This window comes from Mya arenaria, chromosome 7 (assembly GCF_026914265.1).
Source record: "Mya arenaria isolate MELC-2E11 chromosome 7, ASM2691426v1".
Classification (NCBI taxonomy): Eukaryota; Metazoa; Mollusca; class Bivalvia; order Myida; family Myidae; genus Mya; species Mya arenaria.
In genome coordinates, this window is record NC_069128.1 from 65,892,376 (window position 1) to 65,957,600 (window position 65,225).

A 65,225-nucleotide genomic window follows, 5' to 3' on the forward strand; every position below is an offset into this window, starting at 1 on the left:
TAATAAGCCCGATGTTATGAAATTTTACAAATTGTCTCTAGTCAGTCTCAGTCACTGTTGATAAATACAGATTGGATTCCGTTTTTTTCTATTACAATGTTAAAATTAAGGCAGTTGGATATATATCATTGGAACAAGCAACTCTGATGATTTTTTTTATTTCAGGAATATGGTTGTGCCTCGATATGAAGATCGGAAAAAGATACTAAAAGAATCCATAGCACGAATAGGTAAATAACCGAGCATGATATCATTATTGTAACTGTACATTTTGCGGATAAGACAGTGTCATAAGTATACTTATTACGGCTTTAATTTGGATACTTGGATAGCCTGATGCAGACAATTATTTATAGTTTTTTTAACAAGTCCGATTTAAAAAATGGTTGCAGCTAAAGGAAACTATATTAATAGTTTAATTGATTTAGTATGACTAGTTAAAAGTGCAACCACCTGACTGAGTACATTTAAAAGCAACTTTCGACGACGTACAGGAACTACGTCAACCTGAATAATGCGACTTGAAACATTTTCGCTGTGTCACGGTCTGAAATTACACAGTAGGTCAAATATGGTCCGCGTGCATTGTAACACATATGTTTTACTGTTTTTACTTATAACAGAAGAACTGAATTATCCCTCACCTTTTTACCAAGAAATGGATTCTTGTTTTTCGGCCTTCGTGAGTGACATCGACAAGTTTTTATTTGCGTTTCAGGTAATCAGTTCTAAGTTCAATATTTATTATTTGATGTCGTATTTCCAAAACCAAGATAGATTTTTACCCATTGGTTGATAACCGCCTTTGATCTCAGTATGTTCATATTGATTTAAGATCCCATTCTGTCCGTATCTAATTGAAACGGTATTTATGAATAGTTGATATGGAATCTTGTTTATTTAACTGTACTACTTGTGTTGTTGGTGTGTATGACAGGCGGGATCATGGCACTCCACCTTGAAACTGCTTAATGGTGAGCTATTGTGATGATTTATTGCCCGTCGTCCTTCATTTGTCAATCGACAACTTTACAAAAGAAATCTCCTTTCCTAAGAGCTACATGTTCCTTAGTTGGTCCTCTTCCTTATCCTGTTAATGTGTATGGATACATAAGGAGCGTTAGGTCTTATGAAAACCGAAACCAAGTTCCGCATCTTCAAAAACTCATGCCCGATCGGTCTATTTAACAAAATTTTCACAAAATCTCATTTTTCAAGTCAAAAAGTGTGGTAGCATTTTACTCATGCTTATATATTCAATAACTTAGAAAGACTCATTCATGTTTTTAGACAAAAAAAAAAGGTTTTCCCGGTAACGTATCTGAAAGCACTTATTTTATCATTATTTTACTCTATGATATCGAAAGTGCAAAAACAATAAATGCTTTATTAAACAATATTTTGGTTTTAGTGGGGTTGGAACCCATGCCGGTAAAGTCAAGAAATGATAAAAAGAAAAAGGCAGGGTAGTCCACACGGTTACCGGGACTTTAAGAAATTGATGGATATGTTGATACTGTCAATCAACCAATCACTCAACACCACGACAGTAATTAATTTTCAATCCCGTTATAAACGTTAATGAAAATTGTGGTTTTCAAATGCGATATTTGAGCAAACATCAACATCCGCTGAACGGTTCCAGCATTTGGTATTTTCGTTATATTTCTCCTTGTGATTTGCCACACTTTATTTCGAAATAAAAAAATGCATTTTACAAACTATGAGCGAGTCACTTTAAACGTTTACATACAAACCCTATTTTATATCGCGTGCTGCGTAGTACATTTTTATTGTTATATCAGGCATCAATATAACACATTCTAAATGCATTAGATATTATGTAACGTGCGAAGCTAAAAACGCAACAGATCCCTTCAGAGAAAAGCATGCTCAACTGTGAAGGTATGAACTGGTCGTATATATCAAGTATATTCTCCATCCACACGGAGACCGGGTTATGCTAACTTGCATATTACCAACCATATTGCATATTATCAACGTTCTACGAACGCACTTCCGCCTACAGCGGAACGTTACAATTAGAAAAGCTTAATTTATATTTTTCACATAATTACACGAACAGGTCCAATACGTATCTTTTTTTTTCAAAAGATTCTACCTATTTATCATAAAAATCCTATGCGTATTTCTTGTCGAACTTGTTTCTTTTTTTAGGACGTCAGGACAAGAACAGGTGCTATGAAGGTAAAATACTCCAAAATTTCTTGCCTTATGAATTAGCAAGGAGTTATTTCACGCAATGACAAAATTCTTAGAAAGTTACACAATGATCGCGAAGCTCGAGTTAGACGATGGTTTGGTGTAGTTACTGGTTAAGGTGATAATATATGTAAGTCTTCCATGGAATATACAAGGTTTCAATATTAAAATAGCGTTGATTTAACCATTTACTGCCAAGAACTGAGATTCGTGGATTCTTGTAGTGGTTTTCTGCAAAACAACTTTTTTTAAATTACTTTCTCAGTAGTAAAACATACGAATGACATTAAAAATTCGTAGATATTGTACATAGAACACTAGATAGAGGTAGCATTTATATCTATACAAACATCGGAACTGTCGGACTTTTTTCTTTGAAAATGAACAAAAACGCAACAGAATCCATACATGAGTTGTATATGAAGGAGTGTATAGCAAAACCGTATTATAGTTGTTTTCTTTATCTCTAAATACGATTTTGATAACAGAGAATAATGTATATTTACAATATATACATTGCAAAGTTACTTCTATCATGAAGTTCGTGGTTTACAAGTAGAATGTATTCATATAAAGCATATGAATATGTGATAACTTTGTTGTCTTACATGTTTTTCAATTTCCAATTAGGAGTTGCATTAGGTCAAAAAGCATTTTACATACGTATATATATATATTTATTTACCTAAACATTTACATACAACCCCATACAACACCATTTTATATCGCGTGCTACGTAATAACCTCTAGTGGTTATGTTTGTCATCAAAAACACACATTTGAAATGCTTAAGATAAATATTTAATACGAAAAACTTATTTTTTATATTCCTCATAATTATACGAATATGTCCAATACGTATTTAATGTTTTCAAAACATACGTATTTTGCATTAAAAACCAAAAGCGTATTAAGTGTAGAACTTGTTTTTTTAGGTCGTAAGGACAAGTACAGATAATATGAAAAAAGCACGATGTTGCCTAGATGAAATGAAGGTAAAATACTCCGAACTTTCTTGCCTTATAAATCAGTTAAGGGTTACTTCACGCAATGACAGAAGTCTTAAAAGTTTATACAACGAGCCCGAAGCTCGAGTTACACGATTTTTGGGTCTAGTATCTGGTTTAGATAATATATGTAAGTTTTCCATGTAATATGCAAGCTTTCGATATTAGAATAGTGCTGATTTAACCATTTACTGCCTATTATAAACACAATGTTTACTATGTTTACTGACACTCATTCAGATACGAGCATTCATACATATTTGAAAACCACGACCAATATGGAACGTCGTGTTTTTAATTACAAGCATACATGATTATTTTGATTGATAATTTAAATCCACACGAACAACCGTGACGAAAGCAATTGCTGTTTACAACCTCCGACGTTCGTTGTTTACTTTGTTTAGGTAATGACGCAACAGGTAATACACATAGATATTTCAGAATTCATTGTGGGTAATGAAAATCTTTTTTTAAGTCTCTTTGGTTAGAATTGGGAATAGAAATATAGTAAAACTGCGATTGTTCGAGGACGCCAGGACCTAGCTAAAACTTCGAGTGATCCGATGTTTCGAACAACTAAAAGTTCCATTTCAGTCTGTTATGAAATGTTTATTAATTTATTTTCATAATTTCAAGTCGTATGTTTACTGCGGCACAGAGTATGTAGTGCGTTGATTCATATGTTCAAAAGCTGTCATTTACTACATGTGAAAATGTTCAAATCCAATAACTGGATAATAAGCAAAGTTTTATTTTTCCAAAATCAACAACAAATACGCAATTCATGATTATCTCGAGGTCATCAATCTACACATTTTCCCGATAGCATTTTCCAAAATAAACAAACAATGGGCAAGTGTTAACATATTTTTAATTTGTAACAATTGCAAGAATAGATGAAATGGATTTTGAAAAGGTGTGAAAAAACGAGTATAAGCGTTTACGAATGACTGCTTATACTTGATTAGAGCATTTGAGAAAATAATTGTGTCGTCTGTCAAAAGGTTTTTTGAATCTAATGTTGACATAAAATCGATAAGTTTATACTTAACATCTCTAAGATGGTGTTAAAATGGGCTATTTCTGAAGTAAAATGGTCTGAATTGTGACTCTGATGAATTAAGGTGAAGTCTGCTATTGTGTTTCGATGTCTTGTGGCGTCTGATTTACACCATAGTTACGGCAATGGTAAGTAATATTAATCAGGGATCTTCTCTCAACTATTGCGAAAGTGCAGGGGTTCATTGGACTATGAACTAGATACTGATGGACATAAATGATAGGGCAAGTATCAATATACCACTGTCTTAATGTTTACTAGACCCTAGTATATTTTACTAGGCGGGTAGTATCGGAGCTTTATATCGTGCACCTGTTGTAGGATTGTTAGGGGCAATAAAAATGAGCGCCATTAGGTAAAGATTTTAGTTTTAAAATACATAATTAGGATATAACTATAGACTTTTAGGTAAGTTAATATAGACCCATGGTGTTTTGCAAGTATCTGCATGAACTTGTAGCTCAGTTCTGTTGACTGGAGGAAGTGTAAAAATGACTCGTCGTGTAAGTGTGAAAAGTTGAAAAACTCATTAAAATTGATCAGGTAAGTGACTTCAAATTTAAAGAATAACAGTTAGAAATGAAGTTAATTATTGTTTTCAAATACAATCATTTGAGATATCAATTTGATTGTCAGCGACCGAGGAAGTCCAGATAACTTAAAATTCAAGAAACTATTATAACTGTATGACAATGTATTATCTTCATTATTCCGAATCGAGCCTTATTTTGAACTGGAACCAATCATTTGGTCACGAGGATTCCCCGTCGTGTTATTGTAATGTTTTATTATAGAATTTATATAACCAATCCATATAGATAAATGGATACATATTTTATTTCTTTTCAGAGGAGTTGGGAGGCACTAAAAGGGGCAAGTTCCCGGACGTGGTGGATGTTTACTTTATTCATTTACTGGTTGACGGAACATTTCCGAACACGGCACATGTTTCGAACACCTCTTAAAACTTGTTTACCGTGATCGATTATTCGATGATCTAAATCAAGAGAGAGGTCTGCCTTGGTCACACTTGCGAAGTTTCAGCTTGTTGTGTTGAGTATATTTGAGTATTCTAAAAATGCCATTCAATGTTCTAATACGCTTTAAGATCAAAATAAAGCACACGGGGGAAATGACGTCAGAGATCTTCGAGGCCTTGCAGTAATGTTGACCTACAATCAAGACGTTTATAAATAGAAATCACGCTTTGCATTTAAATTGCATGTTTTGAAAACAACGGAATAAATAACAGTGCAGCTAAATGTGTATTTAATACACAATAATAATTAATTGTAATTGTATGGACATGACTTTTTTTGAAGTTTTCGATATTAGTGCTCTCCATAGCATAAATTGAAGGATAATTATGTCCATAAAATGAAAGATCTTCGACATGAAACCGATAAGATCGTATATCTGTACTTTGACAAATGTTGGCACATTAACCAAGTTTGTTTCATACGAAATTTGAACTTACTACAACAAAACTCTCCAAGATAATTGTAAAAACCTTTCGAAAAACGTGTTTGGATTTGTGGCCTCCCGGTATATATATATCATCATAGCCTTGTTGAATATTATTTGAATATTTCATGAAATATGTATACGTTCGTTGACAATGTTTTATGTACACGTCGTAATAAATATTTCTGTATGTCTGTCTATCTGTTTGTCTGTCTGTCTGTCTGTCTGTCTGTTAAACATATACAGTCATTTTCAATCACGTTTCTTATCAATTTACGCAATCAATTTTTTTCTTATTAACGTAAAAAATCAACTAAAAGTCAAGTGTTAGATAAAACAACGATATTGCTATTTTTCGAGGTTCTCTTTTTAAAATGAGAAACTTTAATATGTTAATATCTATGAAGACCTATTATGAGTTGAAACTTTCAAAACCCAAGGCGTCAATATTTGAGCTGACTTTCACTTCTTCCAAAGAGGATAGTAAATTATTATCTTTATTGTTTATTATAAATGGTTATAATTGAGTCAGTTTTTAATAAATCAGAGCAATTCTTTCTTTTATTCTTTAGTTTAATATCTTATTAGTGCACTGATTTCAGAATTCATGGATTTTATTAGATACGTTTTTATACTCACAGACAAAATTGCATCACTCAGTTTTGTAAAGTATTTTGTCAGGTGAATATATCTTCCATTTTTTATTTGACACATGTATTTTGCAGAATTGAATACTTTAAATCTTTTAAGTAAAATCGTCATTCTGTTTTCGATTTGTAAAAAGAACAGGTTTTGCTCTAAAGTGGATATCGGAAGTACTCTGGGAGGCAAGCATTCATTAACGATTTTAGTCGGACATTTAATCGATATATGTGATATGCATGAATAGTCAGTATTGCACCAGCAGCCGATGGAAAAATATATATTGTGTAGGGGGTATATAAAAAAATTCATTTAAATTTTTGTGATCAGAACATTTATACATAGGCAGAATCTTAGCCTCTTTTAATGAAATTGGGAAATATCAGTATGTTAATTTCAATGACTGACGTAAATGAAATAGCAAAACATATTTTAGGATATTAGAACATATTCACTCTAGTTCTTTAGCAATCGACATATTAACTTATCAACGTAATTGTTAATCTCTATCAAAGTGACGTAGATCAAATTAAACATTTGATTATATTTAGTACCTATTGTGGATTATTATTACAGTTCATTTATAAATAATTTGAGATACGCCAGTAAACAGTTGAATGGCCACATCTATGAATTGCTTATCTCCAAGAACATTTGTGCCGTTAATTGGTTACTATAATTTTGGTAAACTTGCTTATTTGTCGTATCCTTCAGATGTGTGTTTTGGAAACTTTCACGTAATTTTGTATTTCCCTTGTTGCAGATACATCTTATCTTAAGGGTTTTCCCCAATTGTTTGGGATTTCTTTGTGAGGAGATTAGCTACTGCAAGCCAATTGTGTTTGTTTAAAGCTTATTTAGAATAGAATAAGCGTGTATGTCTCCAAAATGGGATGATATTCATATTCATGTTAATCAATCACAATGTACGAATGTATAATATATAATGATTCTGGCGGATTGGATGACAAGCATTTTGAATGCTTGTATAAGTTCCTTTCCGTGTTGAAGTTAACATGTTCTAGATTTTAATGAAATTCGGTACAAAAAGCTAATAAGGATGTGGACTAGAATGTGTCGCAAAACTACAAAAGCATGCTTAGTAGCAGAAACGTGGTGAGTAATAAAAACAATATTTTTACGTGAGTGTACTATATGAGTTGATTCAGTATGCTTAACTTTAAAGAAAGAACAAAAATAAACGTTAAAAAGTAATAAATAATGTCACACATATTGACCGGCCGTTCGTAATCAAGGGTGAGCCCGCACAGCGCTCTCAACACCACACTTCAAACCGTTTGGTTGCAGCAATAAAGTTATGGACACGTTCAGTGTTCTTGCGTCAGGTTTGCAGCAGTGATAACGCCAGTACATATTTATGGTGTTAAAAAGTGAAAGTAATGTATGGATGGTGCCGAATGAGAAACAGCAAGGCGAATGAGTGAGAAACGGACGAAGTACCAAAAACATAGGCCGGTTATATATGTGACATCATTAATTTTATACATATGTAAAAAATATTACTCAGTAATTGAAACATAGATGATGAGATCAGCGCGTTATTTCAAGGAGCTTCAAATAATTTTGACAATTGATGTAATGTTATTATAATATAATTATGTTTAGCAAGGAAATTTTACCTTCAGAAGAGGCAGTATTTATATATTAAAAGTTCATACTAGCTGCGGTAGTTTTTGATGCATTGTGGATTGGTACAAAAAGTAGAATGGGAGACGTTGGTTTGTGTGTATGCTAATGTGTGAGATTGACAGAATGGCACGCGTTATTTAATCAGTCATAATTCATTCGTAGGCGACTGTTAGGTTTATCATTTAGAATTGTTCGAATCTTGAAGAAAATTAGGGTTTATGTGTGTGTGTAAATACAGCAAGCGTATACTCGTTAATCCGAACAAAAACTCCATCATGAAATACGAGTGAGTTATTATGAATGATTGAGATAAGAATGAATATTTTGCACGATATTCCTAACAGTAATGGCAATATTCCTTTTGAGGAAAGCAACAATAATTAGCAATGATCAACATTGAATATAATTACCCTATGCAAAGGTGAAACACCCAGCCTGGTATAAGTTTAGTTAATATTATTGTCATGTTGTATTTTTCAGAATAAGGTAAGTAAACGAAATTAACATGTAAAAGAATGGCAGAATATACACGGTGGGAGTTTCCTAGATATGTTTAAAAGCACCATGTACAAGTATAAGAAGACAATATACAATAACCAATTGGTCAATGATTTTGTCTGGACGAGACTCACAAATTAGGCAAAAAATAAGTGTGTAAAGTGCGAATGTGAATATAGGCAAAATAACAATCAAGTGTATTCAAGACACCTAAAAACTATATAATTATAAATTAGATGAGATTTAAACTTATCCAGGTGTATCTCTAAGGCAAATAGAATGTGCAGATTGAGAATATTTGGGATATTCATTAAATACTATGTGCAGAGTAGGTGTTTCGTATTGAGTAGTATAGATATATTAACTACTTGAGGGTATTCATGACTACACGCAATCTGTTAATGAAAAAATGTTATTAAGAAATCAGGATAGGCAATAGAAAGCATAAACATGATAGCAATATGAGCGTTATTACCATTGACTGACAATGCGATATTTTCGATCGTTTTTTTTGCGATATTGACGATGATAACGCCATCTGCGAAGATGAAGAAGAACTCTATAAGCTATGCTTTCGTTCCAATCCATATCAATATTATAGACAACTTGTGTATGTGTGCATATTGTGTGTAGTTTGTTTGTATATGTTAAATACAATATGTTTAAATCAACGCCATCTGCCGTCCATGCACCAGTGATTGATTTTTTCCTCAACATGTCACGTGCTTGAAAAAAGAGGTCACTGCGGGTGCGCGGCAAATCCTCATTTAGATAGCAAGCAGCATATCATGAGCCCTTAAGCTTGGTCTTCTGTTTGAAAAGTTTTTTTCTGGCGCGGTAACTCGTGAACTTGATAATGATGTCACATGGTTTCTGACGAGAGGGGCCCGCTGCTGGGCCACTGGGTGGTCGTCGCAGCTTTCCGAGTCAGTGCTACCTGTCCTTTTCATCGAGCGAAAGTTTCGCCCCAATAGCGTTAGAAAGTTCGATGATTTTCTGGTACGCCCGAAAGCCTGAGATTGTTTCAACTGCTATACTATTAGGCTTTGTCATGTTGATGGTATGAGTCATCCAGCGGGGATTCTAATATATATAACTCTAGCCTTAAGTTGAGAGTTTTCTGTCTCAATGGCTTCCATTTCCTGTTGAATGCCTTGGACAACGCCATCAACTATACGTGTCACAAGTGACGACAACTGTACTTCAAATGTACCTTTTAATAGGTTCCCTATCTTGACTATAGCTTCTTCTCGAAGATTGACGCTATGAGTGTTATCAAGTACGTCCGCGCCGTCCATTTCAGTTGTATCGGACGTAAAGGAAATTGAAACAGCCTTGGCATTCTTGAGATCGTTCGGGAAAATTGGGATGATAACTCCATCTTTTTGCTTGCGCCCTAAACTGGTGTTTCGACCTTATCCGTATTTGTATGACTCATAGCCCGCTTTCTTTTCTGCGCAGTGTATTTGTAATAAACTTGAGCGTGGGTGATTGACCGTTGATCGTTAATCCTTTAGGTTAAGTACTGGTAGTAATGGTATGTGACACTGTGCTCATTATTGCATAGACAGGTAAACAGGTATATGTTTTCGATACTTTAAACGTTAAAGTTCGATTGCAATTAAGTACATTTAGACGAACCTCTCAAACACCATCCGATATAGTCCATCTTGATAAACACAAATGAGTAATTTTATAAAATTCCTTGCATTGCAACTTATTAAATAACGCAAAATTAAAGCCCGCACAAAAACTCTTAACTAGTTTGCCATGTTACCGGAAGGTATTCGAATCAAATTAGATGTTCCTGATAACTATGTTAGTTATATCTAACCTCTGTATGTTATTTCTCTAATATGTTTAATACGCTAAACAAACTTTTTCTGTGATATTCCGTAGGTAAATTGTGTTTATAATGAAATGTGTAATGACGATGTCCTATTATATTAATATGTAAAATAATGCAATCAAAACTACAAATCAACTAGTTACAAACGCAAGTATAGCACAAGAAGTAAGGACTCAAAAGACACAACATCAGATACTCTTAACGTACAAACACCACTACAAACAGACCACACACGCATCAACATAGCTTTTATCAATAATTAATGGGATGACCGCAATAGAACAGCCCGTGAAACAAGTCAAAATAAATACTTCGATCAATATGACTACTTAAGTAAAGTAAACGTACGAGTTGTTTATACGTATAAGCCTTGGTGTAAAAACTAATTTAAAGTAATTTTAAACATATGATTAATTACGACTCCATTTGATTCCAAACTTAATTGGGACAATTTAATAGTCATTTCATTTGGTCGTCGCAATTCAATTCTATTATTGCATAATTAAGAAATACTTTATTTTCTTACCGATTTATTTGATTTTGTTTTACAATTCCCTGGATAGTGAAACATGAACATCAATATGCAAATTTTTTCTGATGTCACTTTTAGTAAAACCTTTCACGCTGTTTCCATTACAAACGTATAAATAAAAGAACCTTGTACTTAAGGTCAATTTCATTTAAAAAAAATGGGAAACGTTCCTGCTTTGCACTGGCCATTCCATGCAAGCAGAAGTGTTTTAGGAGCTAGCGATGAATCTACAAACTCTGTAATTTAACCAACAAAGACAGGATAAGGGACTTCAAAACTAAACTTACATAAATGATCTCAGATGTGGTCAGGATAAAATTGTATCTGTTTAACGCAGATAATGCAAGCAAACACGACGTGGAAGAAGGTAATGTTTCAACGAACAAGATGAACGAAATTCACTTAGAAAATGTTGTTGCTATTGAAAGTTTGAAAGCTATTTAAAATACTTAGATGTAATGAGATTTGTGATAACAATTTAATTTCAAGTAAAGAATTTAAATAATAGTCATTTTATAGTTGATTAATTTGTCATGACTATAATCATGAAATTGGTAATGAATGAAAAGGCAAGGGAGATAAGCTTTCCCTTTCGCACACTGTTTATTTTCAGGTTTAGCCGTTCTTGGTGTGGGTATATGCATGATCATTCGGAACACCTCGGCCATACTTATCGAAAACAACCTCGGATGTTTGCAGGTAGATCAGTTGAAGTAGTTCGTTAACTTTTGAATTATATCATTAATTAAATGTAGTGTTTTAGAGTTGTATTTATTGATCTAAGTTTAGATTGATTGTCAGTAAAGTGTACTATTGCAAACATAATTAAGATTCCCAAGAGTTAAGTCATAAAGTTTAACTGCTTAATAAAATTACTACACGATCTACTTGCAGCGGACTTAAACGTACAACTTTTTGAGTTTGTAAACCGTCCAAATACATCCGAGATTGTTTTCGATAAAAATGGCCGAGTAGTTCCGAATGAAGCATGATTCTAAGCGCTATAATTGAAGATATCGAACGTGAACAAAGTTATCAATAATAAACGAGCTTCACAGAAGTTTGTGCATTCATGCAAAATAAAAAAGTACAAAAAACGTCGAAACCATCTTCCTGATACGAGCGATTTAGATGTATTGGAAGATGATAATCAATATATTTGTCTAGATCATCATTAACGTATCCTGTCAATATAGCTTCTCTTTGGTTGTGATTGCGTTCATACAATAGGCTATGCAATAACATGCATTTGAGGGCTTTGAACATGACGTATGTAGCTTCTAGTTTAATGGATTTTCAAACGTCTTTCGCTAAGCCATCTATAGTTGTGTCTGCATATGTAGAAGCTTCAAAAACCAGCAATAAAGCTAAATACACGTGTTATAAGAATAAAAGTACATACATTATGGATTCATGCTAATGTAAGTATATGTTATAGAAAGCAAATGTATGTATATTAGAATTTAATACCACGCTTAAATATCAGACGAACAATTTAAATCAGTATATATAGGTCAATAGAAGGGAAACCAAAGTTTCATTATTCTCTATTGAGTCATGCAAATTGTTATATTTTTAAATCATTTTACGCGTTCTTTCAAATAGATTAATAAAATAGTGACAAGAGTTTGTTTTTCTGATGTTTACAAATTGCATTAACATAATCGTTTAATTCGATGGTTATTATCTGTTATGCGTTGTTATTATTTGTAATAAGACTTGATATTCCCCTTTATTTTGAATAGTGTTTTACTTAAAACATAAACATAACATTTAAGATATTAACTCCGCTCTCATATTGTTAGCTATGCATTGCATTTTAATGAAAAGTTTGTTGAAGGTTATAGTGACCTACTTCCTATATATGACTTGTATATACCAGTTCAAATTTAGATTGTAGTGACTAATAAAGGAATGAATACTTTAGATTTTGTTTTTGTCATTTAAAACCTTCTGCTTGTATGGAACAAGCATGAGCTGGCAAAGCGATTACGCCCCATACCCCTCCCCAAACCACCCAGATACACACACTTAAAAATTGAAGTGACTTCAGAAGCTGTAAATAATCCATATACTGATAAAAACTAATGTTCCGACTATGTTATCTGTTTTTATATATAGGTATGTGCCCTGTGTCCCTTTATTCAATATTATATATACAGAATATGCTGAGTTGAGTGAAATAAATGCTTAACACATATTTATGTTTATTTGGTAATATACAAAATAAAACACTTCTTAAAAATCTTTGACGCTTGATTTAAGCAAAGGATTTGTGGAAGCAATCGTTTCCTTTTTAATTGCTTAATCAAATTAGAGCCACCGGTATACACAAAGTTAACAGTTTTGAAGCGACATTTGGAACTTGATTGAGGGAAATATTTTTATCGTACAGTTTACAGATGCTGCGAAAGGATGTTGAGTGGTCATTACCGGCATATTCGAATTGATGATATAAACACAGTAAAACCTGTCTGGTCGAACACGCAAGAAGATTTAGTTCTTTTGCTGTCACCAATCATTTTCAAATGCAGCATGTACTAGTTTATTAAATACAATAAGTTTGCATTAACAGACACAAATAATGACACTCAAATTGCCTTATTGGTATGGCATGTTATTAACATAACATTGTTAACTGTTTTATTGTATTATGCTCAAACTTTTTAAAACAAGATATGTTTGTCAAACAGAATGCCCCCCCCCCCCCACCCCCGAGCGCCATGTCGTCAGGATTATTTGAACAATTTAATGAAATATGCATGGACCCCCAAGTTCGAGGGCTATTGGTGCAGGCATTGTCAAGTTATCACACATACAAGCTTTTTGTGTTCAAGGTCACTGTGACCTTAACCTTTGACCAGATGACAACTAAAATCAAATGGGGTCATCTACAGGTCAGGCCAAACCCCCTAGTCAAGTTTGTGGGCCATGGGTGCAGGCATTGTTAAGTTATCACTCAAACAGCATTTTTGCATTCAAGGTCACTGTGACATTGACCTTTGACCCAATGACACCTGAAATCAATAATTGTCATCTTCTGATCAGTCCCAGCCTTCATTTTAAGTTTTATTATCATAGGCGCAGGCTTTGTTGAGATATCACTGGGAGAAGCTTTGTTAACTTTTCGTGTTTAAGGTCACTGTGACATTGACCTTTGACCCGATGAAACCCAAAATCAATAGGGGTCATCTACTGGTCAGGCTCGACCTTCATGTCAAGTTTGATGACCATAGGTCCAGGAATTGTCCAGTTTGCCTTCAAGGTCACTGTAGCCTTTACCTTTGACCCCCCAAATAAATAGGGTCTATCTAATGGACAGACCCAACCTCCAATTCAATTTTGAGGGTGCAGGCATTATCGTGTTATTACTCGGACAACTTTTTATCATTCAAGGTCAATGTGACCTTGACCGTTAGACCGTTGACCCAAAGATCAAAAGGGTTCATCTACTGGTCAGACCCAATCTCCAAGTCAAGATATAGGACCATGGGTGTAGGCATTGTCAAATTATCAATCGGACAACCTTTTATCATTCAAAGTCACTGTGACCTTGACCTTTGACCCCTAAATCAATAGGGGTCATCTACTGGTAAAGCTCAGCCTCCATGTAAAGTTTGATGACCATACGTCTAGGCATTGTGATTTATCTCTCGGACAAGGTTTAAAATCCTTCAACCATTTAAGGTCACTATGACCTTTACTTTTAACCCGATGACCCCTTAAATCAATCAAACAGGTTTTGTGACCATACGTCCTGGAATTGTTGAGTTTTCACTCGGACAAGTTTCGGTGTACCGACGGACCCACCAACCGACCGACCGACATATACAGCAATATACTCCTCTTTTTCGAAGAGGGGAGGGGGCATAACAACCAGTGTAGCTGAAACATTTGTCTTAAATCATTTGTTCATAAGAACCGTTGTTTTCGATATTTCTTCATTAGTTACGTTAAATTAATTTATTGTGGTACTGCTTATTTAGGAGTAAGAGTGCATCTTTAACATCGGCTTGTTTGACCGATATTCATCAACATTGTCGAAACTTGATGATTATTCTGATCCATCTGATTTAACATGAACTGTGGAACTATGTGAACGATCTGGTAATAATAACTAAGTTGAATATATTGTGTTTAGATTCATTATTATAGTATATATGAAAACATGTAGGTAAGAGTGAACTTCTTGTTATACCGAATACTGCTTTGATAATTCGATTTAATAATTATTCAGGTTTTGACTTTGTTTTAAAGCGGTTTTGCAATGTAATCCCGAATAAAATGAGAAGAATGATACAGTTTGCATCCATTTTTACCACCCCACACGCACTCATTTTCAATTTCGTATAAAAATAGACAGATTACGGAAATCCGAAAAATATTTATAGAAACATATCATGTGAAGGAAACCACCGACTACCTGTAGAATTAAATAGGAGAATCTGATCGGTAAATTGATATTCAGTCAAAGCTTACGTACTCTGTAAACCTTCGGTGTGCAACTTGCAAGCTATACAGTTATACAGTATTGATTGTACCTAACGACATTTGCTACAGGCCCCACTGAAGATTGCATAATATAATTTGTTTTGCATTTAAACCTGATTGTCGCATATCTTCTTATTTATGTTTTTTTTTCGGTTTGGGCGCACCATATTCTCGTGGTTATGTTGCTAGTGGTCGACTAAAATACTTTTAAGGTTAAACTAAAAATATCTCCGATCTAGGTTTACGTCAAAGACGCATCGAGTAAATATTACTTCTGCAGAGAAATTGATTAGAGATCACAAGGTTTGTAAATCGTTAACAAATGCGATACATAAGGAGGTCGACAGGATTTTGTTCAACCATGACATTTTGAATAAGGTATTTTAAATAAAAGCATTGATATTGATCGGAAATAAAGCGAATACGTGAATGCATGATATTTGAGATAGTGATAATTAAGTACATATATGTTAAATTCAATATTACAGAATGAATAAAGAATTTAAGAGTTTATTGGCAAATCGGCATGTTTGCCTTTGGCCATTTAGAAACTATATACTTATGGCCTAGACAAAAAAGTATAATGATTTATAAATCAATTATGTGATGACATTACATATATATTTACAAAAGCAATATACGAAAATATAACCAATAGAAGCAGCTAAACTTCTAGCTTTTCCTGTCTTAATTTCATAGCACGATATATAAACTTAGCTAATTTAAAAAAAAACAACCCTTTACTGACATTAATGAATAACAATATAATACTCAAATATTACACAAAATTAAGCATTGCAGTGGTGCAATTGATCGGTCAAAATTAAAAGTAAAAAAGTATGTGTTAATTTATTAGAAACACTGATTGAAGTTCAATGCAACAAATGTAATAACAAAACGTAAATGTGACGCCAATTTAAGACTCTGACCGAATAAAAATCACTTTGGAAATAATGTTTTATTATATAAATTCTAATTTTTGAGGTTAGGTAGCTAATATCTAATTCAAATGGTATTTTCCCTACCTTGTACCCGGATGTAGTTTATCTGTAATGATTTAGGATTTTAGAGGGTTTGAAGTCAATAAATAAACAATTCGATATAACTAGGCTTTATCACAGAGAAGTTATATGATACCACTAAATAGCTTATCTTTAATACATGCTATGAACGAGGCCATTCATTCCTTTTAAGTTAATATTACATTAACCGCAAATTGAGGTTTAATCAATGAAAGCAAATCACTGGGCTAACCTTCTCCTGCGAGACTATTTATACGGATAAGTGTCTTTTGAATCTTGACATTCTGCGTATATCCTTATAGGTGGCGTTATATTTATATTATTATGATACATAGCACATTCAGAAGCTCATAAAAGTACGGTTAAGATAATCTTTATCGTATGTTTTGTGTAGTTTATTTTGTGTCGGAGACTAATACTTCTTAATAACATTTGTGCTAGCAATACATTTGTACAAAATATGACAAACTGAACTCTAGATAAACTTTAAGGGCCTTCCACAGTGCAAACGTTGGTGTGAAAGGCCACAAATTAAAACGTTTCAAAAGTTTATGTTTGATACAGTACAGTTTTGTGGAATAATCTGTTTTTGGAGTAAAGTAAACTTCCTTTGAGAAAAGGTTCGGGATAATAAGAAGTTATACATTTCAAATGACACCAAATTAACGAATAACCCAACTAAAATTAAAAATAGCTTGATATCCTTATATCAAAGACATGCTTGTTATAAATGTAGTAAATTGTTTAAGATCAATAGGCTATCAGCAATATGGATAATTGCTATTGCCAATTTGAATAAGAGGGGTATTATTGAATAATAACGTCCCAATATATACTTAATTAGATGTTTCCTTCATCAAAGGTGAATTATATCAGGAAGGTATTAACAGACATACAGACAGACAGACAGACAGGCCTCAAGACGGTAGGCAATCACGGTCAAATACCGGCGTTGCCTGTATCGACATACGCAGGCGATGCCGTCAGTAGCAGGCGCTGCCTGTACCGATTCATAAATTTATCGATAGCTTAAATCATCGTTTTTATTGGAAAAAATTAAATGTTTGTTGTTAATTAAGACTATATTCATTAGAATAAAAAATATTAATTTGAAAGAAATAATATTTAAAGATAAAAATATATAATTGCATGAACAGCAACTACCACGTCTGCGTGTCTTCAATTTGTCTATGAAATTTTACTGCGGACAATTTCGAGGGAATAATTGTTGTATTTAAAATATTTAAAATGTGCGATAATGATCATGTTGTTTTGAAATTACTAACAAAAGCTGATAATAACAGTATACAACTTGCTATGATTAAAAAGACCCGTCAAATAATGTATCGTCTGTGCAATTTACGCTTTTAACTTCTATTTAACACTTTGTCATACCGCATGTACCGATTGCTTAGTGTTGCAATCTTTCTAAGCATTTTGACATTAAATCAACATCATTGAAATTAAATTAACAAGGTACTTTTCAATTCAATTTACCTTATTTCAACATATAAAAGTACAAAAACTGCTACTATTCCACTCCTATTGACTATCCAATTTATAAACAAGAACATTGCAAATTTGAGGGCTCGTGTACATATCCACAATGAACGCTGGGTGCATAAAAAATGAGATCTATGTATATTTAGATTGTTTTCCATGTTTCACGCGTATGCGCCATGGTGTTTTACTGCACCCAACTGTTCATAGACCGGAAAGGCGGTAAAGATCATAAAGCACCGCTTACAGATAGTGATCTTAAATTCTTTAAAGGGTCATATAAAAATTGGTTGACGGGAAATATGTCAGCTTAAGGCTGTATTGTGTTTGGTACTGAAATGACATGCTGCTGTTAGGAATGTTTGTAATAACCCCATTGAAAATATGTGCATGCAGTTATAATTGGTCGTAATTTAAAACAAAATATTGTTGTTGGTGTTTGAAACATTCTGTCACATAAGTTTTCCCAATTTTAAGGCTATCTTTTTATTTCAGTTTAAGATAAAAAAAATAGTTTCACCCACTGATCACCATAATTAATAATGTTCACGAGTAAGAATGTAAGTTATCATGTTCGCGAGTGAAATATATTTTGAATATTTCTTATGTATTTCAAATGATTTGAAGAAATTGAATCCATTTACCAGTGCTGTGTGACATGATGTTCATCACGTCATGATAATTATGGTATTTAACTGTGAAATGCATGACAGTTCAAGACTTCTTTTATATCTAATAACGACTTAACAGTTATCTATTATGTAAATATTGATAAAGTTACGTATCTTTACCTCAAGTAATTTTGCGATGAATGTTTTATTGTTCATATCTCATATATTTTCACATTAAAGTGTAGCTCCGTAACAGTGAAGGATATAAATGAGTGAGTAAGTGATACGAACAGAACGAACGAAAGAACGAACGAACGAACGAACGAACGAAAGAACGAACGAACGAAGATGGATGGATGACAGACGGATGAAACCAACGAACGATCGAACGAAAGAATTAATTAATATACTAGTTAATGAATGACATTGTACATTGTATCCTAGCAAAAGTGCAACTGAAACCTTCAGTATTTTATTTTTGTAAATTAACGCCATTTCAAACATTACAAACCTCCATGTTTTTATTTAGACGCGATAATGATGCACAAGATTCACAAGATTTCATTTGATTCATGTCTGCCAATCGGACTGAAAAACAGTACTTGTCATTTTATAGCTAAAAAGGACGTGTTTGGTATCAAAATTCTTAAAATGTGCTCAAGCTCTATATTATAATTGAATAAAACATGTGGTTTTAAATGAAATCCGAAAAGTACAAAACATGAAGTTTAAGTTGAATTGTGTCGGAAACTAAAGAGATTGGTAAGCCCCTCCCCCAATCGAACCGGCAGACCTTTCTTTTTTGAATCTTTTCTCTGATTGGCTGAGAGCAATATTCTGTCAAACTGCGATTTAATTAGGTAGTCACGCCCATAAAGTTATACGTTCGCGGCATATCCTGTCCCCTTTTATGGCCCTTGTGACACCATATGCACAATCAACTAGTGTATATTTTAGCTGACTACCTTAATATATAAATAAGAGTTAAATTTCATATCTTTAATTGTAAAAGAAATATCAAGGAATTTATCAATATCTTTTCGCAAACAATACAAATTGAATGTTTAGCAGTAAAATAAACATATTCAATTTTAGCATTAAAAAGGAAACCAAAATTTATGATTTTCCGTTTGAACGTAAGATGGCAATGCAGTATACACCAGAGCCCCGAAATTAAACTTTGTTGAATCCGGTTAAATCAAAATACTTCTACATGTTATTTCCAATTTAGTTCAACTAAAAACAAAAGGTTAATGAAAATAAAGACTCCCCCAAAAAATATTACTAATTCTTAAGTGAATGATTTTCTATTTCATAATATGTTTTTGCAAGCAGTTGAAAAATCGACGTATACAGAATTCATGTTTTACGATTATTTTATTTCTTTATATTAAGCCGATACAAGAAAATTAATATACTCTGTATAAAATTATATTTTCTATGCCAATAATGTATGTAATCGCATGGATTGTTTACAATTTGAGGGTGCTAACTAGAAGATATGATTCTACGAGGATAATGCTTACTAAAGATTGAATTACCCACACTAACAACACATCATTCAAAGAAAATAATTAATTGTACAATTAACTTTAATTAAATGTCGCTCATTGTCAGTATCTGTGAATAGAAAGGTGTTTAAACATAATTACATGTATGAATAATAACTTTGAAATAAAAAATTCAATTTGTTTGTTTATTTGCTATAAACATGTAATTTGTTTCTCAGCAGTAAAAGATATTGTATTGTATAATATAAAATAGATAATTGATGCACTTAATTTGTTATTCACAAGTATTACAGTTTGTTGTAAAAATATCAATTATCTTTTAATACATTAATCTTTTAAATCTATTAATGTTTTGTTGATATCATTGTTCTGTTCATTAAAGTTAATTACAGTCGAAACTCGATAGCTCGATATTTTAGGTGTCGGCCAAAATACTTCGAGCCTCGAGAATATCGAGCCAAGCGGGATTGTTTACAGAATGTTATTTTTGTATTAATTACAAAACGTTTTTTTTACAGCGTTTGTTATTTGCTACGCTATATCCGTAACATGACTTAGTCGATACTTAGAAAATATCATTTTGATTTTTTTTTATTTATTATAAAAATACATTTATGCGAAACAACAAACAAGCAATTTTAAACAGTGGGTAACACAAACATAGCTTATAAGCTGTATCTAAAGGCTTAGAAATTTATAGATTGATAACAATTAGAGACAGAACTTAAAGTGATGGCATGTTTATTCAAACTGTAAAAAAACATTTAAATTTGGTAATAACTATTATACCAGTCAAGCAATTTTAATCGATTCGCACGCAAACAAACCAAGGTGTGAGATTCTTAACTGAACCCGCGAGAATGACATCAACCCAAGCAAATATTTCCCACAAAGTGTGAAATTCTTACTTGGGACCGCGAAAATGACTTCGAGCGTGGAGAAATATCGACCCTCAAGTTATCGAGCCATCCGATCGAATTTTATATGAACAAAGAGTAAAAAAAATCGGTCCTTTTAATCTGGTTCGAGCCAACAAGGATATCGAGCCATGAGATAACGAGTTTCGACTGTATTAAATAACACCTGCACAACATTTAATATTTTTTGTTTGTTTTTCTTTTATTTGCTTTAAAGTATTTCTCAAAAAGTATCATTTTTTAATTGTTATTGAATATTTTCTTAAAACATTCTGTATTACATTGTTTTGATTGAGTGTTTTGGGTATAATATTTGTGTCCAGATGTTCAAATATCCTATGTTTTTTCAGGTGAAAATGTCAAGTAACGTTGTGTATTTCAATTACTGCATGACACTTGAGTCTCGTAAGGGTTACTCTGATTAGGAGGGGCCTCATGACCCAGGTAATTTGTGAATGTTTTCAGGTAGGTGATACTTTCCATGAGAATCCGGAAATATTTTGTATTTCCACCTAAAAGTGACATTTAAGGGACCAACAGAACCCCAAAACAACGAATGTCTATTAGTGTCAGAAGTCAACACCTTCTTTCAACACACACCATCCTCTCTATAAAACCTCAAGATTTATCTGGAATTTCTAGGTTAAAATGGCAATTTGCATTTCAAAGCTAAAGCCTTGCTTGTAATATTTTTACATTTCGGTTTGTGAATCGAACCCATGGCCGCATTCATGACAAATCACAACAAGTAAGTTTTAATAAAAACGGTTTATTTTATGCTGATATAAGATATGATTAAGAATTCGTTCTGATTTGTTTTATCAAATTTATTGTCTATGTGTTGACCGAAGATCTCTGCCAAAAGTTTGCAACAAGATTGGAATATATTATCAATTTAAAACGGTTGAGTTATATTTATTGATTTTCAAATATTATTAAAACGTCGTAAATTATTCATATAATGTATCTCAGACATCGTTTAATTAATTCATCCAAAATAACGTTATACATAAATAGTACAAAATGTCATCATTTCGAGCTAGTGTAATATTTAGCCCAGACCAGTGTTGGATTCGAAACTATGACTCTTCGGGAGCTACTAAGATTTGAATTTCTGAAAAAAAAGAAGATTGTTTAGCTATTAAGTTAATTGACCGCGAACCTCTGTTTTCACACGATTTTATTTATTAACTATTTTATTTAAACTTTATCTTTAAATTATGAAATAACATGCGTTTCTCTATAATTTTCAAAAGAGAATCAATCTGGTTTATCTACCTGGGACGGCAATGTTGGGTTTTGCAGACATAAGTGTCTTGAAGACATAGAAATAAAAGAATGCATGATTTGTTTGAATTATGGCTAATGTTTATATTCAGAATTAACATCTTTAAACTCTGAAATAGCATACATTTCTCTATAATTTTGAAAAGAGATTTAATTTGGTTTGTCTGTCGGGGCGGCAATACTGGGTTTTGCACATGTCTCTTGAAGACATTCATACAAATCAAAGAAAATGCATGATTTGTTTGTAATCTAGCTCAATATTTTAATCTTTTAAAGATTCTGAAATAGCATGATTTTTTTTTAATCTTGTAAAGAGATTGAATTTGGTTTGTCTGCCAGGGACGGAAATGCCGTGTTTTGCAGACATAAGCGTCTTGAAGATATAAATAAAAACCAAAGAAAATGCCTGATTTCCTTAAATTCTAGCTAAGTATTAAATGTTATATTTAATAAATTCTGAAATAGCATACATTTTTCTATAAATTTGAAAAGACATTCAATTTGGTTTGTCTGTCTGGGACGGCAATTCCGGGTTTTGTAGACATAAGTGACTTGAAGACATAAAATAAAAGAAAATACATGATTTGTTTGAAATCTAGCTAAATATTATACCCAATCTTTAAACACTGAAATAGCATACATTTCTCTATAATTTTGAGTGAGATTCAATATGGTTTGTCTGTCGGGGCGGCAATACTGGGTTTTGCACAAAAATGTCTCTTGAAGACATCAATAAAAACAAAAGAAAATGCATGCTTTGTTTGAAATATAGCTAAATATCTTAGTCTTAAAATTCTGAAATAGCATGCATTTTTCTATAATCTTGTCAAGAGACTGAATTTGGTTTGTCTGCCAGGGACGGCAATGCCGGGTTTTGCAGACATAAGTGTCTTGAAGAAATAAAAATGAAAGAAAATGCATGATTTGTTTGTAATCTAGCTCAATATTATACCCAATCTTTCAATTCTGAAAAAGCATACATTTGTCTATAATTTTGAAAAGAGATTCAATTTGTTTTGTCTGCCAGGGACGGCAATGCCGGGTTTTGCAGACATAAGTGTCTTGAAGACATAAAAATAAAAGAAAATGCTTGATTTGTTTGAAATCTAGCTAAATATTATACCCAATCTTTAAACACTGAAATATCATACATTTCTCTATAATTTTGAAAAGAGATTTAATTTAGTTTGTCAGTCAGGGCCGGCAATACTATGTTTTGCACACAAATGTCTCTTGAAGACATTAATAAAAACAAAAGAAAATGCATGATTTGTTTGAATTCTAGCTAAATATCTTAAACTTAAAATTCTGAAATAGCATAAATTTTCTATAATCTTGTAAAGAGATTGAATTTGGTTTGTCTGCCAGGGACGGCAATGCCGGGTTTTGCAGACATAAGTGTCTTGAAGAAATGAAAATAAAAGAAAATGCATGATTTGTTTGTAATCTAGCTAAATATTATACCCAATCTTTAAATTCTGAAATAGCATACATTTGTCTATAATTTTGAAAAGAGATTCAATTTGGTTTGTCTGCCCTGGACGGCAATGCCGGGTTTTGCAGACATAAGTGTCTTGAAGAAATAAAAATAAAAGAAAATGCATGATTTGTTTGTAATCTAGCTCAATATTATAGCCAATCTTTAAATTCTGAAATAGCATACATTTGTCTATAATTTTGAAAAGAGATTCAATTTGGTTTGTCTGCCTTGGACGGCAATGCCGTGTTTTGCAGACATTAGTGTCTTGAAGACATAATAATAAAAGAAAATGCATGATTTGTTTGTAATTTAGCTAAATACTATACCCAATCTTTCTGAAATAGCATACATCTCTGTATAATTTTGTAAAGAGTTTCAATTTGGTTTGTCTGTCAGGGACGGCAATGCCGGGTTTCGCAGACATAAGCGTCTTGAAGATATAAATAAAAACCAAAGAAAATGCATGAATTTCTTAAATTCTAGCTAAGTGTTATATTTAATAAATTCTGAAATAGAATACATTTTTCTATAAATTTGAAAAGAGACTCAATTTGGTTAGTCTGTCTGGGACGGCAATGCCGGGTTTTGCAGACATAAGTGACTTGAAGACATAAAATAAAAGAAAATACATGATTTGTTTGAAATCTAGCTAAATATTATACCCAATCTTTAAATTCTAAAATGATACATTTCTCTATAATCTTGTAAAGAGATTCAATTTGGTTTGTCTGCCAGGGACGGCAATGCCGGGTTTTGCAGACATAAGTGTCTTGAAGAAATAGAAATAAAAGAAAATGCATGATTTGTTTGTAATCTAGCTCAATATTATAGCCAATCTTTAAATTCTGAAATAGCATACATTTGTCTATAATTTTGAAAAAAGATTCAATTTTGTCTTCTTGGGACGGCAATGCCGGGTTTTGCAGACACATGTCTCTTGAAGACATTTATAAAGATAAAAGAAAATGCATGATTAGTTTGAATTCTAGCTAAATTTTATACATTTTCTTTAATTTTAATACGACCAGTAAATATCCTAAATACCCATAGTAGAAAACCAAAGTCAGGTTATTCTGCAATATACCACGGACGTGCAAATGCGATGAAGTCAATCCTTATTGATCCAGGCGCGTAAAAGTAGTTACCATTATTCTAACACTGTTCTTTAAAGATATATCGTGTTAGAATCGAAATAACAAGTTTCGAATGTGATTTATCGAAGAATAACCCGAAGTTTTCGTTATTATGCAAAATAATATATCACTCAGGCCTACGGCCATGAGTAGTGATAGTACTAGCTGAAGCAGTAGTATTAGTAGTGTAGAGGTAGTACTGGCTGAAGCATTAGTGGTAGTAGTGTAGTAGTACTATTTGAAATAGTAGTAGTAGCAGTGTAGTGGTAGTAAAAGCTGAAGCAGGAAAATTAGTAGTGTAGTGGTAGGACCAGCTGAAACGGTAGTGTAGTAGTAGTACTAGCTGAACCAGTCGTAATAGTAAAGTAGTGGTAGTACTAGCCGAAACAAGCTGTAGTAGTAGTAGTAGTAGTAGTAGTAGTAGTAGTAGTAGTAGTAGTAGTAGTAGTAGTAGTAGTAGTAGTAGTAGTAGTAGTAGTAGTAGTAGTAGTAGTAGTAGTAGTAGTAGTAGTAGTAGTAGTAGTAGTAGTGTAGTAGTGGTATATAGTAGTACAGTAGTGTAGTAGTTTAGTAGTAGTATGTAGTAGTGTAGTAGTGTAGTAGTGGTATATAGTAGTGTAGTAGTGCAGTAGTGTAGTAGTGTAGTAGTAGTTAGTAGTAGTAGTAGTAGTAGTAGTAGTAGTAGTAGTAGTAGTAGTAGTAGTAGTAGTAGTAGTAGTAGTAGTAGTGTAGCAGTGTAGTAGTGTAGTAGTATGTAGTAGTGTAGTGGTATTATGTAGTAGTGTAGTAGTGCAGTAGTAGTATGTAGTAGTGTAGTGGTATTATGTAGTAGTGTAGTGGTATTATGTAGTAGTGTAGTAGTGTAATAGTAGTGTAATAGTGTATTAGTGTAGTAGTGTAGTGGTATTATGTAGTAGTGTAGTAGTGTAATAGTAGTGTAGTAGTGTATTAGTGTAGTAGTGTAGTAGTAGTATGTAGTAGTGTATTAGTAGTAGTATAAAAGTAGTAGTAGTAGTAGTTTAGTAGTTTAGTAGTGTAGTAGTGTAGTAGTGTAGTAGTAGTATAAAAGTAGTATTGAAGTAGTATGTAGTAGTGTAGTAGTGTAGTGGTGAAGTATTATGTAGTAGTGTAGTAGTAGTGTAGTAGTAGTGTAGTAGTGTAGTAGTAGTATAGTAGTGTAGTAGTAGTGTAGTAGTAGTATGTAGTAGTATGTAGTAGTGTAGTAGTGTAGTAGTGTAGTAGTAGTAGTTTAGTAGTTTAGTAGTAGTGTAATAGTATGTAGTAGTAGTAGTTGTTGTAGTAGTAGTAGTAGTAGTAGTAGTTGTAGTAGTAGTAGTAGTAGTAGTAGTAGTAGTAGTAGTAGTAGTAGTAGTAGTAGTAATAGTAGTATATAGTAGTATGTAGTAGTATATAGTAGTATGTAGTAGTATATAGTATTATGTAGTAGTGTAGTATGTAGTAGTGTAGTATGTAGTAGTGTAGTATGTAGTAGTGTAGTATATAGTAGTGTAGTATGTAGTAGTGTAGTATGTAGTAGTGTAGTATGTAGTAGTGTAGTAGTAGTATGTAGTAGTGTAGTATGTAGTAGTGTAGTAGTAGTATGTAGTAGTATGTAGTAGTATGTAGTAGTGTAGTAGTAGTATGTAGTGGTAGTGTAGTAGTGTAGTATGTAGTAGTGTATTAGTAGTATGTAGTAGTAGTGTAGTAGTAGTATGTAGTAGTGTAGTAGTGTAGCAGTAGTAGTGTAGTATGTAGTAGTGTAGTATGTAGTAGTGTATTAGTAGTATGTAGTAGTAGTGTAGTAGTAGTATGTAGTAGTGTAGTAGTGTAGCAGTAGTAGTGTAGTATGTAGTAGTGTAGTATGTAGTAGTGTAGTAGTAGTATGTAGTAGTATTAGTAGTAGTATGTAGCATGTAGTAGTAGTAGTGTAGTGATGTAGTATTAGTAGTATGTAGTAGTGTAGTGATGTAGTAGTGTAATAGTGTAGTAGTAGTAGTGGTGTAGTATTATATAGTAGTGTAGTAGTAGTTTAGTAGTAGTGTAGTAGTATGGAGTAGTAGTAGTAGTAGTAGTAGTAGTAGTAGTAGTAGTAGTAGTAGTTGTAGTAGTAGTAGTAGTAGTAGTAGTAGTAGTAGTAGTAGTAGTAGTAGTAGTAGTAGTAGTAGTAGTAGTAGTAGTAGTAGTAGTAGTAGTAGTAGTAGTAGTAGTAGTAGTAGTAGTTGTAGTAGTGTAGTAGTGTAGTAGTGTAGTAGTGTAGTAGTATATAGTAGTATGTAGTAGTATGTAGTAGTATGTAGTAGTATGTAGTAGTGTAGTATGTAGTAGTGTAGTATATAGTAGTGTAGTATGTAGTAGTATGTAGGAGTAGTGTAGTAGTGTAGTAGTAGTATGTAGTAGTGTAGTATGTGGTAGTGTAGTAGTAGTATGTAGTAGTATGTAGTAGTAGTAGTGTAGTAGTAGTATGTAGTAGTGTAGTAGTGTATTAGTAGTATGTAGTAGTAGTGTAGTGGTAGTATGTAGTAGTAGTGTAGTAGTAGTGTAGTAGTGTAGTAGTAGTATGTAGTAGTAGTGTAGTAGTGTAGTAATAGTATGTAGTAGTAGTGTAGTAGTGTAGTAGTAGTATGTAGTAGTGTAGTAGTGTAGTAGTTTAGTAGAAGTATGTAGTAGTAGTGTAGTAGTGTAGTAGTATGTAGTAGTATGTAGTAGTAGTGTAGTAGTGTAGTAGTAGTATGTAGTAGTAGTGTAGTAGTATGTAGTAGTAGTGTAGTAGTGTAGTAGTAGTATGTAGTAGTAGTGTAGTAGTGTAGTAATAGTTTGAGTAGCAGTGTAGTATATAGTACTGTAGTATGTAGTAGTATGTAGGAGTAGTGTAATAGAGTAGTAGTAGTATGTAGTAGTGTATTAGTAGTATGTAGTAGTAGTGTAGTAGTAGTATGTAGTAGTAGTGTAGTAGTGTAGTAGTGTAGTAGTAGTATGTAGTAGTAGTGTAGTAGTGTAGTAATAGTATGAAGTAGTAGTGTAGTAGTGTAGTAGTAGTATGTAGTAGTGTAGTAGTGTAGTAGTAGTATGTAGTAGTAGTAGTGTAGTAGTGTAGTAGTATGTAACAGTATGTAGTAGTAGTGTAGTAGTAGAATGTAGTAGTAGTGTAGTAGTATGTAGTAGTAGTGTAGTAGTAGTATGTAGTAGTTTTATATGTAGTAGTGTAGTTGTAGTATGTAGTAGTAGTGTAGTAGTGTAGTAGTGTAGTAATAGTATGTAGTAGTAGTGTAGTAGTAGTATGTAGTAGTTTTATATGTAGTAGTGTAGTTGTAGTATGTAGTAGTAGTGTAGTAGTGTATTAGTAGTATGTAGTAGTGTAGTATGTAGTAGTGTATTAGTAGTATGTAGTAGTAGTGTAGTAGTGTATTAGTAGTATGTAGTAGTGTAGTAGTAGTAGTGTAGTATGTAGTAGTGTATTAGTAGTATGTAGTAGTAGTAGTAGTAGTAGTAGTAGTGTAGTAGTAGTAGTATGTAGTAGTAGTGTAGTAGTGTAGTAGTAGTATGTATTAGTGGTAGAGTAGTGTAGTAGTAGTATGTAGTAGTAGTGTAGTAGTGTAGTAGTAGTAAATAGTAGTAGTGTAGTAGTGTAGTAGTAGTATGTAGTAGTAGTGTAGTAGTAGTATGTAGTAGTAGTGTAGTAGTGTAGTAGTAGCATGTAGTAGTAGTGTAGTAGTAGTATGTAGTAGTAGTGTAGTAGTGTATTAGTAGTATGTAGTAGTGTAGTAGTGTAGTAGTAGTATGTAGTAGTAGTGTAGTAGTTTAGTAGTAGTATGTAGTAGTAGTAGTATGTAGTTGTAGTGTATTAGTGTAGTATGTAGTAGTAGTATGTAGTAGTAGTATGTAGTAGTAGTGTAGTAGTAGTGTAGTAGTGTAGTAGTAGTATGTAGTAGTAGTGTATTAGTGTAGTAGTAGTATGTAGTAGTAGTGTAGTAGTGTAGTAGTAGTATGTAGTAGTAGTGTAGTAGTGTAGTAGTAGTATGTAGTAGTAGTAGTATGTAGTAATAGTGTATTATTGTAGTATGTAGTAGTAGTATGTAGTGTAGTATGTAGTAGTAGTGTAGTAGTGTAGTAGTAGTATGTAGTAGTAGTGTAGTAATAGTATGTAGTAGTAGTATGTAGTAGTAATGTAGTAGTGTAGTAGTAGTATGTAGTAGTACTGTAGTAGTGTAGTAGTGTAGTAGTGTAGTAGTGTAGTAGTAGTATGTAGTAGTACTGTAGTAGTGTAGTAGAAGTATGTAGTAGTAGTGTAGTAGTGTAGTAGTAGTATGTAGTAGTAGTGAATTAGTGTAGTATGTAGTAGTAGTGTAGTTGTGTAGTAGTAGTATATAGTAGTAGTGTAGTAGTGTAGTAGTAGTAGAGTGTAGTATTAGTGTAGTAGTAGTATGTAGTAGTAGTGTAGTAGTGTAGTAGTAGTATGTAGTAGTAGTGTAGTAGTAGTATGTAGTAGTAGTGTAGTAGTGTAGTAGTAGTATGTAGTAGTAGTGTAGTAGTGTATTGAAAGTATGTAGTAGTGTAGTATGAAGTAGTGTAGTAGTAGTATGTAGTAGTAGTGTAGTAGTGTATTAGTAGTATGTAGTAGTGTAGTAGTGTAGTAGTAGTAGTATGTAGTAGTAGTGTAGTAGTGTATTGAAAGTATGTAGTAGTGTAGTATGTAGTAGTGTATTAGTAGTATGTAGTAGTAGTGTAGTAGTGTATTAGTAGTATGTAGTAGTGTAGTAGTGTAATAGCAGTAGTGTAGTATGTAGTAGTGTATTAGTAGTATGTAGTGGTAGTGTTGTAGTAGTAGTATGTAGTAGTGTAGTAGTGTAGTAGTAGTAGTGTAGTATGTAGTAGTGTAGTAGTAGTATGTAGTAGTGTAGAAGTGTAGTATGTAGTAGTATTAGTAGTAGTATGTAGTATGTAGTAGTAGTAGTAGTAGTGTAGTAGTGTACCAGTTATTTAAACTTAAGCTATTGTCTTTAATAAACACAAAGACGGAATTAAGCGTGCCGATATATCGACGTAAGAAAACGAAACCTAGTTCGGGCGGTTTGAAAATACCAAAAACCCTTTTTACATATAAATCGATTATTTATATGAATAATAAATATGCAACTTTGAATAAAATAATTTATTCGAATTTATTTCAATTTAAATCAAAAATTAAAAAGCTTATCTGAAAACTCGCTCTTCTTCATGTCTGCGTTATAAAGCACTGATCTGCATCATTTGAGGTTAATACAAAATGAAACAAAATGTGACCAGGTCGGTCTGAATTGACCGTTTGTACTATAGCCGATTTGAATAGATTAGATACCGTCTCCCGAGAGGCGGCGTAATTCATTGAGACGTTTAAACTTCAGCACGTTGTGTTGAGTATTAAAACTTTAAGATTATAAGTTACATCGTCCAAATTACTCATTTAAATAGGTTTGTGGTTTCTATAATTACATATTATATTGGTTTACTTGTATCTCTTGTAAATAGGGTTTTGTAGGTTGATATACAAACAACTGACATATTTGAGAGTCTAGTAACACTTGCAAACGAGCCTATTTCTCCAAATATAGCAACGACATTTTAAAATTAGGATAATAATGCTATCAAGGGCATTAAATGAACTAAATGGACTAAATTATCTCGTTAACACCTCACTGTCTCACTGACTATGTTTTTTCTCTCAACATGTAGTTATATTTTGGTCTAGGAAGGATAACGTACAAACTCTTTTATTTATTATCTAAAATTATTTTAATATGATTATATGCTTTAACAACTGCTAGCTTATAAAGTTATTAAGCGCGAAGACCATGTTTGTCAATGATATCAAATTTCTATTTAGCGTTATAAATTTCCACTAGCGGATCCAAGGGGGGGGTGCATCCTTTCCCCTTAAAAATAGTTAAAGTTTTATTACAATTTAGGAGACAAAAGTAATAAAATACTCCCAAAATGCACCCACTACTCACCCAAACCGTAATGCCAACAGTTCAAGCTAAACAAATTTAGGTTCTGATGGGAGGGGCGCAACTATAAAGGATATGCCCCTTTAGTTACGCCCCTTCTTATGTCAAACTCTTAACCGCCCCTGATTACCTTTCTGTCTACGTAGAAAGTTTCAATAACTGAACGTGTACTTTACATGGATTTAAATTGAAAGCCTTGTTTTAATCATTTGTTTTGCAAATTATGATTTTACAACGATATTTGACTTTATAATGTCAATGTAGCACTCAATCAGCACGTGTTATTGAATATAGTCATGCTAGGCTGAGCTTTCTCAAAACAACCAAATAATAGCGTAGCGTTCAAGTTTAAAGACAGTGTAAAGTGTGTCATCCGATATTTCTTGTTGAAGTCTTATGGATCAATATCCCTGTTTACAAATACACGGCCACTATACGCCAACTCCTCCATTTATCGATGGTGAAATGAAAATGAATTGTCGACCAATTTGTTTCAATATTGTGCGACCTGTGGTGCCAAGAACCCGGTGTTGAAAATGCTCCAACGCGTTTAATGTTATAGTGCCAATGAGTGGAATGTGGATGTAAACAGTGAATATGGTTTCTTATATTTAATTTTTATAGGTTTAAACGATTTAATGAAAAATGGAGAATGTAGTTTCACATACAATTGGCTATGAGTTGTTCTAGATGTAAAAGATCTGAATAAACTTTAAAATCTGATCGTTTAGAACTGGCATAACTTGCTAGAGGTTAGTGTTGACAACGTAAAAATCTGAATTTTCATTAGAATTGTTATCGTACCTAAGGTTTAAGCAATTTCTTTACCTGTGTTTGCCTTTTTTATTGACAAAAGGTTGCCTCGTTACAAATCTTAGAACTTTATTTGTTATACTTGGTGCACTATGCTCGATTTTCTGAACGTTGTGGTGCCAATGAATAGGTTGTGGTTCTCAAAAATTGTAATTTAGTAGGGAACGAATTGTGAAAAAAACAGAAGCAATTTCATAACACGAAAATTAACAATTAACGGATTTAATATCATTTTGGATCTTTTAATATGACGAACTACCACACTGCCTCGCGTATTTTAAGGCTTACTCGATGTCAAAAATCCCGATTTTTACGTTATCAACACTAACCTCAAGCAAGTTATGCCAACTCTAGACAATCAGATTTTAAATTTTATTCAGAACTTTTACACTTAGAACAACTCATAGCCATAGCCAACTACATTCTCCATTTTTATTTACTCGTATAAACCTCTAAAATGATAAATAAGAACCATTCTCACTGTTTACATCCATATTAAACTCATTGGCACCATAACGGAAGACGCGTTGGAGCATTTTCCAGGACATAACAATTTGTTATGGCTCCAATGATTACCCGACTTGAAGAACTTTTCTCCCGAATCGGCCTTGAGAATATTTTTAGATCTGCTAGCATTTCAAGTACACTTTTCTGCATACAAACACCGTAAAAACATTCTGCATGCAAATATTCGATACAAGAGCAAAGCTCCTGGCACCACAGTTTGCACAACATTGAAACGAAATTGTAGCCAACAGGCATTAAAAGTGTTCTAATTCGGTACCACATTCACCGAATATCGAAGTATGTCCGTCTGATATGTTATCAAATAAAACATAAATCATACTCAAGTGTGTAGGGGTAAACACAAGGCACAGCTGCATCAAGGAAGTTTCGACAGCTCATTTTCATTCCACCTCCAATAAGTGGTGGAGCTGGCGGTAAGAGGCCGTGAAGTAATTATTCAAATAAAGACCTGGCGAAGAGGTATATCGATTCAAATATGTAGTGGATGATACAAGGGAAACCAAAGATTGCGTTCATGTCAGGACACAGAAATATGATGAACATAGTGTTTATGAAATAAATTTCTGATGTAGCAATATACGGACTTGTAAAAGGTACACCTTATCTAGTTCATCAAAAGTAAGTTAAGCAAATCTTGAGTGATTTTCTTTTGAAACATTTCAAAAATTTACTTTCGATTTCAAGATTAAACCTTTTTCAAAATGGCTGAAATTTATAAAGAACAAACTAAGCCTTCTTGAAGATACATTGAGGTTTAATCCGAACTTATTACACACCATTATTCTTTAATCGTTACTGTGGGTTGCAATGGCTTATGAGCCAATGCTTTTCGTAATGCATCCTTTATTATCAAATATTGTTTAGTGATAGTTGCATCGATATGATCAACGTAGGACTGCCAGTTCTGTCATCGTTGCGGACGTTCGATATAAGGAACTTGAACTTGGCAGTTCCTTACTGCATTAGAACTCACCTAAGCATGCACTAAGTGTTTCTTAAAAACATTATATTGCATGACAATATATCACCATAGCAAAATCAGTAATTGCAATGCATGAGATACATGTATATTCCATGCTTGAGACAAATTCAATGAAATAGTTTATATGCAATTACATCATTGAAATAAAAAAAAATGCAAAAAAATATATCTAACACCTGTTTTTTTTTATTACAGACGAAATTTCTTAGTACTTTCCCTTAAAATGTGTATATAAACGTTTTTTGAACGCATGACTGATTTTTCCTTGATTTGTGCTGTTGTTCCATGTTTCTTGTTTGTAATATTTTGTTGTTTGGTTATATGTCTTTGGCATTTACCCTGTGCCAATAATCGGATTTTATGTTTAAACTTTTGGCTACTGAGCCTGTTTCTGTATTTTTCCATAAATTTTTTGAATTAGAAACTCTCAAGTTAATGGTATTTAATATTTATATTATATTTGTGTTATAAGCTTGTATGCAAATCTTTCATGGACAATAAATAACCATTCACGGTCACGGTCATGGTGAATAATTCTTAAAACAGGCGCTTTACGTCAGATATCCAGAATGCTTTTTCTCCCACCTCAGATAAGTAGATCGAATAGTTTAACCATGCTAGAAATTCTTATCTTGCCCACGGGCGAAGATAAAATGCCCGTATGGAACTCCTTTTTTATGTTGAAGACTGACTCTGTCTGTAGCATCATGGAAACCTTGTCTTGTGGCAGTTAATAACGCTTATTAATTATATCTCGCTTCAAATGTCACCATAAAACAGTTTTCACGCACCTTTCAAGAAATAATGATTCACTCTCCTTGGAACTATTTAAAGAGCGATTTGACTATTAACATAATCTGAATCACTGCACGCATATCCATGACAACCACAAATTATCGCATATCCATACGCAATTATTTTCACTATGAACAAATGAGTTCCAGCAAAAAAATGTTTTTTACTTAATTTTGTTTAACTGAGGTGGGAGAAAAAGCATTTACCATAGCCGCTCGTGTAAGATTGGTTCATACCGACCCTCGCGCAGGGTGTTTTGCGGAAACTCGGTAAACCTCGTTTCCACAAAAAACACCCCACGCTCAGGTCGGAATGAACCTATCTTACACTCTCGGCCTGGAAGATACTTATTATCCTAAGGTTCTGAAACGTTGTGCGATTATTTGGAATTACCAGTAGATGAATCCTATTTTTGAGGTCATGGTCTAAGTTGTGTTAAATTGGTATAACATTTGGTTTGAAAACATTGGGCGTTTCAGACAGACGACAAATCCAATTCACGGAGTTCTAGTTATCTCTGTCGCGATTCTTGTAAAAGGAAGTCAGTTGCATGCCCATCGGAAGAGGCTATATTGACCACAGTCTCTGTCGGAAACTGTACAAAATCATTTTACTGCTAAAGCTTTACTAATGCAGTTAGGGACCGTCTTTGCAGTCCAACGTCAGACCTTTGTCAACTTAACATTTTTACTTTTTATTTCAAAATATAAATCCTTGAATAAAGTCAATCTAGAAGAATAACATGCATGCTGATATTTAATGTCAGCGTTCAACTTCTTTAAGTCAGTTGAATAACTGACATAATTATTTCAACAAAGCAAGCTAAAATAATCTTCACATGCTACTTTTGTCAAAGTTTGAAAATTTTCGTTTTCTCCCGTAACGCTTTATTTAAGAAAGTATAATGTTTCATTAACCTTTAGTTATGTAAAATATCAATTGAATGAATGTCAGTAATGCCAAGTATGCAGTTATTTCCCATACATTATTGATCATACTTACTTGTTTGTTATTTTTGGTCTGTATTTCAGAGTCGAAGGCACCTAAAACATGGCCTGTAGTCAGGAATTAGGAGGCGAAAATTACGCAAAACTTTGTCAGATACAGGCAGTAGTCGTAGAAGTTTTAAAAGCTCTTCTAGTTAAAGAGACTAGTACCAACGGAAACACGATTGATCAGCTTATGTTCGCCCAGAAGAGAAAGATACTTTCATCTGATATTGGGAGGCGTTTCAGTAGCGTTCTGTTTCCGCAAGGAAATCAAGCCACGGATCTGGACGATTGGGATCTCACATTGTTCTGTTTCATTCTAAGATCCGTATGTACGTTGCCTCCTACACAAGACTGCGATGTGAATGATGTACGTTTAACGAGAAATGCAATTCATCATTTACCAAAGCCAATTATTAGTGATAGGGACTATCTAAAATTTGCGAACGTCTTTAAGACATTCATTGCAAATGCGTTGAATTATCTGAATGATCAACACTTGAAGGCAGAAATCAACCAGCAAGTAGACGAGGCTGAGCGACCAGTTAGCAAACAGGTTATAAAAGCATTCGACGTTGCCCACAAATTATATTTGAAAGATAAATCCATCTTTGAAGATCTGAAAGGTAAACTTGTTTAAAGTGTAAGGAAGTTTTACTATTTGAAATTGTTTTTGAAACAAAATGTCGTGAACAACTGAGTATCAAATTAGCATCCATACAGATGACAGATTCTATTACTATTCCGAAGGCTGTGTCTCAAAAAAAATCTTGACTGAACAGTTGTCACAATCTGAATTGTTCTTTTTTATAAGAAAGTACACACAATCTTAATTGCTGTTTTTTATTAGAAAATGAACACAGGCTGTATTGCTGCTCTTTATGATCAGAAAGTAGGCACAAGCTGCAATGTCTCTTGTTTGCTGAGAAAGTAGGCACATGCTGTATTTTGTCTCTTGTTTGATGAGAATGTAGACACAAGCTGTATTGCCTCTTGTTTGATGACCAAGTCGGCACAAGCTGTATTGCTGCCTTATTTGATGAGAAAGTACGGACAAGCTGTATTGCTGCTTTGTTTGTTGAAAAAGTATGCACAATCTGTATTGTTGTTTCGTAAGATAAAAACACGCACAAGCTATATTGCTGCTTAGTCTGATGTTAAAGTACACACAGGCTGTATTGCTGCTTAGTCTGATGTTAAAGTACACACAAACTGTTTTGCTGCTATGTTCAAGGAGAAAGAAGACACAAGTTATATTGCTGCTTTGTTTGATTAGAAAGTAAGAACAAGAAGTATTGTTGCTTTGGTTGATTAGAAAGTATGACAAGCTGTATTGTTGCTTTGTTTGATAAAAAAGGAGGTACAAGCAGTATCACTGCTTTGTTTGATTAGAAAAAGGCACAAGAAGAATTGCTGCTTCGTTTGATTAGATGTAGGCACAAACTAAATTGCTCATTTGTTTGATCAAATAATAGGCGCAAGAAGAATTGCTGCATTGTATTATCAGATAGTAGGCACAAGCTATATTACCGCTTTATTTTATGACATGGTATGCGCAGTATGAAGTGCTGCTTTGTTTGATGAGGAATATCTTCAAGCTGTATTTTGTGCTTAGTCTGATGTAAAAAGTACGCATAAGCTGTATTGCTGCTTTGTCTAATTTAAAAGTACACACAAGCTGTATCGCTGCTTTCTCTGATGAAAAAGCAAGTCTGTCATATTACCGGTCACTAAACTGTTTAACGTTTTATATCTATTGTAATATAACCGTAAGCTAATTTAGTTAAAACCTAAATTGAATAAATAAACAGCTGAACAACTTGCTGCTAAATTATTGTAAATTATTTAAATGTTTACGTATATAAGTGTTGAAGCAGACTACGTGTTTTGTGCTCATGTCTAATGCTTGTATAATCTGTTTAGCGTATTAGACTGGCAACTAAGCAATTTGACCTATAATTGATCGGTTTAGTTCAATGATGGGCACGTAAATACAGAAACCTCTTCACAAATAACAAGACGAATATTTTTACTGTTTTATTGTGTTCTAAATAAATGATTTTATATGGATATGACCGATAACTCTTTAAGAAATTTGCCTTAAATGAATGGTTCGACGTATTCATTACAACCAATTATTATTTATTTTATTTTAGTCACACTTGGTGATTGGTAATATGATAAGTATTATTTGCCAATAATGCTTTGTGATGATTGCACTTTTCAGAACACACGAACGGAAACACCAACGAAATACGTGAAGACTTGAAAGATCTTAAAGCTGTTCTGAGTACTTTGCCAAAGGAATTCATGTCGCTGTTAAATCCGCCAGGTAGGTTTCAAATATCTTAAATGTTGTAAAGGTAAACATTTTGTTTTATAAGTTAATAGCTTGACAATATTCATACTAGGCTATTGTATGACTAATTCCGATTATGGCTCCTTCTTGAATAAATCGACGCGTTCTTTGAGCACAATATTCTACCTTTGATCTTATTTTGTTTCAATGTTAGTTTTTGTTGTTGGGTTATCGCCTACTTATATCGTGTCTTCTGTTGTTTTATATGTTGATGTATATGTTTTATATATTACGTTCACTTTTTTATTTCAAAATATTTTTATTGTGTTGTTTTATGGTTTGTACAGTGATGCTTTCATTATTAGACGATATGAATACATTGTTTTAAACCTTAAATGTGTCCAGGCAAGCTAATTCAGATGGCTTTCTTGAAATGACTGCTTCGTATGTCCGGTCGTTGAGTCAGTTTACATGTTAGTTTTACTTCTTTTTGTATTTTGTTATCAAGTTTATGCTAGATCAAGATTTTAGATTAAAAGTTATTGATAAAACCTTTGGACAAGTTGAGGCCTTATATCATTTAAAAAGGGACGATCCCTAATAGATTCGTGACCTATTGTACTCGAGTCTGAACGACCATAACAAGGAGGTAAAGCTGTTTTGATGCTTGTGTGATCTGTTGTGGAAATTTGTGCGGTTGTGTCTGTCGTCCAGTGTCGTTTAAGACGTTACCGTATGCCTCTTTAGAGGGGTTATCTTTGAAAGTTTGACTAATCGGCTTATCCCTTTCTTTTTTTTTAAACGTATAAACGTTTAAATACAAGGTTGTTTGTCGTTTTGTCATCCGCTGTTATTGCACAGATAGTTTTGTATTCTACATTATATATGATTCGTTGTTTCTCTCTTATGAATGTTTGAATTGTCCTGCCATAATTTCACAACTATGAATGTGGTGGAATAAATAATTGGTTTCAAGTATTTGTTCTGTGTTTTCACTACATTGTCTTCTTTCTTTAATTATTCATAAGTAAAACACACACACACACACACACACACACACACACACACACACACACGTGCGCGCGTGCACGTCAATGTGTAATATGAAATATTGTATATGTCGCAGGAGAGGTAAGCTTTAAGCTATTGCTACGAAACTGCAGTCCTAAAGCTGAAAGCGAAATCTCGGAAGAATTAGTGAGACTATTCGAAGAGGAGATTGGGCGTACTGAAGGTCTCAGCTTTTCTGATGATGTGAGCACACAGCTTAATGATGCTGTGAGGACAATTCTTAAGCGTCTTCAAAACAAAGGAGGTAAAGGAGTCAAAGGCTCCTTTGTGGGCTCCTACTTTATTTTTTTATTAGGCTGACATGAGATGGAGTGTTTCACTTAGCTAAAGTTTTCCTGAGAAATAGATCTTTTGATTTTGAGATATTATTACAGGAAGGTCGAAAAATTTAATTATGGTAAGCAATTAAAATCAAATTGTTATTGTTCATTACATCCTCTTCACTGAACCTAACACGGTTCGAAACTTAATATGTTTTTATAAACATGCATTGATATTTATGTTTTATATGTTTTGTTACAGCTGACCCAACACACGCTACAAACGGATGCGTGTGTATATTCGTTCGCTTCAATGATTTTACATCGTACATGGATTTTTTGGAAGATACAGTCGATGGAAAATTAATTGAAATTGCAACTCAGCTGCAAACTTCTCTACGGCGCTGTTATGAAAATGACGATTTAAAAGTAGAGATAGCCATGAATTCTGAGCAAATGTCATTTTGCTTTGAAGATACACGTAAAGTATTATAATTACCGTTTTAAATTATAAAATTTACAATATTCCACTTTATATAAGGTGCAAACATGAACTAAAGCCGGAAAGGCAAGACAACTTTATGAATTATTGTGATCTCATATATATGACAAGGCATTTATGTAAGAAAACTGTACATGTTGTTGTTTTAAATTGCACTTCATCATGTATCAGACATTCTTAGAAACCGTTCACACAACAGAAATGTTTTCTATATATTGCTCAAGCGAAAATAATGTATTATTGTTCATAGTACCAAACAATACCCTTAGTAATAAGAGAATGACTAAATCGCGCGTGCTTGCTTTTTTCTTTCAGTGGAATGTTTGAAAAATGTATGTGCAAAGATCAATAGCGCGGAAAAACATTCTAAAAAAGTTGGTCTTAACATGGATCTATCAGGTTTGATACTTTATATCACTGTGAACGTAACTCGTAACAAACATATTACACATTACACTGGATATTACCTATTTATAGTTACCTTTGTGTGTTTCATGCTTTCGTACTCCAAAAGGTTGGGTTGCAAAATATTTAACAACAATATGTCTTTAGACGTTGATTCGAGTTAAACGTAAAAGTAACATTATGCATCAAGGTTGTTTCTAATATTATCATTTTGTTTGGAATTTTGCTCTTCAACTTTGCCTAGCGTCTGCTCAAAGTCGATGCTATTGGCTTTATCAAACGGGACAAAGTCTAATGACGAGTACACTATAGGATATACTGTTTTCTTACCCTCAAGCCATATATAGATATATGACAATGTTTGTTCACATAAGAAGGACAACTTTACTTAGATTGATATTGAAATAGAACTTGGACTTAACTTTATTCTAATGATACAGATGGAAAGACAAACTACTATTTATATTCATCACTATAATCAGCTCTACCCAATCGTCACAAATTTAATAATTTAAGAGAATATAAGATTACCTCAAACACTACTCGTTTATGGTACAGCTTTTAATGATTTAACTATCGCAATTTGAACAAATACAACATGAATGTTTAAGTGTTAATACAATGTGAAAGTTTAGGCGTAATTTACGATATCGAAAAATAATGTATTTCTCCAAACCCTTTTCGATCACCTCAGCTCATGTTGATAACTCGCGAATTTCTTTATGAAACAAATACATTAAAGTATTTTATCGCCTTTGTAAAACTGTAACATAATTTCATTTTCCAGGTCCTTCCAAATTCACAGAGTCAGATATGATAATGTCAACATTTGAGTCTGAACTTCACAAAATGAGTGATTTATACCTCTCTAGTGGTGAGGAAGAGAAATGTCAACAAGCTCTGAAATCCGCCATAGCCAAGTTAGGTATACCTGTTTTGATTTAAATGATGTCTTTTGTTATTAAAGCCCAATCAAAAATATTTGTATACATTCAAAAGGTTACGTTACCTTGAGGAATATGATAGCACAGTTTCATCTTTTGTTATTCATGTGTGAGTTTGATAAAAAGCGTACAGCCGCTCGGTCCAATCCGCATACGTTACACTTTAAGTACGATGATTTCTTTCAAGAGACAAAACAAAAAATGTCTAAAAGCATTTAGATTTCAATGATTTGTTTTTCATTTGTATTATTTGTTTTGTGAAAGTCTCACATGAAATTAATCTGGCCGATGGCAGTCACTATAACTCTTGTATGAGTCCCTTTTTACAAGCCAGAGCAGTATTCTTTAATCATCCTTTTGTATGATACCATCACGCTCATGTTTCAGTCCATAGTCATGAGGAAAAAATACTAGTATGTAATATAAAGTTGCAATGTTTCGACCGGTTATCAAGGCGACCGTATGATTGCTAGAATCTCATTGGAAAATATAAATATTAGAAGTGTACTAGTGTCTTATAATGTTTTGTTTCTGCCTATGAGCATGTCAAAAAAGATATAGCTGTCGATATGAAGGAATTTCTTAAATTCGTAATACAACAGTCACTTTATAAAGAAACTACCCGGCTGTTCAGGCTCGCGAAAAAGTCGCTACATATCAAGGCGGTGTGAACACCGGTCGTGTTATGTTGCCCTGCTAATTTGCAATATCAAAATGCAAAAATGTTTACAGTCTGACTTATTGGCGTGAAGAATATATTGTTTGCACGAATGTTTCCTGGAACAGACAGGAAATACTCCCATACAGCTTAAAACGGGACGTCGTTTGGTTTTAAAATCAGGAAGAAAAAGGCCGTAATAATATACAACGATCATATACTAAAACAACAAGGCACCATTAATACGAATAGGTCTTTGGCGAACATTGACGGATAATAAGCGAAATAGCAAGTACAAGCCGCGAAACGAGGGGGGGGGGACTTTTAGCACAAATCTAGAAAAAAATTCGTTGTCAATTTTAGGAATGGTGTGATGTCCTGAAGTGGAAATTTGTTTGCCTAACATGTTAAATACAGAAAGGTTTCAATACGTCTCTTTAAAGTGGAAAACAGAGACAAAAGTTTTAAGCATGCATTTTTACCTTTCAGCTATAAGCGACATTTGCATAGACGAACGTACAGAGGTATGGACTTTATTACAATCTACTATACAGTCCTCGTTATGTTTTCGATTTATTATTTTCTAATTCCCGAGTTGGATAAGGTAAAGGTCAATCCCAGAATGAGGCTGCTTGGGCTACAAAACGACCCTCCGTTGGCACATTTCGCTCTTCTACCAGAAAAATATCCTACTTCGAATTGTAAACATATATTAATGCAATAGTTGTTCATTTACAGGACTTTTTTTGTACAACATAATATTTTTCTTTCTGAAAATTAGGAATTTTCGAGGTAAATTTATGGGAAAATGACGATCCGTCGGGCGAACCGGATATGACAAAGAATGTCTAAAATGCCCCGGCTATTACTTTTGCGAATGAAAATAGCTTACTACAACTTCTTAAATATGTATTTATTATATTCGAATAATCGATCTAAAGAATTTCCGAATATTCAAATATCAATTTTGCCATTCGTTTGCATTCCTTATTTAAATATACTTACAGTTCCTGTAATATCCGATGAAATGACTTTGAGTTTAACGCGTTGAAATCAATATGAAATACAAGAACTTCGTATGCGGCATGATAAACCAATATAACATATACAACGAAACCATTATAAAGTATCTACCAACCTTGTATCTTAAGCAACTTCAACGATAACTGGACGTTTAACAACTTGCTTTTGCCTGAACTGCTTTTTCTAAAACTATTACAAATTATTGCAATGGGACAAAACGTTTTCATTTAAATACATTAAATAACTACACGGAAGTATCGGTTGCATTGAGTTATAAGTTGTCACCATTTAACTTGAATCCTATATAACTAATATGCCCCTACTGTATACATATATACCATGGAATTAATACAGACGCGTTGTAATGTGTAAACTCCAATACTTGATTAAATTACAAATGGGTTTATTTTGCCATTTTAGCAGCTGAAACCTGCCAACAGGGATGTGTTGTCACTATTAAAAAGCTTGCAAGTTGACGAGATTATTAAGCAGACAGAGTACGATTGTGAAGATATCTTCGTGTTTGATCAAATTGACGAGGACAAATATCAATATCGATATGAACCGGAATTAATAAATAAAGTTGTGACAGCTATTGTGAAATTAAGAGACGATGCTCTGTTGATGCAGGAGTCAGTGATAGCTGAAAAAAACAAGAGATTTGGTAAATGTAATTATACATCCATTTTAATATAGTTAGTTATTGTATGACCTAAAAATGAACCTCTTAATTTGACCTTCTTTTAAACTAAATAGTTTGTCTCATTCACTGGTTGTGAAGTTGATCCCTCTAAAATATCATTTTACTTGAAGAAATATGTTTATTGCATTTCTTGCTCCTAGATGTCAAAACTTTGATTTATTTAGTTGAGTTTTAATGTGCGAACTTGTTATAAATGCTTCTCATGTTACTTCGGATATTAGTTGAACATTGTTTATTTATTATAAAACAAGTCAATAAAAGTATTTAAACAAAAAATGTTAAATGCAAAACAAAGGCTGCAGATAAAAAGGTGTCATGAAAAATGTTCTTAAATTTTATTTTACCGATATTTATTTAACTTATTATCTATTCGTCATGATAGTAAATCAAAACATATAATAAAATACATATCGACTTGGCAGTAATTTAATATGATATGATATTTACATATCGCCTTGGTCAGGAGATGATGCATCATACTAAATGACTACGAAATTCATGATAAAGAGTAGTAACTATGACGAAACAAATACAAAGCATTGATCATCATTTACTGATAATAATGTGTACGCAAAGAGAACTCGCAAGTTTCATGATATATATTAGTAAGAATGAGATGAATAAGTGAAACTTAATAAATAGAGGGTATACTTTGATGGTCATGTTGAAAGGACTTTATCAAATAGGTGTATACAATTGATTAAAACGAGCATTGTCGAGATATGTTTAAAAGTATTTGTAATCGAGCTTAACAATGATAATGAATTTCGTTTGCACTTTTGATATAATTCAATAAGGCTATATAAATAAATATATATGGATTTACTGATTTTTTTCGATATTGCTTTGTTCAACATGTACTTTTTTTTTCATTCTGAAAATTGGGAATTTCCGAGGCCAATTTATGGGAAAATCCTACCGGACACGACATAGAATGGTTAAAATGCCCCGACTTTTACTTTTGCGAATGAAAATAGTTTAATTCAACTTCTTAAAGATTTATTTGTAACTTTTTGCAAACATATAAAGAACATGTTGGCTATCTCTAATACGTACACGTTAATGATTTAACGCTGTGTTTTGCTTTACTTTATAGTTTATAGGTCCGTCTTTTATGGTTACAGGTTCGTATGGAACGAGGAATTCGTCATTATCATTGACAGGGGATGCTCGTAGGTTACCAGTGTTACCAGTGGTACTAGTGGTAACGTTCGTAATAACTTTTCTGGCAATAACGGTGCCGGTGTTTACCCAGTCAAAAACTCCTGGAAAGATGGAGGCTGCAGATACAATTAAGAAGTCTTTATTATTGATTGGGTTGATGATTGTGGTGATGATTGCGAAAAAGATTTTGGCGATTACAACTTCGTTCTTAGGCCTCGTCGGTTTTCGAGACTTTTTCATGTGGGTATTACAAAATGTGTTGCTGTCCTTGTTAAAAACTACAGGAACCATGCAATTTATAAAATGTTTTATTTCAAAATGTATCTCTGGTAGATAAGTTGAATTGAACGATACAAAATCTATTTTGTGTATTTTGTAATAGAAATAAGCTGTTGAATCTGCCCATTATTTCCAAAATTAAGACGAATTTCTGTAGTCACGCACACTCACATACTTTGCTAAATAAAAAGGGCTATCCTTATTTCTGAATAGCGTAACAGTTTTACAATTAAGACACTATTATATGATACAACGATATAAGCGACTCATTCGAGAAGTTATTGGTGTGTTTCAGGAAAAGGTCAGTGTCTGGATTTGAACACCGAGAAATGAAAGCCAAAGCAGAAATAGGTAAACCACCGAATATAATTGAATGATTGCTATTGCACAATTTGCAGACAACACCTTGTTATATATTCTATTGTTAGGGCCAATATTTGGATACTTACCTTGATTACTAAACGCTATGGATCTGCAGAATAGATACACAATATTGTCTACATATTTTTTTTCCGCGACTACAGTGTAACAAACTGAAACAATGATTCAAATTAAAGAGAGTTTAAACTGAAAATAAATAGACTAGTTTATGCTGTACCCGCTGACTAAGCTTAATTAAAAGCAACATGTGACGACATACACGACCTACTTTCACCTTGGCAATTGTCACTATTAAAAAGCTTGCAAGTTGACGAGATTATTAAGCAGACAGAGTACAATTGTAAAGACATCTTCGTGTTTGATCAAATTGACGATGACAAATATCAATATGAACCGGAATTGATAAATAAAGTTGTGACAGCGATTGTGAAATTAAAAGACGATGCTCTGTTGATGCAGGAGTCAGTGATAGCTGAAAAAAAACAAGAGATTTGGTAAATGTAATTAAACATCCATTTTAATATAGTTATTTATTGTATGACCTAAAAATGAACCTCTTAATTTGACCTTATTTTAAACTAAATAGTTTGTCTCATTCACTGGTTGTGAAGTTGATCCCTCTAAAATATCATTTTACTTGAAGAAATATGTTTATTGCATTTCTTGCTCCTAGATGTCAAAACTTTGATTTTTTTAGTTGAGTTTTAATGTGCGAACTTGTTATAAATGCTTTTCATGTTACTTCGGATATTAGTTGAACATTGTTTATTTATTATAAAACAAGTCAATAAAAGTATTTAAACAAAAAATGTTAAATGCAAAACAAAGGCTGCAGATAAAAAGGTGTCATGAAAAATGTTCTTAAATTTTATTTTACTGATATTTATTTAACTTATTATCTATTCGTCATGATAGTAAATCAAAACATATAATAAAATACATATCGACTTGGCAGTAATTTAATATGATATGATATTTACATATCGCCTTGGTCAGGAGATGATGCATCATACTAAATGACTACGAAATTCATGATAAAGAGTAGTAACTATGACGAAACAAATACAAAGCATTGATCATCATTTACTGATAATAATGTGTACGCAAAGAGAACTCGCAAGTTTCATGATATATATTAGTAAGAATGAGATGAATAAGTGAAACTTAATGAATAGAGGGTATACTTTGATGGTCATGTTGAAAGGACTATATCAAATAGGTGTATAAAATTGATTAAAACGAGCATTGTCGAGATATGTTTAAAAGTATTTGTAATCGAGCTTAACAATGATAATGAATTTCGTTTGCACTTTTGATATAATTCAATAAGGCTATATAAATAAATATATATGGATTTACTGATTTTTTTCGATATTGCTTTGTTCAACATGTACTTTTTTTTTCATTCTGAAAATTGGGAATTTCCGAGGCCAATTTATGGGAAAATCCTACCGGACACGATATAGAATGGTTAAAATGCCCCGACTTTTACTTTTGCGAATGAAAATAGTTTAATTCAACTTCTTAAAGATGTATTTGTAACTTTTTGCAAACATATAAAGAACATGTTGGCTATCTCTAATACGTACACGTTAATGATTTAACGCTGTGTTTTGCTTTACTTTATAGTTTATAGGTCCGTCTTTTATGGTTACAGGTTCGTATGGAACGAGGAATTCGTCATTATCATTGACAGGGGATGCTCGTAGGTTACCAGTGTTACCAGTGGTACTAGTGGTAACGTTCGTAATAACTTTTCTGGCAATAACGGTGCCGGTGTTTACCCAGTCAAAAACTCCTGGAAAGATGGAGGCTGCAGATACAATTAAGAAGTCTTTATTATTGATTGGGTTGATGATTGTGGTGATGATTGCGAAAAAGATTTTGGCGATTACAACTTCGTTCTTAGGCCTCGTCGGTTTTCGAGACTTTTTCATGTGGGTATTACAAAATGTGTTGCTGTCCTTGTTAAAAACTACAGGAACCATGCAATTTATAAAATGTTTTATTTCAAAATGTATCTCTGGTAGATAAGTTGAATTGAACGATACAAAATCTATTTTGTGTATTTTGTAATAGAAATAAGCTGTTGAATCTGCCCATTATTTCCAAAATTAAGACGAATTTCTGTAGTCACGCACACTCACATACTTTGCTAAATAAAAAGGGCTATCCTTATTTCTGAATAGCGTAACAGTTTTACAATTAAGACACTATTATATGATACAACGATATAAGCGACTCATTCGAGAAGTTATTGGTGTGTTTCAGGAAAAGGTCAGTGTCTGGATTTGAACACCGAGAAATGAAAGCCAAAGCAGAAATAGGTAAACCACCGAATATAATTGAATGATTGCTATTGCACATTTTGCAGACAACACCTTGTTATATATTCTATTGTTAGGGCCAATATTTGGATACTTACCTTGATTACTAAACGCTATGGATCTGCAGAATAGATACACAATATTGTCTACATATTTTTTTTCCGCGACTACAGTGTAACAAACTGAAACAATGATTCAAATTAAAGAGAGTTTAAACTGAAAATAAATAGACTAGTTTATGCTGTACCCGCTGACTAAGCTTAATTAAAAGCAACATGTGACGACATACACGACCTACTTTCACCTTGGCAATTGTCACTATTAAAAAGCTTGCAAGTTGACGAGATTATTAAGCAGACAGAGTACAATTGTAAAGACATCTTCGTGTTTGATCAAATTGACGATGACAAATATCAATATGAACCGGAATTGATAAATAAAGTTGTGACAGCGATTGTGAAATTAAAAGACGATGCTCTGTTGATGCAGGAGTCAGTGATAGCTGAAAAAAAACAAGAGATTTGGTAAATGTAATTAAACATCCATTTTAATATAGTTATTTATTGTATGACCTAAAAATGAACCTCTTAATTTGACCTTATTTTAAACTAAATAGTTTGTCTCATTCACTGGTTGTGAAGTTGATCCCTCTAAAATATCATTTTACTTGAAGAAATATGTTTATTGCATTTCTTGCTCCTAGATGTCAAAACTTTGATTTTTTTAGTTGAGTTTTAATGTGCGAACTTGTTATAAATGCTTTTCATGTTACTTCGGATATTAGTTGAACATTGTTTATTTATTATAAAACAAGTCAATAAAAGTATTTAAACAAAAAATGTTAAATGCAAAACAAAGGCTGCAGATAAAAAGGTGTCATGAAAAATGTTCTTAAATTTTATTTTACTGATATTTATTTAACTTATTATCTATTCGTCATGATAGTAAATCAAAACATATAATAAAATACATATCGACTTGGCAGTAATTTAATATGATATGATATTTACATATCGCCTTGGTCAGGAGATGATGCATCATACTAAATGACTACGAAATTCATGATAAAGAGTAGTAACTATGACGAAACAAATACAAAGCATTGATCATCATTTACTGATAATAATGTGTACGCAAAGAGAACTCGCAAGTTTCATGATATATATTAGTAAGAATGAGATGAATAAGTGAAACTTAATGAATAGAGGGTATACTTTGATGGTCATGTTGAAAGGACTATATCAAATAGGTGTATAAAATTGATTAAAACGAGCATTGTCGAGATATGTTTAAAAGTATTTGTAATCGAGCTTAACAATGATAATGAATTTCGTTTGCACTTTTGATATAATTCAATAAGGCTATATAAATAAATATATATGGATTTACTGATTTTTTTCGATTTTGCTTTGTTCAACATGTACTTTTTTTTTCATTCTGAAAATTGGGAATTTCCGAGGCCAATTTATGGGAAAATCCTACCGGACACGACATAGAATGGTTAAAATGCCCCGACTTTTACTTTTGCGAATGAAAAAAGTTTACTTCAACTTCTTAAAGATATATTTTTAACTTTTTGCAAACATATAAGGAAAATGTTGGCTATCCCTAATACGTACACGTTAATGATTAAACGCTGTGTTTTGCTTTACTTTATAGTTTATAAGTCCGTCTTTTATGGTTACAGTTTCGTGTGGAACGAGGGATTCATTGACGGGGGATGCTCGTAGGTTACCAGTGTTACCAATGGTACTATTGGTAACGTTCGTAACAACTCTGGCAATGATGGTGCATGTGTTTACCAAGTCAAAAACTCCTGGAAAGATGGAGGCTGCAGATACAATTAAGAAGTCTTTATTATTGATTGGGTTAATGATTGTGTTTATGATTGGGTTGATGATTGGGGCGATGATTGGGAAAAAGATTTTGGCGATTACAACTTCGTTCTTAGGCCTCGTCAGTTTTCGAGACTTTTTCATGTGGGTATTACAAAATGTGTTGCTGTCCTTGTTACAAACTACAGGAACCATGCAATTTATAAAATGTTTTATTTCAAAATGTATCTCTGGTAGATAAGTTGAATTGAACGATACAAAATCTATTTTGTGTATTTTGTAATAGAAATAAGCTGTTGAATCTGCCCATTATTTCCAAAATTAAGACGAATTTCTGTAGTCACGCACACTCACATACTTTGCTAAATAAAAAGGGCTATCCTTATTTCTGCATAACGTAACAGTTTTACAATTAAGACACTATTATATAATACAACGGTACAAGCGACTCATTCGAGAAGTTATTGGTGTTTCAGGAAAAGGTCAGTGTCTGGATTTGAACACCGAGAAATGAAAGCCAAAGCAGAAATAGGTAAACCACCGAATAATATTGAATGATTGGTATTGCACATTTTGCAGACAACACCTTGTAATATCTTCTATTGTTAGGGCCAATATTTGGATACTTACCTTGATTACTAAACGCTATGGATCTGCAGAATAGATACACAATATTGTCTACGTACTCTTTTCTGCGACTACAGTGTAACAAACTGAAACAATGATTCAAATTAAAGAGAGTTTAAACTGAAAATTAATAGACTAGTTTATGCTGTACCCGCTGACTAAGCTTAATTTAAAGCAACATGTGACGACATTCACGACCTACTTTCACATTGGCAATTCGTGACGAAAAGGTGTCAGTGTACCACAGCCCGCAATGACACACATGATTAGATATAATCCGAGAACATTGTTACAATCATATTCCTTACTGTGTCATAACATGTTTCAAATTGACTTTTAATTATTATAGGGCAAATGAAAGATCCCTACTCGTTTTACCAAATAATGGATTCTGAGTTTTCGACCTTCGTGAGTTACGTCGACAAGTTGTACGATACGCTTCAGGTAATCGGGATAGGTTTTAGATTAACAATGTCATGTTGAAATCCCAAACATACATGTTGTTAATAGTTCGTAGCTCATCTTTATATTTAAGAAAAGTAAGGAACACAATCTGTCCGTACCAAGTTTAAATATATTTATCTAATTTCACTGCTGTGGTAGTGTACTGTGTATGGTGGTGGAAGGATGACAATCGACTTTGATACGCTTTAAAGACTTGTATTTTTTTAACTCACCTGAGCTTGAAGTGCATCAAGAGTTGTGTGATGCGCCATTGTCCGTAGTCCTATTTTCGCCGTCAATATATTTCTATAAACGACATCTCTTTCTAAACCACAACGACAATTTCAACCAAACTTCAATGGAATGTTCAGTGAATTGCCTAGTTGCCTTATTTTGTTTTCAAACAGGCTCCTTCAGTCAATATTAACCATGTCTCCTGCCGTTTGTTTTTCGATACTTGTATGTAAGGAAATATTTAAGAATCTTTTTTTCTCAAAGCTGCAGTTCTATGTCCTGATCTATTTACCAAGTAGATTTTATAATAGTCCTTTATCAACTTTCCTCAAAACACATTTCTTAGCAACCTTTGATCTCCATAGCAATCACAAACTTCCTAGTCAACAATCGTTTTTCTTAGTGATCTATGGCTTTCTTAGCAGTAGTTTGTTTCCCCTAGCAGCAATCTTTTTTCTTAACAAAATAGACTAACCAACTTCTTTAGCAACCATATTTATTCTAAGAAGTTAACTTGATAAGCAGCCACATTTTGTTCTAGCAACCAATGCCTTCCGTAGCAATACATTGCTTTCCGTCTTTCTTAAGGATCTCAAGTGAGCGACATATTGTTCTGATTGTGTGTGAAAATGGATCGGGTTCGGTAAAACTGAAATTCATAATATAACATTAGAGAACAGCTCTTTGCAGGTACGAGAGGGCAACAATGAATAGAATCCAATAGTTACACATCATATCACATGCATATTATTTATAGTACTGGTTTCTTTTTCAGGACGTCAAGAATAGTATAGGTATGCCGATGTCATATTTCAACTGCATATATACTGAGAAAAAGGCAAAACGGCGATTGGAGGATGTGACGGTAAAAACTTATTTAATATTCACTTCATGTACTCAACGAATTTATTACAATTATACACATTGAGTGTGAATCGCGAGTTGCACGATGGTTGGGTGTAAAAACTGTTTTAAACCATATTGTTATTTTGACAATGTTATTTGATGGGTGCATATTTTGGAAACGTGTTATATTTTGCAAGCATGCAACTATTTTGCAATATATGAACGGTATAATCTACGAGTACTGGTTTCCGTTTTGAAATCAACAGTAATTCATCATTGAAAACAAACAAAAACCAAGCAATCAGAGACAATTTGTTTTTATTTCAGTGAATCATTGATTATTCTTGAATGAGAATTCGATTTCGTATTAAACTTCTTTCGTAAAAAACGTGTACTGGCTGTAAGACTTGGATCATTGTGCATTAAACGTAATGAAGCTACATTTCGGGCTTATCTTTGTACTTTTAAAAGAATCCAGCCCACTAAAAATATGCGAAAAATAGACATAAAAAGGCCATCATTTCTATGGTGGCATATAACTGCCGTAAGATTACCTGTTAACGTTCGCGAATTGTTTCGTGTTATCACTTAATTTTCGCGATAAATATCTAGCTATCTAATTAATATTCGCATTTCTTTTTTGGTAAAATAAACATCATAAAATTAAAAGCAGGCTTAAAAGTGCCCAGAACTGCCACCTACTACCTTTTTAGCCGTACAACATTAACAGGTTATCTAGTTACGGTTTGCGAATTCCTATTGTGGCATATAACTGCCGTAAGATAACCTGTTAATGTTTGCAAAGTGTTTCGTGTTAACCACATAAATTTCGCTAGAATTATCTAGCTATTTAGTTAATAATCAAGTTACTCTTTTGGTTAGATACATATCATAAGACAAAAACAGGCTTAAAAGTACCCAGAACTGCCACCTATTATCCCTTTCAGCTGTACAACATTAACAGCTTATCTAATTATGGTTTGCGAATTCAACTAAATAAGAAACATACTGACTGGTTTACGTAAAAAGATTCGTTTTATCACTTAGCAATAAATGCGTTCCAGATTCAGGCGCTAACAGGTTATAATTTTGTTGTTTGCGAATTCCACTAAGAATAATTAAGTTAATTTTATAAACAAGATACATAGATCCCAAGATGGACCTGTTTATATGCGTAAAACGTTTTTTTTTTCCTTTTTAGATGAGTTGGGAGGCACTGAAAGAACTAGCTACATCTCCCAGTGGCAAGGTCAAAATAATCCGTTAGAATATATCAAATGGACGACATTGTGTTGTTGTTGTTAGTGTTCTCATCAATAGTTTTATTGACATGATATTTGAATCATAAGGATATTTTATCCATCATCAGTTGGAAAACATTACATATTAAACAAATGTTGTTTGTTTTTTTTTTTTTTTTATTAGTGAATAGCTTGCTCATTAAGGTATTTATTTGGCTTTTTTTCAGACTCATGTAAAAAATTATTTAGATAACTTTTTCTTATGTCCAACACCTCATGTATTGTTCATGTCTTCTAAAGTGATATATGTCTTTTAAATGCTTGCGTATACTGCTTTTCAAAAGTCAGTGTGATATAGAATTTGGTCAAATGAATAGAACGAACATTTATTTTAATTTTGGCAATTTTGTTCTGTTTTCAAATTTAAAAAATAAAGGTTTTGCTTTAATGAGGATAACACAAATAATGCGAAATGTTCTATTTTATTTTCTAATCATCTTGCTGTTTTATAAGAGTGCAGATTTCCGAATGCATGTGTATTAAAATTGATGGTGTTAAGTTGGTTTAGTCTTATTAGTCACGTTTTGCTCGATAGTGAATGTTATTATAGTATATTACTAGATGTATACACCTGTTTTAATTTAATTTTATTTTTAAGATTTGCATAATTGGATATCGATTAAGTAAAGTTTTATTCTGTTTCCAATTATCTTCTGAGGTAAATGTTACATTTTCTAAAATTCAATCATAGGAAATGTGCATTGTAACAACAATCATAGTTTTTTTATGTCACATTTCAAATGAATTAAGAATAAATTTATAAACAGGAGACACAATTAAAATCAATTTGCTTAGTTGTTTAAATAGCTGCATTATAGGTGTATGTTATTGCTTGAATACATCGTGTATATTACCATACATTGTATCATTTTTATGTTGCCATTTCTCACATAAAGTTGGTATTAACCGATATGTTCTCATTATCCCAAAAGTAGAAATATTATTATGTTTTACTTTCATGTATAGAAGTATTTTAGGTATAAACTGTTGTTGACCTATATAAATCCATATCCAAAAAATATTTTAACCAAAGAAAGCTTCATATTAATACAATTAATTAAGAAATGGTAGCTTAACTATGTATTTTAAGGTATCGTAATAAAAATGCCAAGGTTTTAATAAGTTTGAATATAGTAGTGACGTTCTTAATTGAATCAAAGATATATCAGCTGATTTACACAGTTTGCATGATACTCCTTTAGTCCCATCAATGACAAAACGCGTTCTCTTGCGTTGTAATCGTCCTTGCTTTTTAAGTTGTGCTAGTTCAAACTCACGCTGTATTGCTATTCTTTGAGGAAATATTCGTGATGCATTGGTTAACAATATTTGTCTAGGTAACCTTGGCAATAATGTTGTTTTTGATGTGCAGCTGTGCTCCAGAAATATAACGTTTATCAATATGTATGGTCCAAATAATGACTCACCAGCTTTTTATGGAAACTTGTTTAGGGCTGTCGGAATTTGTTATTAACAAAAATGAATGTAGTTGATCATAATGTATGTTCATATTGTAAAACTAAAATTGATCCTTCAACCATCTATTCTAAAAATGCTCATCTAATAGTAACACTGTTTTTAGAAGATTAAGAAAATATGTTGATACTTACATTATTTTCACATTTTGTTACATAAATTGCAATAACAATAGTTTAAATATTTTAGTTGTTTGAATGAGAAGATATACGTTTTGTACCTTTAACAAATGGATTGAAAGCAGTTCTTAAATTATGCTTATCTTTTTTGAGCAAACAAATTTGATAACACAAAAAGGTCATGTTCATTCAAGGAGTTTTTAATAAAACCTAAGTAAAACTCAAATATAACATATTTTTGTTTAAATATGTTTAGCAAAATACAAAAACGATTATTCAAGTAGGATGCATAATATACCCACCTTTTTTATAACTTTTGTTCTCCTCTACACGTTGAACATTATAAATGTTTGATCTGTCCTTGCTTTGGAAAGGTGTCTCTTTTGTTTTATGATTTTGTAAGCATCTTAATCATTATTTTCTATGATATGTTTTGTTTTTCAATCAATAACTAATCTAATTTTATGATCAAATAGTTGTAACAATATACTTGTATATGCAACATATGAAAAAATAAAATATGTTTGTGACCTTATCTATTGGTCTTTTTGTTATCTATATAGGTTATTGGACTGCATTCTGTATTAAATATCTAATAACTGTCCAAAATATTTTGAATGGACAGTCATTGTTCAAATAATGGACAGTCATTGTTCTAAAATCTCATCAGTCATTAGAAATATTAGTTTGGCAGAATCAGGACGTGTGTTGACAAACTTGTTTCTTGTATTATGTAAAACTATGCACTTATATGACGAATAACACTTTAAAATCCTTCTTTCATTTGGGTTTTATAAACAATTATAAAATGTTGAATTTAATAAAATTCCGATTTTTAGGTTGAAACAATGCAATGCCCTATGAAATTGTGACTGAGGTTGCACGAGCCGTTAGGAATGAATGTCCAATTTGATGTCCCTTAAAGAGTAGAAAACAAAAACAATCTTAAACTTAAAAGGTTTCCGTATTAAGTGAATAATGCACAATGAAAACATAGTTTGCACTTGTTATATATCCGTAGAAGTTGAATTTTAATAAATAGTATCATGACATGAATAACAATCTTTGCTACGCTCACCCAACCTATTCTTAATATTGGCTGTCATGTTATCAAAGGAAAATTTGACGCAGGGAATATGTATCGGATGGGTGGAAGTGGGCGGATCTTTAAACACCAGCAAAAGTTGAAATTCTTAATGAATAACTCTAGAACTTAATTATTGCCTATCTGCAAATTCATTGGCTGTAAATACCGATTGTTTTCTAAAAGTTATTATTATAAATAGTAAGCAAAACAAATATTAACAATTTATATGTACATGTCAATGACCGCAAAATTATTTTGATTTGCCTAGCAAGAGATGTACCTTTTTTATAAGTATCTTTTCAATGGTAGACAGTGTCCAATAAGTAGACAATAACACCATGAAACTCATGATTTGGACCTCGTTGTCTACATGTTTTAAGTAAGTAAAATGCCTCGAAATATCGATTATGTCAGCGAAAAAAAGAGCCGAGGCACGCAGGAGACTGTTCTTTTTAACATAATGGACAGTTTATTATGTCAGCGAAAAAAAGAGCAGAGGCACGCAGGAGACTGTTCTTTTTTAACATAATGGACAGTTTAAGGCCTCTCACCCTTATATAAAGGTACATTAAAATAATTTGCGAACAACGTTTCATTCCATAAAGACAATATTACACTGACATTCTATGGAAGCACACCATGATAAAGACGTATGTCACGCGCGGAGTGGAAAAATAAACTGAATTACAAGTTACTAATAATAGTAAAATTACATGTAGTTTAATACTTAAACATATACATGTATGTGTATTTAAGTATCTTAGATAAAGGCGTCACTTTCGCCTTGTTAAGCGCAATTTTGAAAGTAAGGATTGAAACTATAGGCCGTCTTACGCGGGATGAATGTGGGTTGGTCAGTGACAGAATAAATCAGGGAAGTCTTACCGACGTTTTCAATCCTCACATAACCTGATCAACATCGACTCGCAACAGAAAGCATAGATGATTAGTGTCAGCATGAGCACGTAAACAGGGAGACCGTTACATTGCAACAATTATCAACTGATGATTCTGTAGTGTTACTAACACTGCAAGAGAGATGCTGGATACAAATGTATTAACATGGCGTACACTGTGTTTTAAAGTATGTGCTTTTTATTTTTTATCGTGTTTACTTCCGACGCCGTGAAAATTAAAAAAAATCATTGACCACTGATGGTGCCAGAATTTGGCATTATAATTGCTTAATCAGTACCAAATTGTATTCAATTCTTTCAGCGGAATGAAGTCATTGAAATATGGTTTTTGGTGCATTTGCACTGACTGTCAGAATTTTATGAAATTTCATACATTTAAATGTACAATACTGATGGGTATTGAAAATGATTCTGCCATTAAAATGTTTTAGACTATAATAAACGAATCTACTCAAACAACATAATAACACTTGATCAATATCTGTTATTTCAAGCTACCAAATATATACCTATGTGAGTTAAATTTGTTACATTTGTCTGCTTCTTAATCAGAGTAATGGTTATATACAAATAAAACAAATTCGTATAAAACATTAGAGAACATCAGCAGTTTTCAGCAGTTGGGTGCTGACTTTCCACGTTGAATGGTCCTATCCTTATGTTTTTGTCACTACTACCCAAAATCTATCATAGCATATAAACGCAATAAATAAGAATGCACGCGACATTTTTCTTAACGCAAGCACTCTTTGGGATACTCACACGACTTTGTTTTCCGCCTCTTAGGGCGAGTGTGTATCTAAATCATTACTTATTGATAAAGGCATAAAGGGAAAACAACATATGGTAATGTCTAAAGGCTGGTAATTTCTCTTACGTATCTAAAAAGATCCATAAGTACCAAAAAAGTAGGTGATTCGTAACAACTTTGTCGTCGGCTGGCGACAGTTTGCATTGTTTCTATAATATATTTGGTCAGTTTTATTTTGTCTTAATTTAGAAATACGTGTTTGAAATCACAATTCGAGAGCTTTATGTGATGGAAACCGCAATATGTCCCTCGTCTTTTAAAGTGCCGAACAGATGTAACGCTGTCTGTCACTAGGCATTTGAACATTTGAGACACCTGAGCCCTTAGATAAACGTCCATAATATTAGACGCTGGAAAGTACTATTCCATCATTTACTAGTTGCTGGATTTATGTATTGTACCGACAGTCAATGAAAGCGCACCACCAATTAATCCGACGTCATACTAGTAATTAAGTGGGTTTTTTTGTGTGCTACAAATCGCTATATAAATGTCCAATGTCAATGGCAATATATTGGCTCAGTTGAGACGAACATCATCAGTACGTCAGCGAATAAAAAACAATGGCGTTTACACTGAGAGCATACCACAGGAAAGTTGCTTGATAATTAACTGTGAAAAAAATTTCAAAGCCAAAGGAGTTAACTTTTGACCGAACGGACCAGAAGTCACAGCTCTTGAATTTAGATCCTACAAATCCATTTTAACACTGTAGTAATTACATAATCGTATCGTATATTTCAAATGGCGAGCTCTGTTATACTTCAGGTATCTGATATACAAATATTATATTTTTCATTTTATCGAATCATTTGCGACGCTGTTTAATTTTGATATTCGGAAATCTGAAAGGATTCAAATATCAAAAAATTTACTGAAAAAGTATCATACATATTGTTATCGAATTAGGTTTGTTCTAAATTTTATCTGTAAACTAATAGTAAAAGGGACTTATTTTGTAATATTTCGAGGCCAGAAAAATACTTTTGTAACTGTTTATTTTGGTTCATTTTTTGACATATTCTTTGTCTGTACTGGAACAGAAGTAACATCAAACATTCACATATCATATCAAAGATAAAATCATTTACAACTTTTATGTTTAGTTCAGTCTGAACATTAAGAACCATCTTTTTTAAAGCCGTGCTTCCTTCTACTCTAGTTCTTCACGTTTATCGTTGTTGCTGACGTGTGTTTATAGTAGTTTACAATGCCCTTTGTACGTCTTAAATATCTGACAAAATTGTGATATTACTGTTTTTCGATATTATATGGCATGCGTCCCTTTGATATCTAGATAATCCCATACCTTTGTCGAATTGATTAGTATTGTGGTTGCTATTTGTAATTACTTTCTGTAACGGGTGTTCATTTATTCCGTCCTCGTATTAATAATGAAGTTGTCACCGTTGTTTGGTTTTGACGATCAAAGGCATTTTAGTTACCAATGTAGGTGAAGTTTGACGCCTACAATTCCAAGAGCGCCGTGGGGTCGGTGAAAAAATATTTTTCATGAAGACGGCGATGTCACGACGTTCTCATGGCGAGTTGTACGGAGTTGCATTGCGTTCTACTGCGTTCCTACGGAATTTAAGTTAGCGATTGTCTGCGCTGTCATGGCGCTCTCACGGCCCTCCCACTGCGTGCATCGAGTTGTCACTGCACGCGCACTGCATGTGCACTGCGCTTCCACGGCTTTCTAACTGCCCCGACGGTGTTCTTTTGCACTGCATACAACAACGATATCGTCATCAGTTCTTCATGTTTCCATATGTTCTCAATTTAAACCACGCTGCAACCGTCTCCCTTCTTCCAGACATAGTCGAAACCAAAGCCTCCTACGCATTGGGGCATTCCTCCGTCGTCTTCTCAGAATGAGATGAAATGCGTCCTCATCATCGTTTATCTGCTGGACAATATAGGCAAGCAGTAGCCCTGATTGCTGTTGCGCATCAGTCATGGAAAAATGAATGTTTATTTGAGTATATATACTCTATACACCATTTGGTTTGTTAATGTCATGCAAACGCCGATTGACGCGGTAGAAGCGCACTGGGAGCGAAATAATCGCCGTAGCGGCTCTGTGCAACCGTTTTAAGAGCGCAGTTAGAATAGTAAAACTGATTGTAAGCGCGGTAGACGCGCTGTAATAGCGCAGTGTCATTTCAGAGAATGCCTAACGATCCACGGTTAGCGCCACCGCAAACCATTGGGTTAGCACTGCGACCTCTGCGCACGCTCGCGGCGTTCCTGTGTCCATGTATGATACCTTACTGTACTGCTATGGCGACCTTACGGCCATACCACTGCGCTCACAACGCCGATTGACGACAATTGTTTTGCACTCGGCGTTCTATGCGCTCCCACCGTTTTCACTAGCGAGACCACAGCGTTGCCAAGGCGATACTCGCGATTCCACTGCGCGCAGATCGGCGTTCTGGATGTTTCTTGAACGCATTTGGAACGCGGACCTAGAGTGACATGGGTTTAAGATAGTCTGTACAATATATTATGTGGATTTAATTATGCGGCCTTTAGTAAAAGAAAACAGGGATAAGTGAATGCATTTCGTGAACTTGACATTATACTATATTGGACGTCATTAACATTGCATATTCAAATTTGCTGATGTGTGCATTTTTGTTATGCTGCAATAAGTTACAGTTGTAACAAGGTCATGCTAATTGTTTGTATTAACTTTTCAGAACCTTATAACCTATGCGCCCCGGGTTTGATTTTTAGTCTGGGAACATGTAAGTTTGGTCTAAGCTGGACAAATAGGTTACCTCCGAGGATTCTGATTTTTACCACATCACATGACCACACTCTCACGTAACATCGTGCCAATGAGAACAAATAATATCATGTTAAAACAACCAAGATAATAACGTTTAAAATAAAGTAGTACTTTGTATTGATTTTAAACATAGTTCTTACGATAATTGGTACACATTCATGCAGCTGCAATTCTGTTTTAATTAATTGATTAAACAACCCATTTTTAACCTTCATTTAGTATAGTGCGCATGATAAGATAAATTTTGGACATCAAAACTGTAATGATAAACATTGTTATTCGAAGAAGGATACCAACATTAGCTGACAAATAAAATTAAAGTTTATCAATAACATTATCCATTCGTTTGTATTCTACATCGTACAGGTTATCGTGGTTATCGGAGTTTGTACTAGCCGTCCATGCTTCTTTAAATGGATATATAAATTAAAAGAAACATAATGCAGTACGATGACCTATGATTAGATGTACAAAAAAGTTTTTTTCGATTCGAGGGGCGTAGCTAAGAGAGTTTAAATGATGTATTCGTGGAGATGTTATGTTATTGTATGTTGTTTCCAATCTCATCATTTTTGGCAGTTTAAAATTTAAATATTTAGATTGCAACTGAGATGTTAAATCCATAATGACCAACGACGAAATAGAATTATTTACTATCACACCTGTCAAGGGAATACATTTTCTGTGTTTAAAAGTCGGAGCGAGGTACGAACGTATGTTTTAAAATAATAAGGTTACAATTGCAATACAGCTACATGGCACAATAGAACAAAAATATTACCAAGTTTATTCTAGAAGTTGATCCATTTTTAAGTTTAAATACCTTGCCCTTGACTAAAATCAACAGCTTAGCGCAAGTTGTATAAAAATTATTTAGGAATAGTTTAAAATATAATCGATAGTCTCCATAACTAATATAAACAGGTTTATAAGGCCCGAATATTTTTTTTATTTGAATTGTACATTTTCTTACCAAAACATGCACGGATTGTCTATGGTCAATATTTTATTATAATTTTTGACACAGTTTCATTACCATTGAAGCGGTCTAAGCAGGACAAAAAACCAACGATCCTCTGAGCAAGTGTATTTATTGATTGAACATATGCTTTATGTTGATTGCCTTATGCTATTTGAAATTATGCCGCTAAAAAGTTGAATGAGAAACGTTCATATGCGTGGACTGGTTTGTCAGAAGGACAATGACTAATAACTATCTCGTTTGTCATATTTTGGGAACCCAGATTTCAGGTAACTGGTCAGACGATGAGGGGTATAAAAGCTGCTCGCATTTGCCGAACCTAACACTCGACTTCAATCTCTAAACGATCAATATTTTTGGAAATAAACTTGCTTGGCTTTCCTGCTTGAGGACGGTATGTTTAAAAACTCATTCATAAAATATGAAGATACCTTAAACGATGTTGACATAATTTTTTATACTATCTTCTAAATTTTAAATTTCAATATGCAGTTACAAAGGTATCGTTTGCTTATCAGCCTAAAATGTTTTCAAGTATTACATGTAATAAATACATTTCAGATAGCTCAATCCCGCCGGTTCGTAATTATATTTTCGTGTTTTTTTATATTTTTTTCTTTTTTAATCTTAAACTTGTTCCAATGTGTGATGTTCAAAGTGATTCCCATTTACATAGAATACATTGATTTACATCATAATGGAAGTGGGACTGCTTATTCTGAAAGGTTTATCGTAGCAATATTATTTTATGCGCATGTCTGGTTGTGATTCTTTGAATGGGTTTAACCTTAAGGACATCTAGTGATCATGCACTCTTTATGTAGCCGCGGAATATGAATGTTACAATATTCTTATTTCTTTTATTATGTATTCCTTTTATTGTATATGATGTTTCCGAGTTTATTAAAGCAACTGTGCACCAAATGATAAAATTGCAAGAAAAAAAAAATTGTCGAAAACTGACATAAACTTGGTATTAATGTGTACAATGCATTGAAACTTACAAACTGAAGTACCACATAGTTTACAATTTATTGAGGTTTAGCAGTTATTTCGTATTTTTCAACTAAAAAAAAATACTGGGTATGTCTACCTAGTACAATTCATTCCTTATGCTTGATTGGCTAGTTGATGTTATCACGTGATATTACCATGTTAGGTATATAGCTTAAATATACCACTCGTATGGAGTAAGCTTTCGTAGCACAATGGATACAACACTGGTTTGCAATTTTGGCGACACGTTCGAACCCGGTCTCCGGCACATTTTTTTTTTTACATTTTGGTACTTTTTAACAATTAAGATATCAAAGCGTTACACATTCTATTAGATAATTGTCCTGAGATTCGTTACAGAAAAAAAAACTTTTTTTGGTGCCAATCTGGCGTACAGTCCCTTTAAAGTTATTAAAAAATAACGTCGGCAACGAACCCATGGTTATGCAGTCAAGAAAAAAAGGAAAATTATTATGTTAAAGGCACTCATGCATACTTAATTGGATGTTTAACATTTATTAGATATACATTAAAAGCATCACGTGAAAACGTAAATCAGCCAGTCACCGTAAATTATTTTGTTGCGTTTATAGCAACAGTTTTTCAAATCGTAGACTTCAAAGACAATATATGAGCGCATATTAACAGTTGTTAAAAGAATCCAGCTGTCAGTATTTGATAATTGCACCAGTGGAAGGAAAAATAATCCTGTATAAAACATATGTTTTGTCATGTGTTTGATTTTAAATCGATGTAAACATTATTTTGTGGAATAATAAAGGATATGTCATATGATTAGCATGTAGTCTAAAAGTTTTAAAATGAGAAAAAACAAAATGCGTTTAAATTACATTAGCAGTGAAAAATAACGAGTGACTGGAAATCAAAATAGCAAACCTTTACATACGAGTTTTCAGAATAAGTCTGCAATACTTCCATTCTTTAACTATTTTCTGTTTTACATTGGCTGATTTTGATATTCATTTAAATATGTGGATACATTTAGGGTAGATTAAGCCTAGGAGCAGTTTCATAAGAAGCTCGGCTTGAAAGACCATAGCCATTTCGCTAAAATTAACATTTCTCTGCGAAAAAAATAAAAATGTTCCTTCCACTGGGGCAATTATCAACCAAAAGCCATGGTTAACCATGTATTATTCTATAAATAATCTAATTCCAAATTCAAACAGCTTTGTTGTTTTGATAAAAACAATAACACATTGTGCGGATTGTTGAAAATGACTGGACTCCATACTTTGCATATCTAGCGTCGATGCAAATTATCATTATACTGCTTGCCACTTGACAGACATTGTATACATTACAGTTTACATTTCAACGTTTCATTTCATTACAACGTTGCCTTCATCCCTTAGTTACGTGTAAACAAATCAAGAACTATTGTACACATATGCCAGCTATTCCATATATCTTTCCCTGTAATAAATTAATGTTATATGTTATGTATTCACACACACTCATTGTACTTTTTGAAATGTTATTATTAGTTTATATTGCAAAATCTGTTTAATGCTATTTTAGCAGCTGATTACTGACAACAGGAATATGTCGGCGTTGTTAGAATGCTTGAAAGTGGACGAGACTATTAAGGAGACAGAACAATGCATTGTCGACTTTGAACACATTTTGAACCGGTATGAACCGGTGATAGCACCAATCAACAAGGCTATGACAGTTTTAAAGATATTAAGAGATAACACTTTTCTGGTGAAGTTTTCATTGCAAATTGTTTTGGAAAAACCAACAGGTAATAATAATGTAAACACTATTCTAGGCTTAACTAGTAAATATTGTTATTTATTTTGTGCTTTTCGGTGAAATATGGAGTTATATCAGTGAAATAACAACAGCAAAAATATTAGTTTGATATCTTCACTGCATTATAAGGAGTGGAATATAACACCATTTAGAACTTCTTTTGAAATCTATTGTAATTACTTCCCATTGATTAAAACTTATACTTCACTTTGAACCAGTAAAACGATTTTTTTATCAGTTTAAGATATGTTTGGAAATTAATAAATTACCGTTTATTAAATAAGTGGTTATCCCGTTCTTCAAACATTTTCATGATCTTGAAGCTAAATGTTCGAACATTTGCTTTCATACAAAATGAATTACAAACAAAATAACTGCCAAAACATAAACATAATGTTATTTCATCGTTCAAATGTAATTTAAACTGTTTGGCATTGTACTACGTAATATTATTCCCGGCGATTTCACACAACTATTTACAGATTAACTGATATTATTTTACCCCACCCACGCCTGAAATCTGTCAACAACCTAGCGCGGTCTTCACTCTAGACCTGGAATGCGAAACTTTGTTAGTAGTATGACTGAATACCCATGTATCATAAAACACACTCATAAACGAAGATATACGTTTGATATCCAATGATTATCCCATTGTTTTGTTAACACGTTCGACTGTTCAAATGTTCATTCAATAAATGGCGGCGTAGAAAATTGGTTATGTTTTCATGCCCTTGTTCGGAACATTGATGCACTAATAAAACTTCATTGATGACTGTCCATAAATCATTTGCACTAAAAAACGAGCGAATAATAAACTATAAATAATTTTTAGATAACCTTTTCTGAACAAACCAAAAATAAAAATTTGAGGGCTACGTCATCAGCATTAATTTTGGTTGAGAGCCGCACCACGGGTAGCGGCGTAAAAATACCCTTTCTAAAAGGGGATAATAATGGAAAGGATACTAAAAAAACTCCGAAAAATAAACATAAAAGCAATGAAAAAAATATTTCAGTGATATATCGTATTAAATTTTACTCGTTTTCTATGACACTTGGGAAAGAAAATACCATCTCACAGTGATATAAACAAATAACCACTATTTATTATATGATTTAAAAATAGTCCATGACCTTCTATCGAACATATCTAGGGCATATTATGATAGGACGCCTTTCTGGTGACCTGTATCACGTCGAGATTGGTGTGTAAACAAATCAGATACAAGTTTACTCACCGAACGAGACGTGATGCAGGTCACCAGAAAAGCCCTTATCGTAATATTCTATTTATTATTTACCTGCCTACTCTTCGGTTTCAATTTTATTTAAATTTACCGCCATCTGTCAAATGCGCGTATGAATTCGAATGTTTTAAGTAGTTTTGTGTATTAAAGTCAAGGAAGGCTACTACAGCGAAACAAAGTCAGAAGATACAGAATTCACTTTATTGAGCAACATATTTTACGTCTTAGCAAAATTAACAAATTGCTGATATGAAAACAATTATTAAATGTCACAGCACAAAAACACACACAAAAACGGTACTTACTTTACGAGTATACACTAATCGTCATTTCCTGAAGCCGTAACGCGCCATTCTTAACAAAGTAAATATTCGTGGGATTTTGTCACGATCATAATAATTTTATGCAGAATTTAGCGAAGATCGTGATTCAATCGCTATTTCAAAGTTCAAAGTTCATAATATTAACTAATACAAAATCAATATCAAACGTTTATTTCTCCTCATTAACTGATAATATTGTGAACGTGAATACATCCCTCAATGTTCATGATAATGTACAAGCAAGTAGAACGTTTAACTATTTATACGTAGACTGGGAATATTAGATGAGTGGATATGAGTGAAATACGGACGTTATCTAACGAGTGTTCTTAAATTGATCAAATCTAGCCTTGACGATGTTGTTGTTTTATGAATGTTATTGACTATCACAAAAACTAATTAAATTATTAGCAA

General features: G+C 33.0%; 1 protein-coding gene across 4 annotated transcripts; it reads left to right on the top strand.

The window, feature by feature from the left end:
- The first annotated feature begins 12,155 nt into the window (after nt 1-12,155).
- Nucleotides 12,156-54,404, top strand: LOC128240803 (uncharacterized). Of its 4 annotated transcripts, none has more exons than XM_052957689.1 (18): nt 12,156-12,349; nt 35,014-35,597; nt 37,199-37,303; nt 38,397-38,585; nt 38,864-39,082; nt 39,419-39,502; nt 40,296-40,433; nt 41,600-41,634; nt 42,554-42,797; nt 43,961-44,240; nt 44,575-44,630; nt 46,318-46,597; nt 46,932-46,987; nt 48,675-48,966; nt 49,299-49,354; nt 49,799-49,893; nt 50,903-50,992; nt 52,175-54,404. In XM_052957689.1, the coding sequence occupies exons 2-18, from the start codon at nt 35,033-35,035 to the stop codon at nt 52,238-52,240; spliced, it is 2,850 nt and encodes a 949-aa protein (XP_052813649.1). In that variant the 5' UTR covers nt 12,156-12,349; nt 35,014-35,032; the 3' UTR covers nt 52,241-54,404. The 4 variants fall into 4 exon arrangements, 3 of the variants coding, with proteins under 3 accessions (XP_052813649.1, XP_052813648.1, XP_052813647.1); XM_052957688.1 differs by lacking the exon at nt 12,156-12,349 and adding an exon at nt 32,668-32,798; XM_052957687.1 differs by lacking the exon at nt 12,156-12,349 and adding an exon at nt 32,669-32,823.
- Nucleotides 54,405-65,225: the final 10,821 nt, after the last annotated feature.

Coding starts and splice junctions, on each gene's coding strand:
- LOC128240803 (XM_052957689.1), top strand. CDS start 35,033: ATGGCCTGTAGTCAGGAATTAGGAGGCGAAAATTACGCAAAACTTTGT. Junction 46,598..46,931: donor GGTTTTCGAGACTTTTTCAT/GTGGGTATTACA, acceptor GGTGTGTTTCAG/GAAAAGGTCAGTGTCTGGAT. Junction 50,993..52,174: donor GGCGATTGGAGGATGTGACG/GTAAAAACTTAT, acceptor TTTCCTTTTTAG/ATGAGTTGGGAGGCACTGAA.